The 70,392-nt window shown below is 52.3% G+C and overlaps 1 protein-coding gene across 4 annotated transcripts; it reads left to right on the top strand.

Annotated features, from left to right (window-relative positions):
• Nucleotides 1-38,115: 38,115 nt before the first annotated feature.
• FAIM2 (Fas apoptotic inhibitory molecule 2) lies at nt 38,116-70,106 on the top strand. 4 transcript variants are annotated; one of them, XM_012761853.3, is made up of 12 exons: nt 38,116-38,306; nt 40,741-40,936; nt 43,256-43,323; nt 43,715-43,779; nt 44,149-44,202; nt 50,223-50,273; nt 50,618-50,657; nt 51,174-51,211; nt 51,746-51,833; nt 52,109-52,204; nt 53,835-53,888; nt 68,434-70,106. In XM_012761853.3, exons 1-12 carry the CDS (start codon nt 38,292-38,294, stop codon nt 68,581-68,583), a joined length of 915 nt encoding a protein of 304 aa, XP_012617307.1. In that variant the 5' UTR covers nt 38,116-38,291; the 3' UTR covers nt 68,584-70,106. The 4 variants fall into 4 exon arrangements, with proteins under 4 accessions (XP_012617307.1, XP_012617299.1, XP_075863354.1 ...); XM_012761845.3 differs by having other exon boundaries at nt 38,117-38,306; nt 43,220-43,323; XM_076007239.1 differs by lacking the exons at nt 38,116-38,306; nt 40,741-40,936 and adding an exon at nt 41,768-41,900.
• Nucleotides 70,107-70,392: the final 286 nt, after the last annotated feature.

Here is a 70,392-nt window from a genome sequence, read left to right as displayed (position 1 = left end):
CAAACAGCTAGGAAGCAGCAGAGCCATAATTTATACCCAGATCTTCCTGTATCCCAGCCTGGCCCCACATCCTTCACCCTCCTCCAGGAAGCCTTCCCTGACTGAGTCAAGGCAGCTTCCCCTTCCCTACCCCCAGAATCCTGGGGGATTGGGTGTGCTCCTATCTCCAGCACCCCTGCATTCCCTGAAGGCAGGGACTTGGGATGAGGTCTCAGCCTGGCTGGGATCCCCCCAACTCTGCCCCCAGGAGCCCAGGAAGAGCTCTGAATGCAGATGCCCAGGCCTCAGGCATATCAATGATGTCTTCCTGCTTGTGGGCTCACCCACCCCGCCTCATCGCCCTGCTCGTTGGGCCATAATTCCACCTGGTACTGGGCCTGCCCGCTTCTCCCAAGGGCCGGCCCAGGCCTTGGTATTCTCTCAGGGTGGGTCTAGGTGGGGCACCTAATCCTCTGCTCATTCTGCTGGAATTCAATACCGGCCTCCACTATGCACGCTCTGCTGCCCTCCTCCCTGCCTCCTCCCGCTTCTACCAGGGGGAAGGGGGACTGTGTCTTCTCCACAGCTCTTCTGAGGGTCCCTTGAGCTGCTCTCACCCCCAGGCCTGCCCCAGAATGAGCACTGGCCTTGGGATGGAGGGACCACTGCTGAGGGAGCAAGGCTTGGTGACCAGCAGCCTGGGGACTCTGGTTGCCCCTTCTAGGCTGCCCTGCCATGGAATCCAAAGCCACTCAGGCTCTCTGAGCTTCCGTGTAAACATGAATAAAAGCACCTGCACATGGCAGGTGTTAACGAATAAGAGTTGAGGCTGCCCCAAGGGCTGAGGGCGCTGCAGCTCTGGGAAGTCCTCTACCATATCTGATCACCCACCTTCTGGCTACAATGTTGACTCATTCTCTTTGGTTCCAGTTGATGGGTGTCTGCTTTCTTGGGGTTTTAGGACACTTGAAATAGTTCATTGTATTTATTGATTCATACAACAGATATTTATTGAGCATCAACCATGTGCCAAGCACGGGTCTAAACTTTTGAGATACGTCAGGGGTCAAAACTGACGGATCCTCAGCCTAGTAGGGCCTGCAGTACGGAGTAGTCTAACCAGTCTGTGGGGCCGTCTATTAGATGGCCCCTCGCAGCCTGTTCTCCACTTTAAACAACCCAAGCAAAAAGAGATGAAATTGCAAATATTGAAAAATAACAATATGTGCTGTCAGATGTCATCTTCATCCCATCTTACCACCACTGTGTGAATCTAAATAATGCAATTAAAAGTGTGTGCTGTTGTTTAAAAACTCAAATGTATATGACCCCACAATTTTACTCCTAGACTTGAAATCAAAAGTTCAAACCTTACCTTGTACACTCATGTTCATAGCAATGTTAGTCACACTAGGCAAAAGGTAGGAAAAGAACAAATGCCCGCCAATAGATGACTGGATGAACAAATTGTGCTCTATCCACATGGTGAAACATTACTCAGCCATAACAAGGAACGACGTGCTGATACACAGCACAATGTTGACGAACTCTGAAAACATCACACTAAGTGAAAGACACCAGACACAAAAGGCCACATAGTGTGTGATTCCTTTTAGACAAAATGTCCAAAGTAGGCAAATCCATAGAGACAGAAAATAGATGAATGGTCAGGGCTGGGGGAGGGAGGAGTGAGGAGGGAGTGCCTCATGGGCACAGGGTTTGGTTTTGGGATGATGAAACTATCCAAAGTAGGTAGTGGTGATGGTTGTAAAACATCGTGAATTTACTAAATGCTATGAGCTGTACGCTATGAGAGGGTTGAAATGGTAAATTTTGTGTTATGTTACTTTACAATTTTAAAAAAGTGTGTGCGGTGCGATCCTTGGTCACACTGGATTTCCTGTCCTGTGTATCACCCCTGCTTCCCCACAGGGCCTTTGCACATGCTGCTCCTGGGGTACAGGACCCGTCTCTCCTCTCTTTGTTGACACATCTTTGTCCTTCAGATCTCAGCTTAGCCATCACTTCCTCAGAGGGGACCAAGTCCCTCGGTTACATGCTCAGAGTGTCAGGTTCCACCCTTGTCTTGGTCATAATTATGACATTTATATGGCGAATGTCTCCCTCACTGAACTGTAAGCTCCGGGAGGAACTTGTGTATGTTTTTATTCCCTGAGCCTAGCTCAGTGCCTGGCACCTTGTAGGTGCTCGGTAAGTATTTATTGAGTGCATAAACTAATAGATGTGCCCAAGGGAATTGCGAGAGTCACTACCCCCAGCAGCCCCATCTCAAACATTTCCCCATCACTGTTGCCGTCGAGCCCTCATCACTGCACTGACCAACCGCACGACAGGCCCGGCTGGGGCCGACAGAGGCCGAGATGGCAGCACGGAGGAGCTGCGAACTCACAGGCAGGTGGGAGGCAAGACAAAGTCGAAGGGCGAAGTCTGGATGGATGACTGTGTTAGGATGGGAGACATCAAGCGTCAACGGGAGCAGTTGTCTGAGTTGGAAGTGGGAACGAGAGTCACGTCAGTGCTGCATGGTGGGCTCTCCAGGAAATGCTTGTTGAGTGACTACGTGAGCGGATAATGTGCAGAACGTGCAGGGTAAGTGCCTGGCCCATAGCAGAAGCAGAACAATGGATTCTGGCATATTGAAGAGGACCTTCTGGGGGCTGGAGGGTGGTTGGACTGGGTTTGGGGCAGGGGGAGCACAGAGTGACTCCAGGTGTGCGGCTGGGCCCTGCTGCCCTCTGCTGAGATGGGGAGCACTGCGGGAGGAGCAGGCCTGGGAGAAATGGTAGCATGAGCTCTGGAGGTTCTGGTGTTGAGGTGCTTCTGGGACGGGCCAGAGAAGGCTCCGGGGAGCTGCAGAAGCCAGAAGGCGGTGGGTAGGAAGGGAGGGGAGGGAGGCAGAGGGGAGGGTGGGGGTTCCCGAGATTACGGGTGGGCTGAGGACGTCAAGGGTGGAGAGGGAGGCAAGAGGAGGATAACAGATGGCGCCCAGGGAGGAGGGAGGAGCTGGGCTGCACAGCACAGGCTTGGCCCAGCCAGGAGGAGGAGGGAAAGCAGGCGCGTGTGTGCGTGTGTGTGTGAGCGTGTGTGCGTGTGTGTGTGTGTGATGCTGAGATGTGAAGGGGGCGGCCGGCAGTGGCAGGAATTTCCATCTTGGGCTTCTGCCTTATTTGTGAATGAGGAGGAGGGGCAGCTGCTGGGAGTGGGACTGGGGCTGGGGGCCCCAGGGACAAAGCAGGGCACTTGCAATAGCTGCAGTGGGGGACAGAGAGGGCGGGCAGGGGCAGTGGGGACGGCCTGTTTGAGGACTGATACCAGGACCTGCAGGCGGGCTTGCTGTTCTTCAGGGGCACACGGCCCAGGCTGCCGCCGTCCCTCCACCTGGGGGTGCTGGGTGGGTGTCATGGCAGCTGGGCGGGGTGGCCTACAGGGAAGGGAGTGAAAGGGGCTTGGTGGCCGTGGGGGGAGAAGGAGGGGGCCTGGAGGCCAAGGTGAGGCGGACTCCGGGACAGGCGGGTGGGAAGCAGAGGCAGAGGCACAGAGGGATGCCGCTGGAGAGCAGGGCGTTTCATTTGAGCTTTGAGATGTGCAGGCATTTTAGGAAAGACGAGCTCCAGGATGTGGCAGAGGGAGGACCTGACTGAGATGGGGCAGGGGTGGCCTTTGGAGCTGAGAAGGCGAAGGAGCAGAGCTGGGCTCGAGGGCGGCCAGGAGGTAGAGGGGGTTTGAGGAAGAGGCTGAGGCTGCCCAAGGACTGTGCAAAGAGTGTGGAGGGACAGAAGGAAGAGGACACAGAGAGAGGAAGGAGAGCAGGGAAAGGCTAGATGGCCGCACAGGCCCACGCCTTGGATGGCATAGCTGGACACAAGGTTTCCAGAACAATCCCCTCAGCAGGTCCCTGGGGACGCAGGCCTGGGGACACAGGCCTCTCAGAAGGGGTCGGCCACAGCAGGGTTGTGTTTCTGAGGACTCTAGCTCTGGTCTCTGGCCCCAGGGATGCTCCTTTCATTCAGGCCTTCAGCATCTCTTGCTAAGATCCCCAGAGCAGCCAACCCACCCGTCCCCTGATCGCAAGGCCCTCTCCCCAGCTGGTCTGTTCCCCAGGCTGCAGCCGGAGTAAGGGCAGCACCCCAACCTCCCTCAGATAAACCTAGCCCCCTGGTCTCTCAGCTTCCTCTGCACACAGGCCACACCTGGATTCCTCCACCTCACCTGCTGTCCCTGCGCCCTCTCGCCTCCAGGCTGTGCACAGGTGGCTGTGACTTCCTGAAAGGCCTTCTCCACCCTTCTGGCTGGCTCCCGGCCCCCACCTACTCTTCCTCCAGGAAGCCTTCCCTGATGAACCAAGACTGCCCCTCCCGAGTGTTCCTAGAGTACTCTTGGCTTCCTTATCACAGAGCTGTCACGGCACTGGGATCATCTCCCCCCGGCTGCCTTCCTCACCATGGGTACAGAGCTGGTCTTGGGTCTCCAATGCCTGGCCCACATGGATGCTCAATAAAAATGTGCTGAATGGGCCAGGCATGGTGGCTCACACCTGTAATCCCAGCACTTTGGGAGGCCGAGGTGGGAGGATCGCTAGACGTCCGGAGTTTGAGGTTGCTGTGAGCTATGGTCACACCCGGTGTGCTCTAGCCCAGGTGACAGAGCAAGACCCTGCACGCCCCAACGCATTCAATAAAAAATGTGTTGGATGAATAGGCTAGTTTGTTGAATTGGGCTGGGCTGGGCTGAGCTGCAGGGGATCTATTTAGTTCGGATGGACAGTGTCTTGTTCCTTTTCTTCAATGGTCTTCCTGGACAGTTGCTCTGGAGCAGAAAGACTAAGTGTCAGGAATGGATCAGAATTCCCTGGAGGGCTTTTGGCAATATGATTGTCCACCTGCCTGGAGGCCACACTGTCTCAAGTAGGTATGGGAGTGCAGAGGGGGCACACACTCTGAGAAAGCTCCCAGGTGACACTGACCCTGCCCTCCCCCCAGGCCCCCAGCGGGTTCCCACTATTCCAGGCTGAGCTCCTGGCTGCTCTCGTGATGACAACCACCCTGGGATGCAAACCAAAGACTTCTGGACGCTGGAGCCCCTGCACCTCACCACCCCACCATGCTGTCCATGCTGCCCACCACGGCCACTGCCAGCCCCACCTCGTGACTCAGACCACTGCTGCCTACCGTCGTGGGCGTCCCACCATTGCCCTCCTCACAGGGCCTTTTACTCCACCGCCACCAGGGCCACACACGGTCAGAACCCTTCCTGCAGAAGCCCACCCCCTCTCCCACCAGGGGCTGCCAGTCATGCTTTCGCATCCACCAGCGGTGCGGCTGCCTAAGGGGAGGCTGGGCTCTGGCTGGGCTCCTGTCCTCGGGATTCGTCTTTGTCCCAGAGATCAATGCCAATGTCCATGCTCATGGCTGCTCTTGATAGCCCCTGCGGAATCCCACTGTAAGGACCATAGGGTGTGTGTGTTTGTGTGTGTGTGTGTGTGTGTGTGTGTGTGTGTGTGTGTTTCTGATAAAGGGTCCAAAACTGTCACCAGGTTCTCCCAGGAACGTTGAGACTCTGCGCATGTGCCCACTTCACCCCTCAGAGAGCTCCTTTCCCACTAAAGCACAATTCCCACAATTCCCACACAGCTGTCCTACTTCCCCACCCCCACCCTGGCACAGCCTTTCTCAAGCGCTTTGTCTTTCCTGTGCTGAGGTTTCCACCATCCGCCTTCTCCACCAGAATGTCAGCCCCCTGAGCACAGGGCACAACCACTCACCCCTGTTTTCTAGAGCTGCGCTGGCCCGTAGCACACGCTCAAAGCCTGTTTTCTATAACCAAACCATCTGTCTCGTGTGTCACATTGTTCCAGAAATTGCTCCTCTTTCAAGAAGCCCACCCAGATGGGCAAGCAGGCAAGCATTTCTTCATCCTAAGGTGACAGCTTGGGGGCTTCACCCCTCAATCTCCTCCACACCCCACTGTGTGAAGGCCCCTCGCTGTGCCTTGAAAGCTGTGAAAATGGACCAGATGCTAGACTGATCGGCATTCTTCATCTGCGACTTCCAGTTATCTGCCCCAGGCACATCCAAATATCCGGCCAAGCCTTCCAGGTATTTTGATACCAAGTCCCAAAGTCTCTGCAGGCTCATTGCATACCACCCGCACCCCACCCCAGCTGCATCCCTCTCCCTTCCCACCTCATCCCCCTAGGGAATGTCTGGCTACTTCATTCCTAGAGAGGTGATCACCTGGGTCCCCTGCATACCTTTTACTGCCCAGAATACTGCATGAAGACTGTCCAAGCTCATCGCCCTCTCCTGGGACACCCTGGTTCCATAGAGCTCTGTCCCCTCCTCCTTCCACATCCATGTGTGAGCCCCCTTTTCCAAGAAGCTCTCCTTGACCAAGTCCTTCTCCTCCCCGAAGCTGTCCCCCTCCCTGCCCCTGGCTGTAGACCAGTTCTGACTTACACTGAATGGTTCTGGCTCCCCATCAGAGGTACAATTCCAGTCCGTAAGCAGACTTCATCCCCTCCTCGGATCATGGATGGAAATGGGGAGAGGGCTAGAAAGCAGAGAGCTCTTGGGGTGCGCCGATGGAAGTGAGGTCCTGGAGCTGAGCTGTGGGCAGCCAGGACTGCCGGAGGAGGCAGTCCCTGGGGACCAGGCCACATTCCTGAAGAGCCCCCTGAGGTTCTGTCTGGGGACTTGCAGTGGCCTGGAGCTGTAGGAAGTAATTATCACAGTGTTTTGGGAACTAGATTTCCATCAGAATTTTCTAAATAGCACCCTGGAGCAACACGAGATAGCCCTGGGCCCTGGGGACTCCAGCACTGGGCTGGGCAGAGGGTACAGAGCACAGGGTGGGAGGAGGCTGAGGTCAGAGGAGGGAGTCCACACCCCACAACTGTGAAGTCAATTCCAGGGAGAGCCAGGAACCCCCAGACCCTTGGCTTATCAGAGCTGGAAGGAAAGTGAGTGATTGATTCATCTGTGGTTCTAGGACCCAGCTGCACAAAGGCTGGGACGAGTGTTTTCAAACTGTCTGTTATATTTCATGGGGTCCACCGGGGTTTGACTATTTCCTTGACATGAGGCTGCAGTCAAGTAAGTAACTCAGCCACAATGAGCCTGTGCTTTTGGCTGGAATCTATCAACCCAGGGTGGCACTGCCTGCTGTCTGCTGCAGATCTGTGTCTGCTTCACATGTCTTCCAGTGAACAAGAGATGGGGAAACAAATTAATCGTCCCTTACACGCAGTCTGCCCAGTCAGCGACATTTTTCAAAGCATGACGTCCATGGCAGCAGTGGGGGCAGGGATAGGTAACAGTAGAAGCCTTTGGTGGTGAAAAGGTAGGAAATTATTATCTGCCCCAACCCTGCAGAGGATGCAACAGAGGTCCAGAGAGGGAAAGAGATTTTCTCAAACTTGCACAGCAAATTGTGGGTAGATATCAAATTTGAACACAAGTCCCAGGCTCCTGGACCAGAGCACTTCCCACCAGGCTGCCTGCCCCCTCCACCCTCTCAGGGGCCACACACACACACACACACACACACACACACACACACACACACATACTATTAACTCCATTTTACATTTGTAGGTTCCTGGTCCTCACGAGAGCCAGTCTTTCAAATGCCCTCTCACTTTCCCTCTTCAGAGTCTTTGACCAACCTATTTGTTCAAGAGTAAGTGCCAAGAGAGTCCATACTGTACGATTCCATTTCTATAAAGTACAAACCCAGGTGAAACTGATCTCCGCTGTGACAAGCCAGGACAGTGGTTACCCTCGGGGGAGGTGGTAACTGGAAGGGGAACGAGAGTCTGGGGTGCTGGCCATGCCCTGTTTCTTGATCTGGGTTCTGGTTTCACAGGTATGTTCAGTCGGTGAAAATGCATCAGGTTGCACTTGAATGCGATGTGCATTTTAGTGTATGTTTGTATGCTTCAGTTGAAAAATTTTAGAATTTGAATGTTCAGTAAATACTTGTCTTGATTTAAGAAGAAAGCTCATGAGGACCGTTTCTAGGCAATGCATTAAACATTGGACAGAGTTACACCACGGTCAGCTGTCCGCAGTCCGAGGAGGCCCTCCCTGCCCCCACCGCTTGGCTGGTCAGCCAAAGGCCCCAGCAGGGGCAGGTGGAAAATTCTGTATCTTGCAACACCCAAGCTTCATCAGGGCCAGTAACCTCTGGCTCAGTTCAGGCAGAGCCTCCTGGGACTTGAGCCACAGGTGCAGTGAGCAAGGACCCTGTGGGGAATGACCAGCCTGGGGACTGGGAGAAGGCCGTGTCAACGGTAAGGCAGGCCGGGGCAGCAGACTTTAAATGCCCTCCTCAGGAAGGGACGGCTGCAGCCCAGGGCCTAGGGGGCCTTCGAGCTTGGGCTGACTCAGGTAGACACAGTAGCATCTTTCAGGCAGTTTCTGACCGACCCAGTTCTTGGGAGAAGAGTGCACTTGAGCTAATGAGTGTGCATCGGCACAAGCATGTGCCTGTGAACATGCCTTTGCTCTGCCCTTTCCTTCTGCCTGGATCACCTTGCCCACTAGCGCCCCAAACCCTCCAGCCTTTGTCTGTACCCGGCCAAACCCTACAACCTCGGTTTAAATGTGTGATGTGGCTCAACACCTCCCTGCCCCCAGGCAGAGTGAATCCTTCCTTCTTCCTCTGGACCCACCATGCAACCTGGCACTGCCTCAAAAGAGCAGAGTGTTCTGTCCCCACTTCTGGACCGTGCGCTCCTCCAGGGCAGGGGCTTTGCAACCCCAGCTCTCCACTCGGCACTGTTTAAGAGACAAATAAGTACATAAAGCTCTGGGAGCGTATATTAGAACTGAATAGGACTAATCCCTCTAAACAAAGAAAATCATTAGAAGATTAATTAAGAGCTCTGTTTGGAGAGCTAATTCAGAGGCTAATAATCTTTTAGTTTAAGCAAGATCCAATGCTTTGATAAGACCTGTCATCCTGTTACCGAATTGATTAAGGCTGGGCCCTGGCTGTGGGATGCCTGAGTACGCACTTCACACATAATACCTCAAGTAATTTGGGGAACATTTTTCTGTTATTGACAAGCATTATAATGACTATAATAAACTAAGTAAACCTCCAGCGAAACAACGCATGACTACACTTGTCAATAGAGGTGTAACCATGAATTTAATGACTGCATTTCCTAAGCGCTTCTTTGTTGAGAATGTTTGTTCCGGTTTTGATCAGAATATGAACTGTGTGCATGACTCAGTAGCATTCATTTATTTCTCCACTCATCCATTCATTTGACATATCCTCTGCCCTACCATAGTCCCAGGCTCTATGCCAGGGCCATGGGAAATACTGTCAAGTCAAAAGACATTACCCTGCCCTCAACGAGCTCATCTTCCAGAAAGATTTGTGATCCCAGCAACCTCGCGCTAACAAAATGCCCGGAGGAAGGCAGAACCCGAGTGGTGGGTGAGTCTGGGGGAAGTTCCCTAGAGGAGATAGCATATGGGTTAGAATGAGTTGAGTATGTAGAATTTTGTTAATGGTAATATTTTTTTTCCTTCAATGAAAATAATTCATGCTTCAGAATGGCCAAAACAATCTTGAGTTAAAAGAACAAAGTTGTAGAAGTCATTCTTTCTAGTTTTAAAACTTACTACAAGGCTACAGTGGTACTCTGTATCGAGTATCAAGACTGTGTAGTACTGGCTTAAGGATAGATGTAACAGATCAATGGAATAGAATTGGTAGTTCAGAAATAAACTCATATATTTATGGGCCACTGATTTTCCACAAAGGTGCCAGGGAAATGGAGAAATAGGAAAATAACAGACTTTTCAACAAATGATACTGGGAAAACTGGATATCTACATGCAAAAGAATGAATCTGGACTTCTAAATGAAAATTAACTAGGCCAGATAGAGTGGCTCATGCCTGTAGTCCTAGCACTTTGGGAGGCCAAGGCAGGAGGATGGCTTGAGGCCAGGAGTTCAAGACCAGCCTGAGCAAGGCAAGACCCCATCTCTACAAAAAGATAGAAGAATTAGCCAGGCTTTGTGGCTTGCACCTGTAGTCCCAGCTACTCGGGAGGCTGAGGCAGGAGGATTGCTTGAGCCCAGGAGTTTGAGGTTGCAGTGAGCTGTGTTGCTGCATTCCAGCCTAGGGGACAGAGCGAGACTCTTGTCTCAAAAAGAAACAAACGAAAAAGGTGAATTTTTACCTGGGTGTGAATTATATCTCAATAAAAAGAGGTAACTCATGCTTATCATGGTAAATTTGGAGACAAATATTTTTAAAAAGAAGAGAAAGCAATCCTCACACTGTCACTGGAGGGATGTTCCAGGCAGGAGGACACCACCAGCAAAGGAGGGGTGAGGCTGGGGCCAGGGAGGGTGGTGCCGACACGCAGAGGGCCTGAATGCCAGAGTGGAACACACACAGGACAAGGAGGAGTCATGAAGGGCTCTGGGGCCCTCAGGCTGGCCCTGGGCAGGAGGCCATTACTGAAAGAATCTGGGTAGGAGATAGTCCTTGTCCTTGCCAAGCCAGGAGTTGATTTATAACAAATCTATCGAAAAGTGAAGTTGCCAGCCAAGTAGTGTAAATAATAGTTAACATCGAATGCTTTCTATGTGTCATGTGTTAAGTGCTTTACATACATGACCCTGTTGAATCCTCTGAACAGCCCTAGGAGGTAGGTACCCACGTTATTCCTCCCTTAGGCGGGTTAACAACTTGCCGAGGTTTCTAGGTCTGGAAGTGGTGGCGCTTCCACCCCGGGAGAAGAGACTTCCGAGCTGACATTACGAAGAGCCTGCCTTTGTCAGCACAGCCACGAGGCTCACGCTCGCCTCGGCCTCTGGACTGGGCTCCTAGACACGGGTGGCTAGGACAGGGCCTGCCCTCCCGCAGTGCACAGAGCCGAGGTGGGAAGTACAGGCGGATGTTATCCTCTTTGTACAAAAGAGAAAACCGAAGCTTTGAGAAGTTGAGAGGCGTTTCCAAATTTCACCCGAGATCAAGCACATCGGAGGCTTAGAACAGTGCCCGACGACATAGCAATGGTCAGTAAACGGCAGCCGTCGTTATTTCCCAGGCCACACAGCTCGTCTGTAGCAAAGCTGGGGTTCAAATCCAGCCCTTCTGGCCCAACATTCGACGTTCCTTCAAGAGAAGTGCGGCAGGGAAGAGCCCCACCGTGCAGAGGAGGCTCCAGGTTGTGTGGCTCCTGAAGCTTATACTATTTGGGGTGAGCTCTTTAAGAAAAAGATAAAAATTACAGAATTTTTATCTGTGAATGCATTGCTGGGACTCTTCCAAGGTCCCAAAAGGGCCCTGAAGCTCAAGTGTCACCAGCTTTGTGGCAAGTCTGCCTCTGCCACCACATGTGGAGGATTTGCTGCCCGGGCGGTGGGCTGGCCGGCTGGCCACCAAGGTCGCTTCTCAGACCAAGATCTGGTGATTCCGTGTCCTGAGGTGTGTGCAGGTGGCACACAGTAGTCGGCCCTCCTCCCATACACATGGAAGCGTGACATCGAGAGTGGCGAATATGTAACAGAGGGAATGGCCTGAAAAAAACGGCAAAAATATTTTCTGTCTCTTTAACCCCCCCCCCCACTTTTGAGAACTGTGGGTTCAGGGTTGCAGGGAGAAGTCTTTTTGTTCTTTGTGTTACAGGAAAGAGCTCAGCCATCCCAGGTGGGCCCAGGTGGAGCTTGTCTTTGGCAGAGATGGAATGATTAGGATCATTAACACCGTGTCCTAGGACTAAGCGGCTTCCCTTTAAAAGCTCGATATTTCTGCCTATGTTCCGTAAATGTGGACTTTGCGATAAGAAGGTCTACCATTTTTCCTCCTTGGCCAGTAAAGTAATAAATTTCCCTTTCCTTCCTCAAACCATTTGTTCTCGTTCTTCTGATGCGGCCTCGAGGACAAGTGCGGAGCTTTCAGTGACAGAGGCCACTGCACGTAGGCCAGACCAGGCGGCTCCTGCTCCCGCCCAGTGCTTGAGAGGGCTCTGTCCTGTCACGCATGGCCACAAAATAGACCTAGTAAGGACCTCTGACTCTCAGGACAGCGTGGCCTGGCGCCTAAGCATCCCCCCTCGGGACCAACACTGGCCGGGGCCCCTGGAGGTGCTCCTCTACATCTCTGTGTCCTTGAAGCCCAAACCTATGGGACCCTGGTGTTGGAGGTCTGTGGGTTGTGCTGCTGCCACGTGGGAGGTGGCACTGCTTTCAGGGCAGAGCCCAGGAAGGATTTGGAAGAAGTGATTTTAATAAGAAGACTGATTAGGCTGGGTGTGGTGGCTCACGCCTGTAATCCCATTCTCTTAAACAACAACAACAAAACCTGATCAACTCATCCAAACCTTCTCAGATTCAGTGAATGTAACAGACTCCTACCTAACAAAGTATCATTTCTTAGAAATGCCAAGTGTCCATATTCTTGCTTCTCTTCATGTTCCAATTCTTGGTCCTGGATACCCTCATGAATGAGTGCAGTATTCACAAAAGTTGCATGTGGCAGGTGAGGGATATTTTGTAAGACTAATTTTTTTTTTTATTGAGGCAGGGTCTCACTTTGTTGCCCAGGCATGAGTACAGTGGCATTGTCATAGCTCGCTGTAACCCCAAACTCCTGAGCTCAAGTGATCCTCCTGCCTCAGCCTCCCAAAGTGCTAGGATTATAACGCTAGGATATAGCACTGTGACAGACCCTCAATAACTTTTAAGAGTGGAAAGGAGTTTTGACTTCAAAAAGTTGGAGAATTGCTGGTCTATAGATCTAGATATTACTTTAAAAATTTTCATGATTTATAGGATAGCACTTTATATAATGAAATAAAAACATTTTTGTAATCTTTTTTATGACAGCAATAATTTATCATATGCCATACTGTTATTTTGTTTGTACATGATACATAAAATTCATGGTTTTGTCCTGCATCCAACAATTGCTTCAAGAATTACATTGATAATTTCCAGCCTTGGCAGAGTGAAGTTTCTTCAAATTGAAATTAATAAAAAACTATCTGAGGACTATAATGACCCAAGAAAAGTTGTCCAACTTGGCATGACTGTCAACAGAACATAAATTATATAAAAATCTTGATTATAACTATATTTGGTGTTTTTGCTATGACAAAGGCAAGAAAAATAAATTTTATTGACTAAACATGTAATAATTTATAAAGTATGTATATATTTATTACTCAACCAAACATTGCTAGCCCATCATATGCAATAATAATTAAATTTAGTCTTTTGATGTTTTGCCAACTCTTAGCTATATAGACACCAGTTTTACAAATTTTTTAAAGTTTTGTCATTATGAAAGTATACTGTCAAGGTAGGTAGACAATATATTTTATTTAACACTTTGTTAGTGTGATCGGTACCTTTTTAATATTAATTGAACTATTATGAGAACTTGCCTGGGTCCTACAAAAGTTAAGGGCAGGCCTGGTCCTACAAATTGGGCCGTCATTTCTCACAGAAGTTGGCAAGAGTTTCCAGAATGTTCAGATCCTGTATCAGGCACATCTTAATCTGCTAGTCGTGCTACCGAGAGAGGAGGGTGCGAATCCCCAGCGATCAGCTTGAACTGTGGTGCTCACTGCTTTTCCTGTGGCCCTGGACTGGCCTGAGCAGTGTTGAAAGCCACCCCCTGTACACACGGGAACCTCTTGGAGCCGCAGTGTAAGGCAAACACTTGACGCATGCAGAGACCAGGACAGGGAGACCACACTGAGACCACTCACTCCTCCCGTCTGACAGCATCGCCACGTGGTTGCAAAGATGAGTATGAAGTCCTGGGTGAGAAGGAAGGGCAAAGCATCTCACTAGCACAGAATTGCCCTTGGGGGTGGCTGACCCAACTCCTCGCAGGAGGCTGAGGTCTCGGCCGTGACTGACTCAGGGAGCTCTAGGCCTGACGTTCCCTGTGGCTTGGCTGGTGTGTCCAATGAAGCTTGGCTTGCCCAGTCCAGTTTCTCAACACAGATTGCCTGTCAGGCTAGGAAATCTGGGTCAAATGGCCTTGCCCAGACCTCAGCAATTCTCTATAGGCTGCTCAGCAGAGCCAGGTGGAGAGGCGTGGGCAGAGGATGTGGGGGTGGCAGCCAATGGGAAGCCAGCCCCGTGCCTGGCATTGTAGGAGGAGGTGTGGCAGAGGCAAACCGTCTCTGTCACCTTGCCTGTGTGGTCCAGCTCAACTTCCCTGTCTGTCTCCTTCTCTCCCAGTACAGAAGAAAGGACCGGAAGAGTGACCCCACCAACCTTTGCTGATCCCTTTGCCCAACCAGGAGTATGGGGACACACATCAGTTGAGGGTTACAAGAGAGGGTTACAGAGAGAGCCATGACTGTGGATGCCCTCCTCTTCCTCATCACCAGTTACCACTAATGAGCAGCCCAAACTGGGTGCTGCACAGGGTTCAAAAGGTGATGCCGTGCCCTACCCTGCAGGCATCTCAGGGCCAGGAGACTTGGAGGCCATGGGTGCCAGTCTTCACCCAGGGTGAAACTCATAAATATTTGGGGCTGGGTACGGTGGCTCACGCCTGTAATCCTAGCACTCTGGGAGGCCAAGGTGGGAGGATTGCTTGAGCTCAGGAGTTTGAGACCAGCTTGAGCAAGAGCAAGACCCCATCTCTACTATAAATAGAAAGAACTTAGCCAAACAACTAAAAATAGAAAACATTAGCTGGGCACGGTGGCACATGCCTGTAGTCCCAGCTACTTGAGAGGCTGAGGCAGGAGGATCGCTTGAGCCCAGGAGTTTGAGGTTGCTGTGAGCTAGGCTGACACCACGGCACTCTAGCCCAGGCAACAGAGTGAGACCCTGTCTCAAAAAAAAAATAAAAAAAAAAAATTGGAAACTAACTGGACTAGGCAAGAGCACCAAGGTGGAAGGGTGTAGACAAAGGCAGAGCGAGGGTGTAAGGCAGACTGATTGCACTGGGCCGGGCCCTGAGAGTCCTGGATGATGGAGGTGCCAGGGTGTGGTGGGGCAAGGCCGGAGGCTGAGGCCATGCCCTGTTGCTAAGTAAGTTCTCATGAGCACCTACTATGTGCCAGGCATTATTCTATGCAAAAGTGTCCCTTTCTTCACAGCACTTACAATATTTTCAACCAATATGTATTTGTTGAATATCTGCCATGTGCCTGGTTCAAAGCTGGCCACCAGTGTCTCAGAGACAAATATCATTCTAAGGACGTTATAACAGAGTAGGAGTCACGTGTGCACGCAGATAGGTACTGACAGATTAGAGATAGCTATTAACAGATAGATATTAACAGATTGGAGTAAGTCATTTAATTTCTAGAGGATTTGAGTTTTCTCATCTATAAAATAAGGGAGCCTAACTATAACTTATATCCCACCTACTTCCAAAAGATTTTGAGATAACTTCCAAAAACATACATTTACAATAATTTTGTTAAACTAGAATTAGAAAACTAAAAACCAAGTGGAAGGAGAGAAACCAATTGAAGGGGAGAGGGGAAAAAAAGTAAAAAAGGGAGCTAAGATAAAGAGCCAACCACCCTAGTTACGTTGGCAGCCAAGGAGAAAAGATAAACAGAGTGGTTTACATAATTACCATTATGAAATACATCAGGTCTTCAGAAGACAGAAAAATTTTCCTGATAGTAAATACTAATTTCATGTGTGGGTCCTTCTCTTTATGTAAGTAATGTAGATTACCATAGTAGACAATGCTTTTAGTAGTAGATTTTCCAGGACAAAAAAAAATGCAGTTTTTCATGTGATCATTTCTTCTGCCAACCAACAACAGACACCAATGGTGTAACATTAAAATGGAACTTGGCTGAAGGCATTTTTGCCTGGGCAGCTAAATTAACATGGTTCAAATGTATAGTTTTCTGGTGGCATAACTGATACCAGAATAGAACTCAGACTATGCAGAGGACAGTTATATTAACTAGGTTGTTTCCACACACCATCACTAGCCCTGGGTATTGGCAAATGTTTTCCTTTTTGCCAATCATAGAGGTGGAAAAGTGACGTCTAAATTCTATTAATAGTTTTAGATGGGCACAGTGGCTCATGCCTGCAATCCCAGCATTTTGGGAGGCTGAGACAGGAGGATTGCTTGAGCCCAGGAATTTGAGACCAGCCTGGGCAACATGGTGAGACCCCATCTCTACAAAAAATAACAAAATTAGCTGAGTTGGGCCTGGCGCGGTGGCTCATGCCTGTAATCCTAGCACTCTGGGAGGCCGAGGTGGGAGGATTGCTTGAGCTCAGGAGTTTGAGACTAGCCTGAGCAAGAGTGAAACCCCGTTTTTCTAAAAAAATAAAAATTAGCTGGGTGTGGTGGCAAATGCCTGTAGTTTCAGCCTCTTAGGAGGCTGAGGCAGGAGGTTCACTTGAGCCCAGGAGTTTGAGGTTGCTGTGAGCTACGATTGTGCCACTGCACTCCAGCCTGGGCGACAGAGGAAGACCCTGTCTTAAAAAATAAACAAATAAATTCTAGCTTTACTTTGAATTTCTTGAATTATGAGTGATATCAAATATATTTCTATATGTTTATTGGCCATTGAATATGTTTTTTCTTCAATCTATTTGTATATATTATTTGACAATTTTTTAAAAAACTGCCTCAGTGTACTCATCTATAAAATGGAGATGATAATAATAGCACCTACCTCATAGGGTTACTTACTATGAGAATTAAATAATCTATGTACTTAAAATAGTATCTAGCACACAGTAAATGATTATTAAGTATTAGCTATTAAAATGATTAGACTTGACTTGTTTTTTCTTATTCATTAGTTTGAGTTTCTTTGTAAAGTAAGGAAATAAATCCTTTTGTTATCTGTTTTCTCAGTTACTAGAAACATATTTTCATGGTAGTTTTATGGTACTTCCACAGAGAAGTTTTTAAAATAATTGTTATGTGGTGGAATGCATCAATCTTTTCCTTTATGACTTCTGGGTTTTCCATCCTGATTAGAAAATCTTTTCCATTCCAAAATATAAATCAACTTATCCATACTTCCTTACATAACTTATACAGTTTTATTGTACTTAAATCTTTGATCCCCGCTTGAGCCTAGGAGTCTGAGGTTGCAGTGAGCTGTGATGATGCCACTGAACTTTAGGCTGGGAAACATAGCAAGACCCTGTCTCAAAACAACAACAACAACAACAACAACAACAAAAACCACTTTGACCCAAATGGGATTTGTTTGGGCTCCATGTTAATGATCCCCATTCTAACAATAATCCAGGCATCCCAGCACAACGTGTTGAACACTCTCTTTTCCCCATGGAGTTGAATGGAGATGGTTGAATCTTCCACTGACGTTCTTCAGCCCCTTCCCTAATTTAAGATTCCTGCAGCTGTAACACGTCAGGGTGGATGCCAACCCACTGGAAGAGGGCGGCATGGATGTGGAGTAGAGGAATGAGCTGAGCCAGGAAGCGGAGATTCTAAAACCTCTGCGCCATCCACTCGATGGGTGATCTTTACAAGTCTTTTCTGCTTTCTGGGTCTTCATTTCTCTCTCTGTACAATGAAGAAAGAAGACTAGATGTTTCTCAGGCCCCTTTCAGCTTTTTTCTTTTTTTGAGACAGAGTCTCACTCTATTACCCCGGCTAGAGTGCCATGGCATCAACCTAGCTCACAGCAACCTCAAACTCCTGGGCTCAAGCAATCCTCCTGCCTCAGCCTCCTGAGTAGCTGGGATTACAGGCATGTGCCACCATGCCAGGCTAATATATATATATATTATATTTTTAGTTGTCCAGCTAATTTCTTTCTACTTTTTTAGTAGAGATGGTCTCGCTCTTGCTCTGGCTGGTCTCGAACTCCTGAGCTCAAACGATCCACCAGCCTCAGCCTCCCAGAGTGCTAGGATTACAGGTGTGAGCCACTGGGCACGGCCCTTTTCAGCTTTAATACTGTTTGAGTCTAGAGATTACAGGGAGCGCACGTGCAGGAGTGAGTGAGCAGGGACGGAAGAGTGAGGCATCTGTGATGTTGGTCACTTCCTTCCTGGCCATGTCTCCTTCAACATCCATGCATCCTCAAAAGCTGGGAGTCAACTGCTCCCATCTCAAGAGACCCTGACCCTGGCAGAGGAGGGCAAGGCCCAGGGGAAGCTGCTGATTCAGGGACAGAGGGCAGACAACACAGATCCCTGAGGAAGCCTGCCTGTGTGAGCACCACTAGAATCTGACCTCCTCCAAGGCCCAAGGCCCACCCCGAAAGAGGAAGGCCGGGTTAGGACTTGCCTGTGAGAACACACACACACACACACACACACACACACACACACACACACACACACAAACACGTCATCCCATGATGCCTACACACAAAGGAGGGCAAAATTACTTAGGTGAGACAGAGCTGGCTTCATATCCCTGCTCCACTACTTGATCTGCGTGACCTTGACAAGGTATTTAACCTCCAGAGTCTCCTAGAGAATGAACTTTGCAGGATTTTTATGACAACTCAATGAGTTCTAACGCAGTGCCTGGGACACAGTAGGAGGCCACTTCAGGATATCTCATGTCCACTTCTGCTCCCTCCCTCTCTGTCCTGGAGGCTTGAGTTTTTGAACAGGCCGTAGCATTTTGCAGTAGAAAGAGATCTCGGCTTTGGGGCCAGACCAACCCAAGATCGAATCCCACCCCGGCAGCCGTGTGAGCTCACGTCCACAGAGCATCCGGCATGGCGCCTGGCCCACGCGGGCACATGATAAGGGGCATGAATATTGCCACTCGGTACAACCCCAGTGAGCCTGGGAGCTCGTGGAGGGCAGCATCAGACAGGTGCTGGGGACAGCGCCTTCTGACCTGGAGGGAAGAAGGCCTGAGTCTGAGGGATTCACTAACAAAGGCTTAAGATGATCGTGTAGTAACCGTCCCATACTCCCAGTGGGACCCTTGACACGGACTCATGCTCACGTTCCATTCAGTTCTACGCAGGCTTCGCAGAGCTGTTTCCTGGCCCCCACAACCTTGTTGTCTCCAGCCAATAGATGAGCTGCCACCAAAAAGGTTGCCAAATAAAATGTAGGGCACGGTTAAATTTGAATTTCAGATAAACATTGAATAACTTTTTATTGTATAGGGCATACCTATGCTAAAAAAAAGTCTGCTGCTTATCAGAAATCCAAATTTAAATGTGTCCTGTATTTTCATTTGCTAAAGTTGGCAACACTAGCCATTGATCACCCGTCACAATCAAAGCAACAACTTACATTTGTGGAACACTTAAGTGACCATGACATCAGCTGTGTGCTGCCCTTTGCAGTCAAGGTCACGTCCACTAGCTGGAATAATCCTCCTTTAAGCAGGGATGACCTGGTTGGTGGCACACTTGGCCCTGTAGCGAGGCGATATGCAAGGATGGCTGAGGAGGGCTGGGGGCAGGCTCACTGCAAGTGGACAGGAGCCCTCAGTCAAAAATATCATCATCATCTGAGCGTGGTGGCTCACGCCTGTAATCCTAGCACTCTGGGAGGCTGAGGCAGGAGGATGGCTCAAGGTCAGGAGTTTGAGACCAGCCTGAGCAAGAGTGAGACCCTGTCTCTACTAAAAATAGAAAAAATTAACTGGGCACAGTGAAATGCATCTATAGTCCCAGCTACGTGGGAGGCTGACACAGGAGAATTGCTTGAGCCCAGGAGTTTGAGGTTGCTGTGAGCTAGGCTGATGCCATGGAACTCTAGCCCAGACAACAAAGGGAAACTCACTTAAAAAAAAAAAAAGAGGGAGATACCGTTATCACCTCCATTTAACACACAAAGAAGTTGAAGTGCATTCATTTAACAAGTACATATTGAGCCTGGCCTGAGAGGAGAGGTTAAATGATTTGCACAGAGTCCCCCAAGCTGGTAGATTGTGGCCAGCTGACCGCTGCAACCCGGGATAGTCATGTACTTCTCCTCCCTCTCCAAAATGCCAATGAGAATGCCAAACCATGCACTGAACATTTGAGAATCTTCTGGATGTGTGCTTGTCTCCTTCCCTACCTAGTTCCACTGTCTTACCTCCCCCCAGGCTGAGAGCCCCAAGGGGACTGAGAAGCTGAGTGAGTGCTCAATCTCAGGGAAAGTTACTGATGAGGGTCCCCTTTTTCCTGGATGCCACACCCCAAGCCCCTGCTTCCCTGGGACCGTGGGCATGACACTGACCACCTGCTCTCCAGCTGTCCCACTCCCCTTCCTCCAGGTCACAAATACCTAAGGCTCCTGGAAGTAGTCAGGAAGGGAAGAGGAGATACTTGGGCAGGACAGAAGATAGGAGAGTTTGAAGACACTTAGGATTAAGGTATACAAAATGCATACCTATACAGATAAAATTGTCAGTGGTTCTCGCATTACTGTGATGGGTGGTCCCTGAAATTACAGTTGAGTGGAAGCGGGGTCAGGGCAGGGACAGGCGCAGGATCCAGATCAGGTCAAGATACTCAGGGCAGTGCTGAGTGTGTCTTAGAACACTGGCGTGTAGGAGCAGCATCCCGCGGCTGCCTCTGTCCCCCAGCCCAGCCCAGCCAGCCCAGCTCTCGGCTCCAGCCACACGGCCCACCTGGCATGCATGCTCCCCAATCCATGCCTGTCTCAATGAGGCTGGCCCTGCCCGTTCTACTGAGTCCTGCAACTGCCAACTCCTGCCCTCCTCATTGCCTTACCTGGCACCACTGTTCTCTTTCCATAGCACCTCTAGAAACTTTACTTATTTACCATGTTCTTTCGCTCGCTCATGTACTCCAAACCTGCAAAATGGTACCTGGCATGGTGGGAGCTCAATAAACATCCTGTATTGAACTTGTTGAACTGAATTTAGAAGGACCTAGATACTGTAGCTACTTCTAATCAGGTGTGCTTTCAGAGTGTCCTGCAGGGTTTGTTACAACGCCCAGCCGGAGTCCCTTCCCTAGACCTCCTAAGTCAGCTTGAGAAGCTCAAGGCTTTGATACTAAACCCTTCCCTGCTGTGGCCCCCACTTGGCCACAGGCTTGCAGAGGCTCCGAGAGGCCTGCCCTGACCAAGGCCATGGCACGGTGGGGGCTGAGCCGGCAGTCCCAAGATTCTCGCCCCTGGGGCCCTCGTGTTCTTTAGGCAGATCTGGGGGAACCCTCAGTGCAGAATGTTAGTTATCAGAGAGGGTGCCTGCTGCCATCACTCTGCATCCAGTTTTCTCCTAGCCCAGTGCATAGCTCATAGTTGAACTCAATGTATGTTTGTTCTTACTATTTTCTGTCGCATTCTCGGTGGGCAGAGGTGCACGGGCCCAGGCCCAGTGGGCTTCATGTCACACTCCCCAGTGCGCCCGAGTGGGAACTGAAGGACGCCCCTGCCTCTTTCACTGGCCCTGAGTGTTGAAGCAACGTCCTGTGGTGGCTAGAGCACTGGCCTGGGGCCAGCTGTGTGGCCTGAGCAAATCTCATAACCATTCTGCGTGTTTCCTAACCTGTAAAATGGGGCTGACTCCCAGGGTGGACATGAGGACTCCACCTGATACCGGATCGCCGGAAGCTCACCGCGTAGACCCACCTTACCTCCGTCACCGGCCTCTTGCTTAATGCCGCCTGTGGTTAGCCCCCCCACCAAAGGACAAAGTTCAGCTCCTCCGCCTGGAACCCGAAGTTCTTCCACCTGGGCCCCAGCCCCCAGCCCCTCCCTCCTGTGCTGCCACTCCTCTCCACACACCTTCACTCTGGCCACAGTTAGTCACCGCCCTGAACAGGCCATACCGTTTCACACCTCCACACCTTTGCACAGACCGTTCCCTCTGCCAGGAATGCCCCCTCCCTCTGCTACCCAGAGAGTCCGGGCATCGCCCGCTCCGAGGCACCCTGCTTCCTCGCCTGCCCGTTTCTGACGTGCAGCTGGGCAGCCGGGTTAGACTCCTGGCTCTGCTATCTCACAGCTGAGTGACCTCAGGCAAAGTTGCTCAACCTCTCAGCCTCAGTTTCTTCATCTACAAAATGAAGATAATGGCAAGACCCACCTCTTAGGGGCATTGTGAGGATGAACTGAGATAATGTAGGGCCTGGCCCGGCCTGGCACATGGGAGGTGCTCAGGAAATAATGGCTATTATTGCTGCCCTCAGTGTTCCCATCAGTGTCTCAAACCCCCCCCCCCCAAATCTCTGCCCTCTAAGACTGTCAAGGGCCACCCAGGCCAGCTGATTCTGGGGACGCAGAAGGAACTTGCCTGTAATCAGCCCTTTCTGATTAATGAAGCAATTAGGAGGAGAACCATGCAGGCAATGGAAATTGAACTCACCAGGAACAGCCGTGTTCTCAGGCAAGGGTCTGGGTCACAGCAGGTGAGGGAGGAAGCTGGGGAGGGGGAGACATGGCAGCTGCAATAGGGGTTTGTCCCCCAGGTGCCAGGCCTGCCTGTGTTCCACCTCTGAGGGGAAGTGACAAGGATAGCCCTGCTCACCCTCTGGACCCTGGTCTTCCCATCGGCCAGGGCCTGCAATAGGAACATGATGAATGAGCACCATTGTCCTCCCACAGCTTCACAATAACCACTGGAGGACAGTTGCCTTTGGAGTCGGAGTTCAAGTGCTGAGTCCTGCCCTGAGTTCAAGTCCCACTCCATCACTCTCCAGGTGTGTGACCTTGAGCAAGTTGCTCAACCACTCTGTGCTTCAGTTTCGTCCGCATCTCTAACATGGGATGAGAAAAGCAGCTCCTGCCTCACTGAGCTGATACGAGGATTAAATGCCAACACGCCTTTAAGACACTGAGCACAATGCTCGGAAGAGGGTAAGCACTCAGTAATGCTAGTTATTATTACTCATTTCCTTATTTGGGGGATGAGGAAATAGAAGGAAAGAGAAGTTAAGTAACTTGACCAAAGTCACCCAGCTTGTAAGTGGTGGATCTGGGATTCCACCCCTGGGTTTTTTGACTCCAAATCAGAATTCTCTCAACTTTTCCACGTTGCCCCTTATTTTTATTGCTCTTGTTCCCTAATCTGAAGCCAGAAAAACAATTCTTAAAAAATGCCCTAATTGGCCGGGCGAGGTGGCTCACGCCTGTAATCCTAGCACTCTGGGAGGCCGAGGCGGGCGGATTGCTCGAGGTCAGGAGTTCAAAACCAGCCTGAGCAAGACCCCGTCTCTACCAAAATATAGAAAGAAATTAATTGACCAACTAAAAATATATATACAAAAAAAAATTAGCCGGGCATGGTGGCGCATGCCTGTAGTCCCAGCTACTAGGGAGGCTGAGGCAGTAGGATCGCTGAGCCCAGGAGATTGAGGTTGCTGTGAGCCAGGCTGACGCCACGGCACTCACTCTAGCCTGGGCAAGAAAGTGAGACTCTGTCTCTAAATAAATAAATAAATAAATAAATAAATAAATAAATGCCCTAATTATAATGGCAACAAGTTGACACATTTTAAATATATTTAAATCCACGAGTTCATGATAGAGAAACAAATCATAGATCAATTTTAGAGATGCTAGAGAACTAGCTCGTTATTTTGAAAACTGTAAATAGAGGGAAAGATGCACTGATTCTGCTTTTTCTGCGTAATTGGTAAAAGTTAACTCACATTAAGCAAATGGTCGAGAGAGGGAAGTTTCTCTTAGTAAAAGTGCGTCAGCTATGACATGCAGAAGGAGTAGTGGAGTATCACTGTTTGCAACCCCCGATGAAATAGTGGAGCCAGGCATTGATCCCCGACAGCTGCTTTCATTATGTGTCTCCCACGGAAGAACACAGACCACCGGTGAAGTCATTGTCCCAAATGTGGAACCTGAATCCCATCAAGCCTCTGGTAAAGGAATGCAATCAAATGCTAGGCTGTGGGGCGCTCTATAGGAAAAATGAGTTGGTTTCTTGAGGAAATAAATTATAAAGGGGGAAAAAAGAGAAAAAAGGAAAATCTATAATTTAAAAGAGACCTAACAGACATCAAACATTTGCAATACAGTATGTGGGCTTTATATAGACTCTGATTTCAATAAATTATTATTATTTTTTTTTGAGAGAGTCTCACTTTGTTGCCCAGGTTAGAGTGAGTGCTGTGGTGCCAGCCTAGTTCACAGCAACCTCAAACTCCTAGGCTCAAGCAATCCTCCTGCCTCAGCCTCCCAAGTAGCTGGGACCACGGGCATGTGCCACCATGCCCGGCTAATTTTTTTCTATATATATTAGTTGGCCAATTAATTTCTTTCTATTTTTAGTAGAGATGGGGTCTTGCTCTTGCTCAGGCTGGTTTCAAACTCCTGACCTCAAGCAATCCGCCCGCCTCAGCCTCCCAGAGTGCTAGGCTTATCAATAAATTATTTTATAAATGAGAAATTGGAGAATTGGAACAAAATCTGGGCATTAGATATTAAATCATTGTTAGTTTTTCAGGTGTAATTATGGTAATGTGGCTATTTTTTTAAAAGAAGTCTACTTCTCTTAGAGCTACATCTGAAATATTTACAGGTGAGATGGTACAGTGCCTGAGATTTGCTTTAAAAGAACCCAGGGGCATGCCAGGGCTACAGATGAAACTCAATTGGCCACTGAAGTGGGGTGATGAGTACGTGGGGGTTATCATATTATCCTCACCACTTTTGTATATGTTTGACATTTTCCATAATAAACAGAAAAAACTGGCCGGGCGCGGTGGCTCACGACTGTAATCCTAGCACTCTGGGAGGCTGAGGAGGGTGGATTGCTCGAGGTCAGGAGTTCAAGACCAGCCTGAGCAAGAATGAGATCCCATCTCTACTATCCCATCTCTACTTTCTACTAAATAGAAAGAAACTAATTGGCCAACTAATATATATAGAAAAAATGAGCCAGGCATGGTGGTGCATACCTGTAATCTCAGCTACTCGGGAGGCTGAGGCAGGAGGATCACTTGAGCCCAGGAGTTTGAGGTTGCTGTGAGCTAGGCTGACGCCACGGCACTCACTCTAGCCTGGTTAACAAAGTGAGACTCTGTCTCAAAAAAAAAAAAAAAAGAAAAAACTGAGTGATAGAATACCATTTTGTCTTTATAACTGTGTCTAGATGTTGCTCCTCTTTGAGGTTCATTTCCCCAACTGCAAGTGGAGCCAAACTATCCACCAACACCGAGTGCTCACTATACACCAGGCACTGTTCTAAGCTCTTGATTTGTTTTCAGTCATTGAATCTCTGAACTGCCCTATGGGCAGGGGACTTTTATGCCCAATTTACAGATGAGAAAACTAAGGTCCAAAGAAGTTAGTTAACTTGCCCAAAGTCATACACGACAAGTGGTGGATCTGAGATTTGAACCAGGTGTCCTGGTCCAGGTGTCCTGGCTGCCTCTCTGTGTGCAGGGCCCACGGTCCATCCACCTGAGCTGTTCTGGCATCTTTTCTGTATTTACGGGCTCTGCCCAGTCCTGCCACATCGATACCGTGCCCACTGCTGGACTGGAAGAGGCTTGCTGAGGGTGGCGCTTCTGGGAACTTGCCAGTGGGACCCCACCTCGAGAGTCAAGGTGTGTGAGGAAGGTGCTCCTGAGAGTCGCTGACCCATGACTTAAGTAAGGGTAGGGCTCAGGCTTGAAGCGGGGGCAGGCTGTGCCAGGTGGAGGCGGCTCATTTCCTCCTGCCTGGGGCTACATGCGTGGCCTTTACCAGCCTGGCTTGAGCGAGGGGAGACCTTCCTCCCACGTGCATGAGCCCATGGGGAAGGAGCAGGCTGGAGCTCCTGGGCTGACTGCAGGCGTGGGAGGAATCTGCTCCTGTGCAGGGGACAGAGAGGCAGAAGGCTAGATGCAATGACCCCGGGGTGTCCTCACTGCCTGTTCCCAGTTATCTATAGCTGCCAAGAAGTGCATATGTGGTGTATAGAATTTGGCTTCCCAGTTCTCTGGGAGGTTATAACCTAAAGGATTTAAGGATTAAAATCTCCAAACACTCCAAGCCCTGGAGCCACCCAGGCAGGCCCGGCACCATCTCAGCACAGTGCTTTGCTGTCTGGATTCTCTCCCCATCCTTTCTCTCCCCTCATTTGTTAATTCAGTTCATGTTTTCAAGCACTTACTCCGTGGCAGTGTGTTTGGCCCTGAGGATATAAAGATGAATTATTTTTCTCAGGGTGCTCACAGTCTACTAACAGAAATATGAGGGTGAAAGAGAAAATACCTGTTCCACACTCCCTTCTTCCCAGGAGCCTGGTCAGGCTTAGCTATGTACCTGCTTTGAATCCCTCCCCATCTCCAGCCTGGTCTGGGTGGATCTTGCTCCAATGCATCACAATCCCTCTCCATTGAGTCTCCCCCATAACCTCACCCTGGAGATTTCCCTCCAGAGTAGGAAGTGGGGAATGGTTCAACACAGACCAGCACGGTTCCATAGAAAGAAATATAACATGAGACAGTAATGTGAGTCACATATGCAATTTATTTATTTATTTTTGAGACAGAGTCTCACTCTGTTGCCTAGGCTAGAGTGCCGTGGCGTCAGCCTAGCTCACAGCAACCTCAAACTCCTGGGCTCAAGCGATCCTCCTGCCTCAGCCTCCCAATTAGCTGGGACTACAGGCATGTGCCACCATACCTGGCTAATTTTTTCTAGATATTTTTAGTTGGCCAATTAATTTCTTTCTATTTTTAGTAGAGACAGGGTCTCACTCTTGCCCAGGCTGGTCTCGAACTCCTGATCTTGAGCAATCCGCCCTCCTCAGCCTCCCAGAGTGCTAAGATTACAGGTGTGAGCCACTGCGCCCGGTCACATATGCAATTTACATTGTTTTAATAGCCACATGAAAAAAGTAAAGATGGGTGTGGTGGCTCATGCCTATAATCCTAGCACTCTGGGAGGCGGAGGTGGGAGGATCACTTGAAGTCAGGAGTTTGAGACCAGCCTCAGCAAGAGCGAGGCCCTAAAAATAGAAATAGAAATAGAAAGAAATTAACTAAAAATATAAAAAATTAGCTGGGTGTGGCTGGTATACACCTGTAGTCCCAGCTACTTGGGAGGCTGAGGCAGGAGGATTGCTTTAGCCCAGGAGTTTGAGGTTGCTGTGAGCTAGGCTGATGCCATGGCACTCTAGCCCGGGCAACAGAGTGAGACTCTGTCTTAAAAAAAAAAAAAAAAAAAAAGTAAAAACAACAGGTAAAATTAATTTAATTTAAATCAATTCATTTATTTTTCTTTAATGCCTCACTCTGTCATCTGAGCTAAAGTGCAGTAACATTATCATAGCTCATATTGGGCCACCCTACCTGGCTCATTTTTAAATTTTTTGTAGAGATGAAGTCTTGTGATGTTGCTCAGGCTGGTCTCAAACTCCTGGCCTCAAGCGATCCTACCACCTTGGCCTCCCCAAGTGCTGGAATTATAAGCATTGAGCCACTGCATTTTAAAACCTGTCAGTTTTAATAACATATTTTATTTAGCCCAATATACCTAAAATATTATCACTTCAACATGTAATCAACATAATCACAAAAAAGATATTTTGCATTTGCTTTTCATACTGTCTTTGAAACCCAATGTGCATTTTACAGTTTAGCACATCTCAGTTTGGACAAGCCGAATATGAAGTGCTCGATAGCCACATGTGGCTAGTGGCTACCATATTGGGCAGCACAGATCTAGACTACCCATCCTGCGATTTGGTCTGTCTTACTCAGTTTTGGAGATGGTGACACAATTCAGTTACCTAGGAAACAGGCTCCACCTCCCTGGGAGACATTGTCTGGAAGGAAGACTGCAGCCTTGTTCCTGCCTGGAGTCCTGGCCTGAGGTGCCAGGCAGAATAATGGGCTGAAGATGGGCCAAGGGTGTGGCCCACTTACCACTCAGAGCTGAGGGGCTGGAGCCCAGGGAGATCAAGGGTCCCGCCTGCCTGTGGGCTCTATCACCCTGACTGGGTACCTAACCAGCCCGGAGACACCACACCCTTGCTCTGCTGTGTCCTGCATCTGAATGCCTTTCCACCCCTTCCTTCAACTGCATCTGCCAAATGCTACCCGGTCAAAATGCTTAAGCCATGTAATCCTAGCACTCTTGGAGGCCAAGGCAGGCGGATTGCTCGAGGTCAGGAGTTCAAAACCATCCTGAGCAAGAGCAAGACCCCGTCTCTACTATAAATAGAAAGAAGTTAATTGGCCAACTAATATATATAGGAAAAATTAGCCGGGCATGGTGGCGCATGCTTGTAGTCCCAGCTACTCGGGAGGCTGAGGCAGCAGGATTGCTTGAGCCCAGGAGTTTGAGGTTGCTGTGAGCTCGGCTGACGCCATGGCACTCACTCTAGCCTGGGCAACAAAGTGAGACTCTGTCTCAAAAAACAACAACAACAACAACAAAATGCTTAAGCTACAAAATGCAGCGAACAAAGAAGGCAATGTAACACAGAGAAAAGACCAGAAGAAAACACACCTATATTTCAACCACGGTTTCCTCTGGGGTTTGGAACTAGGTAACTATTCTCTTCTTTTTACTTTTTTACATTTTCTTTAAAATTTTTATATTATGAGCATGTATTCCTTACTTATATAATTGGAAAAAGTAATATGTTTAATATACATTTTAAAAAATCCTATGTGGTCTTCAAAGACCCCTTAGAATGCCAACGCCCCCAGGGCTTCCCGGCCTCCATCGGCATCGCTTGCCTGTGTTGAGGTTCTTCCCACATGGCCTACTGGCCTTGGGTTCAACGGTTTAACATGGGCCTGTCTTACCTTCTCCACAGCATCTTGGGGTGGGGCCTGGCACAGTGAGAGCCTCCCAGTGGGGGCTCTGTGTGTTGTGGATGGGAGACTGAGGCAGGACGCCTGGGCTCTGCAAGGCCCTCCCACCCCCACCCCGTTCCTTCTTCTTAGTGACCCAGTCAAGTGACTTTCTTCCCCCACTTCCTCCCCCAAAATCTAAAATCACAAAACCTTCAAGCCAGAGGACCCCTTGAGTGGTCACACTGTCCAGTCTCCACGACTCTCTGTCCTCCCTCTCTTCTCCCAGCTTCAGCGTAGGTTGTCTGCTTAGTCCACCAAGCCAGCCTGGGTAGGTGTGGGCATAACTCTAACTCTAACCCTAACCCTAACACTAACCCTAACCCCAGAGACACAGGCCTAGGTCACTGGCCCTCAATTCTGACTTCATTCCTTGCTGTGGGGGCACAGCCTGTTCTCCTTCCTTTCTTTCTGGGCTCCCTGCAGCCCTTGCAGGCTCCCTCGTGCGACAGTCTGTAGGTTGGGTGCAAGTGTGCAGCTGGAGCAGCCCATGCATGCTGTCAGGGCTTGGCAGCGGCCTTGTTTGGAAATGGGACCATGGGCCAGCTCATGCTTTGACTTCTCTCCAGAAAAAGGCTGCAGATATATCTCACCCTGGAGACTGTCAGCTGTTCTGAGGAAAGGTCTTTTTTTGAAAATGCAGCTGATCAAACACTTACAACAGGCCCTGAGACATCTCCAGATCTCACTGTCACAGGTGCTGCAGAGAACGGCTTCGCAGCCTTGACTACACAGAAACCACTGAAATATTTACGAGGCTCCTGGCTTGTGAAACAGAGCTTTCGCTCAGGAGAAAGGGAAGGGATGTGGCACTTGTTAAGTACCTGCCACATGTCACGCCATGCAGGGAGCTTCCTGGCTTAGCGAGGGAACTGCCATTAACCCCATTTAACTGGCTGGGACATTGAGGCCCTGAGGTGGATGGTATAGTGGCTACAGGGACTGGGAGGCTGGCGCCATCACCAGCCAATTGTAGGAGACCTTGAGCAGGTTCCTTAACCTGAGTCTCCATTTCCTTGTCTGTAAAATGGGGATTATAAGGGGACCCACCACTGTTGTGAGAATTCACAAAATAGCCCACGTACCATGCTGAGCAGTGCCTAGCTTATGTTAAATGCTCAATATTATCATTATCGGCCCAGTCACATCACAGAGCCGGAAAGTGAAGGGGCTTGGCTCACTACCGACAGCAACCCTCCAGGAACTCACCAGACTCTGTCCACCTCCTGTCCAGTCACCCAGCTGCTCAAGCCAGACACCTCTCCCTTACTCTATCGTCTTCACCAAATCCCAGCCACCTCTCCCCTTAAATAACTCCTGAATCTGTCAATTTCTTCCACCTTTACTGTCCAACTCAGCCCCGGGTCACTGTCACCTCTGCTGATGGCAGCAAAGGTTTCCTCTGTCTTTTCTCTGTCCTGCAGCCAGAGGGGCCTTTTCAAATTGCAAATCTGAGTGTGTCACCTCCCCCTTCACTCCCCTGACCCCTTAACTTCCCAAAGTCTCCCTGGCAGCCTGCCTATAGCCCTGCCGTCCAGTCTGGGAGCCTTTGCAGGGGGCTCCCTCTGCTTAGAACACTCTTCCTTTCCCCACCTGCACGCCTCCCCTCTTCTGTCTGAGTGACTGTCGTGTTTCTCACTCTCATGGCAGCTTGGCTTTTGCTTCAGGGCCCCTCCCACGTGTGATTATGCGTTCAGTGTGTGGCTATGTATTAATGTCTGCTCCCCTGGCTGCTTGTTAGGACGGGTCTCCTGCTCACTCCCGCACTCCCAGCTCCCTGCGGCCCTCGGCTATGCTCAGCTCGGGGTGTTGAAAGCATGAGTGCCGGTTCCCACCCAAGCAAGGAGGAGTGACCCACAGAGCCGCTGGGCCAAACTACACTAAAAAACCAAAACAAACAACAACATCAAAAATGGCCTTGCTGTGTGGGCCCGGCACCACCCCCCTTCCGGGGCCCAGCAGGAAGGGCTAAGGAGCCCTGGCCAGGTGAGAGGAGTGGACACAGCACTGACACTTGCTCATCCCTTCCCGGTGAGCCAGTCCAGCCGTGCTCGGTCAGTTATGGATGGCCTGTACCACTGAGCTCATGGCGAGGGCTCTGGCCCCTCTGGCACTGCTGGCTCTCCACTGTTCCCAGGTCTCTTTTTCCCATCACTCCCTCCTTGGCCCAGAACCATCCTTCCATGTTATTCCTCTGGGCATGATTTGCCACCCACCTGAATGCTTACCCACGGAGAGGAATTTCTAATGGTGGAATTTTGAGCCTGGTGTGGTCTCGGGCAAGGGCAGAGGGCTGGGAACCCCACTTTTTTCGGGCAGCTGCCTCCTGTCCCTGTGAATACATCTGCTTTGCCTGGATCGGCCTCCAAACTCACGGCGGGCAAGGCCATCTTCTTCCTGGGATTAAGCACCAAGTTGGTGCCACATGTTTTCCTTTCTCCAGGCCTTTATTTGTGTATCATTCTGGTCCCCTGGAGTGCCTTCCTCTCTTCTGTGCCACCACAGTTTCTGTCTGTTGAATCCTATTCTTTTCTCCAAGATGAAGCTCACAAGCCACCCCTCTCTCCCACCAATCCTTTCTGATCTCCCAACCAGATATAACCTCTCCTTTTTCTGAATTTCCCAAAAGCACGGCGCTGATAATTGTCAGTCATGCGCGGCTTTGTCTGCAGGATTCTGGGGGACGAGCAGCTGTCTTTGCCATACCTGACATTCTAGAGTTTCACGGTTCTTTGTAGCATGTAATACGAGTTGGTTCTGGTCAAAAGCTTCTGAACCGTGATGAGGATGGTGCTGTTTGACACACAGTAGGTCCATTAGACTGTGGGTTTCTTGAAGGCCTGGATGGTGTTCCACATCTTTGTCTCCCAGCACCTAGCATGATGTTGGCACATAGGGAGTTCTCAATAAATGGCTCTAAATGGATGTTCACAGCAATACCTCTAATTTGTCAGGCCTTCCACGCGCCAGGCACTGTGCTGAGCCCGGTCCATGTGTCATCTCACTGAGCGCTCACAATCAGTCACACTCTGAGACAAGCACTAACACTGCCCACTAGGAAGTAAGCCCCATAGGCCGGGGTTTGTGTCTATGGTGGTTAATATACATATTAATGCTTGACACCTAATAGGCCCTCCTAAATATTAGTTGAATAAATGAATTAATGAATGAATATTTATTTTGCAGATGAGGAAACTGAAGCTTGGAAAGGTTTAATGACTTGCTTAACATCAGTCATCTAGTAACTGGAAGAGGCAGAATTCGTATTCCGATTGACCCGATTCCAAAGCCCACATTCTTCGCTGCTGAACTCTCCCAGGTAGTGCCTTTAAGGAACTTTCCACCTGGTGGAGGAGCAGAAACACACACACATACCAGCACATGTGATGGTAACAGGACCCGTGCCCATCCCAGGCATTAGGCACGGCAGGTGCAGACACAAGACCCAGGGGAAAGGATTGACTGCTCCAGGGCCTATTGCAAGTGAGTGGCTAAACCTGGACAAGAACACCAGTTTCCTGAAAACTGGTGTTTCTGTTTTTTTCCATTCATCTAATCTGCAGAGGACCTGACCCAGGCCTACTGAGGAGAGAAAGGAGAGAAATGATGCTGCTGAGAGCTTGTGGAAGGCCAGGCTGGGGTGAGGAGCCTGGAAACCGGCTCTCTGACACTCCGCAGCGAAGGGCTGCTGCAGCCTCAGCTCCCAGCAAAGCCCAGGTGGGAGCAGGCAGAAGGGAGAGAGAAAGGAAGAGGGAGGGACAGGAATGTGGTTTCACATCTTACCCAGCAATTCCTGCAGCTGGGAAGAAGGGTGATTCAGGATGTCGATGCTTGCCAAAGGCTTTGGCTTATGTCCTGTGTTTTGGAGACTGTATCTGGGGAGGCACAGTGGGATGTGGGCAGGGAGGCAGGGACAGAAACCCCAGCAGAGAGGGGTTGTGCAACCGGGATACAGGTGATCAGTACAGGTGTGCTGAGTTCTTTGCTGTAAGGCCGCTGGGGGTTGAGGGGCTGCCATGGCTCAGGCCCAGGTACACCCGGGAGGGAGCAGCCTGATGCCTGAGCTCACTTGGACCACCCACCCCTCGTGGTCCACCCTGAGAAACCTGCCTACTGTGAGTGACCTGGGCTCCAGGCCCTGCCTCTGCCTCCCCCATCACTGGCCTTCTCAAAAGCACAGTTCTCTTTTTACTGCAAGAGGGGAGACAGCAGTGCAGGCTGGTGTGCGGGTCCCTGTGAGCGTGTGGTATCAGTGAGCATCTGGGGACAGGTGCCTGGAGGTTCTGATTCTGCCCACCTAGGAAACCTGCGAACCTTCCACCTCCTCCCCAACTTCCAGCCTAACTGTTGACACTGAGCTGATGGTCCCTAAGCAAGCGTCAAATGCACCCTTTTCACCCTGGCTTGTCCCCCAACATGTCGTGTAACCTTGGGTTAGTCACTCAACCTCTTTGGCCTTGTGTTTCCACGTCTGTAAAATGAGAAGTTGCCTCTGTCCACACCTTTGGTCCCCTCCCCTCTCCTCCCTGGCGCTTGCCCCAAACAGAGCTGGCTGGCAACCAGAGCAGAACGTGGAGTGGGATGGGCCGCTGTGCCACTCTTCGAGCCAAGAAGTCCCAAACAGCCCAGTCCAGGGGCACCAACTGCTCAACTCCAGGGGCTCAGGGCCGGGCTCCTGCGCAGGAAGGGACGTGGCCCTCCGGCAGAACACAGTGCATGCTGCCTCCTGGGGCTGTACGTGCAAGAGGCCCTGCCTGGCACCAGGAGCCTCTAGCTGACTGCCCACAGGACATCTCCACCTGGACGTCCCACAGGCCCCTTGTGCTCAACTTGATCCCACCTGAGTACATCAGCTCCTTCCTCCTTTTTCACACTGGCACCAGGGACTCCATGGGCAACTCCGTCCCTTCTGATGCCCCTTCTCCCTTTGTCCCACATCTAGCCTCTTCCAGTCCTGTCAGTCCTGTCCCAAACTGTCCCTTCTCTCCATCTTTTCTGCCTCTGGATCATTTGTCTTTTTTTAATTTTTTTTTTTTTTTGAGATGGGGTATTGCTATGTTGCCCAGGCTGGTCTCAAACTCCTGGCCTCAAGTGATCCTCCTGCCTTGGCCTCCTGAGTAGATGGGATTACTGTACCCAGTGGTAATCTGGCTTGTCTTATTTTAAAATTATGAAACAGAAATAGAGCATTTGTTAGATGCCTGGTTCTGTTCTAAATGCTTTATAAATCCTAACTCCATTAGTTCTCACAACTTCCAGCTTACATATGAGGAAACTGAGTTATAGAGAAGTTAAGCATCCTGCCCAGGGCCAGGAGTGGGGCCCAGGCAGCCTGCTCGAGAGCCAGGCTCACAGCTTCTGTCACAAGGCTATCCGGAAGTCTCCATGCTTGTCCCTGCAGTTTCACTCTCTTCCTCTCTCAATCCCTTTCATATGCTGCTCACAGACCAAACTTTCTTTCTTGTTTGAGAAAATACTGCAATAACAAAAATTACTATAGCAGGTAGATCGCTCTGAAGCATGGCTTTGAACATACATTCCCCTACTGTCCCCAAGCCGTCCTGTCCACGCCTGCGCCCCCACCCTACCCTGGCCCGGCCCACCCCTCCCTGCACAGGGCTGAGTCTGAATGAACCTCATCCTCCTCAAAGAATGGCTCCTAATGGGGTGTCACACAGAGATGGGCATACATGACGAGTAACTGTGAAACCGAGCTGCCTTATGGGAATGGAAATTAATTATTTGATTAAACAATACTCGGAACCCTTAAGGCTAACACAGTAGCTCACACCAAGAGCTTATTATGTGATGAGCTCTGTGTTAAATACTTTACACACATTGTTGGCCGGGCATGGTGGCTCACGCCTGTAATCCTAGCACTCCGGGAGGCCGAGGTGGGAGGATCGCTCAAGGTCAGGAATTCAAAACCAGCCTGAGCAAGAGCAAGAACCCGTCTCTACTATAAATAGAAAAAAATTAATTGGCTAACTAAAAATATATAGAAAAAATTAGCCTGGCATTGTCACATGCGCCTATAGTCCCAGCTACTCGGGAGGCTGAGGCAGGAGGATCGCTTGAGTCCAGCAGTTTGAGGTTGCTGTGAGCTAGGCTGACGCCACGGCACTCTTGCCTAGGCAACACAGTGAGACTCTGTCTCAAAAAAATAAAATAAAATAAATAAATACTTTATACACATTATCATTTAATCCTCTCTACAATCCTATAAAGTTCATACTATTCTCCAATTTACAAGGGAATAGTATTTACAAGGGAATGAGGAAACTGAGGCTCTGTGGGGGAGAGTTCACTTATCCAGAGTCATACAGTCTTTTAGTAGAGGAGCTGGGCTCGGGACCAAGGCTGCCCGCCTCTATGGCCTGTGTTTCTGACATCACGCTTACCTGCCTCCGGATGCCAGGGAAGTGCACACAAATATTTCAATATCTGGCTGATGTCCAAAGACCACCTAATGGGGACATATATGTGATGTCAAGGTAATACAGTCCAACATCTGAGAAACATCATAGCACTGACAATGTCAAAATGTCTGAGGAATATAAGGATTTTTTATAATGCTATACTTTACAAGTCCAAATATTTGTCAACCTACCATAGTACCAGGTGCTATTTTAACCCAGAGGTGTAGAACAATGACAAAACACCCCCAAACTCCTCCCCTCATGTAGCTGATATCCTAGTGGGGTGGGAGTGGGGGAGAGAGAGGGAAGTGTAAACAAAAATATATATCAGAGGTGACAAACACCATAGAAAAAAATAAAGCTGGGTCAGGAAAAAGGAACTGTTCGATGTGCTGGGTGGGGTATGTTGGTGGCATTGCTACTTTGCATAAGATCAGGAAGACCTGCCCTATAAGTGACGATTGAGCAGAGCAATGAATAAGGGAGGGAGAGAGCCATGCAGGGATCCGTAGATACTCCAAGCAGAAGACACAGCACGTGCAAAGGCCCTGCGCTAAGAGGGTGCTCAGCCCCATCAAGGCACAGCCAAGAGGCCTGTGTGGCTGAAGCAGAACAAATGGGAGAGAAGGAACAGGAAGAATTCCTAAACACAAAAATTCCGAGGCCCACAGAAAGGGTCTGCATAATGCCAGAGGTCTGGGAAATACAAATAGCTACCATGTATTGAGTGCATTCCAAATGCTTGGCACTGCACTCAATCCTGCTGACACAAAAACTACTCCAGACAGGATCCTTAGGGTCTAAGAGGGAAATAAACAAAGAAACTTCACAGTGCCATGTGACAGGTGCTACCTCAGGGTACCACAACACCACAGAAGAGGAGCATCTAACCCCGACAACAGGGCAAGAGGGCTTCCTGGAGGAGGTGGCACTTGAGCCATCAAACAGGAGAAGAAAACACGTCCAGAATGCAAATGTGGAGAGGGAGGATAGGCCAGAACCCAGAATGGTGGGACAGAGCTTCAGCAGTGGTGCTGGGGGCCAGGGGCCAGCTTGTTAGAGGAAGGGCTCATACCTGCGGGGGCTGAGAGAGCCCTTGGACTCAGAGGTCCAGGCTTGAGTAGTGTGTGGGAAACTGGTGTGTGCAAAGGGCAAGAAGAATTGGAACAAAGGCCGGACGCAGTGGCTCACGCCTGTAATCCTAGCACTCTGGGAGGCCAAGGAGGGAGGATCACTTGAGCTCAGGAGTTCGAGACCAGCCTGAGCAAGAGCGAGACCCCATCTCTACAAAACCTAGAAAAATTACCCGGGCATGGTGGCCCATGCCTATAGTCCCAGCTACTCGGGAGGCTGAGGCAGGAGGATCACTTGAGCCCAGGAGTTTGAGGTTGCAGTGAGCTAGGATGACATCACTGCACTCTAGCCCAGCCTCTAAAAAAAACAAGTGGAATAAAGACTTTGATAATTTACCTACCTATCTAAGGCCCTGTTTTCTCTCTGGTCTTTAAGTGGGTCTAGCTGGGAGATGACAGGGAAGCAGAAGGTAAGGGGCCATCCCCACCTGCCACAGGTCTTGGTTTCTCACCCCATCGTAGGAGGTTCAGATCCCTCTTTTAGTCACATCTCTGAGTCCTCACTCCGGGGCAGCCTAAGACATTCCTATAGGAGATTCCTCAGTTAATAACAACTGGAGGCCGGGCGCGGTGGCTCACGCCTGTAATCCTAGCACTCTGGGAGGCCGAGGCGGGCGGATTGCTCGAGGTCAGGAGTTCAAAACCAGCCTGAGCGAGACCCCGTCTCTACCATAAAAATAGAAAGAAATTAATTGGCCAACTAATATATATAATATAAAAATCAGCCGGGCATGGTGGCTCGTGCCTGTAGTCCCAGCTACTTGGGAGGCTGAGGCAGGAGGATCGCTTGAGCCCAGGAGTTTGAGGTTGCTGTGAGCTAGGATGATGCCACGGCACTCACTCTAGCCTGGGCAAGAAAGCGAGACTCTGTCTCAAAAAAAAAAAAAAAAAAAAAAAAAAAAAAAATAACAACTGGAATACATACAGCACTGGGGGCTTCAGCGTGCATTCACTGCCAGAACCCATGTCTTACAGTCAGTCTGGGATTAACACTGCTCGGCTCTTATCCTCCTTTTCACAGGAGATGCTGCTGCTCAGAGAGGTTAAGGGCCTTGCCAAGGTCACACAGCAAGTGGGTGACTAAATTGGGATCTGAGCCCAGCTCTCAAGATTGCAAACACCACAGTGACAATGCAGCAGCTGCAGAAAATGGGGCCTGGTGATGCCTGAGCCCCAAGGACAAGGCTGGGAAAGGAAGTGGAACCAGCTCTGAATGGGGGGCAGATGGAGACAGGGGTGATGGAGGCTGAGAGTGGAGGCAGGAAGAGAGCAGAGCAGGGGGTTGGAGAGGCTTTGAGACAGAACTGGGGGTGTCTCCAGAAATATCTCCTTAAATGTCCTGGCAGAGTTGAACAAAGCAGGAGCTGCATCCTCCCAACCCCTGTCTCTGTGAGACAAGGAGGGGTCCTATTGTTCCCATTTCGCAGGTGAGAAAGGGGAGGCAAGGAGGCCCAGGGGCCCTGTTAGAAGCGGGCAGGGTAGCACAACGTAGGGGACTTTTCCCACTCCATCAGGGATGATGAAATGGGGGGAGTGGCAGATGGAGACAGAAAACAGGGCCACATCCAAAGAGAAAGGCGGAAGGCAGAGGCCCCGATGGAGCCTGTCAGCAGGCAGAGATGGTGGAGCAATAAGGCCCGGCCACTCAGCTCCGGTTACAGCCGGCAGTATCAGCTGGTCGGTGTCACAGAGTTCCCGCGCCCCTCCCCCGCCCCCGCGGGCCCATCCACTTGGGCTGCTGCGCAGCGCGGCGCTCTGGAGTCCCGGGGGAGGGGGCGAGGGCCGGCGGGGGCGGGGGAGGGGCGGTGCGGGCCTCCTCCCCCTCGGCTCGCGAATCCGCAGCGTCCCCGCGGCATCCTCCAAGCCCGGCCCCTCCTCCCCCCGCGCGCGGATGGTACGCTCCGGTCCGCCTGGCTCGGCTGCGGTGGATGTTGCTAGAACCCACAACCCACGCGGAGGAAGGAAGAGACACAGGCAGGCTGCGCTGACCCAAGCGGCCGCCCCTGCCTCAGGGACCCCTTCCCCGAGAGACAGACGACACCATGACCCAGGGCAAGGTACCGGCATCTCCCCCACCTGCACCATCCTCCATCCTCTGGCTCCCGTCTCCCGTCTCCCCTTCATCCTAAGCAAGCTCTCTGGACCACTGTAAGCATCCTCCTCTCGCTCCACTGCGAAGGTCCTCTGTGGTCCCTGCTGGAGTCAGAGGACCAAAAGGCCCACTTCAAGGAATGGACTGGTCATCTTCCAGCCCACGGGCTCTCTTCTCCTCCCCGGTCTCCCTTCCATCCTGCGCTTTGGCATCACGAGACTTCACAGGCGCCGTGGCCCCGTGTGTGAGCCTGGGTGTCTGGTGTGACCGCGAGTACGTGTGTGCGTGTGTATGCCAGGGCGAGCCCTGGGGGGCAGTGTCTATAGGGCCCCCCCTCTGGTCCAGCGCTCCAATCCCAAACCCAACCACTTTATGTTCATCTTTCACACCCTCTACAGACCCCCCTCATTATTCCTCAACCGGATATCTGCATACATCCCCTATGGTTGGGGGTTACTATGGCAACCCTGCATCAAGATGCTCTAAATTTTGTTTTTGTTTTGGCCAGGCATGGGACTGAATGAGCCTGGATAAAACATCTCCATTTTTTTTTTTTCCAGTTTTAGGCCTGAATTGCAGAGGAGGGGCTGGGCAGAGACTTGGCTGGCCTAGTAGGGTTATGTAACATCAATAGCCTGTGGAATTATACAACCACTAGGGCCTGGGGCAAAGTCGGGGAGGGGGGTCTTCTGGCCCTCTGTTTGGGGGAGCTAAGGATTACGCAGAGCAAACAGAAGAAGGACCTCCCCCAGACTCCCCCTTCTTGTTGAGCTGAGCCTCAGAGCCAATGGTATCCTTCCCTGGGCCCTCGGACCCTCCTTTCCTTGTTGCTAAGCTCTTTGGGCCTCAAAATGATGTCATTGGTTGATACCACCTCCTGCCATTTTTCAGACGTCACTTGGGAATGCCATATGCGTGGAGCTTGGGGAGATAGGGCCCAGGATGCTCTGAGAGGATGAATGGCAGGGTTGGCACTGACATGGATTTCCCTGGGCATGATCCTTTCAATCTGGGTGATGAGATGAAGGGGAGCGGGGAGTGGGAGGGAAGCATCCCCGCAGGCCTGGGTGCTGAGTCCCCTCCCCCAGGCGGCATGGGCAGTGTCCAACACAAAGCACCCCTATGCTGGGCCTCTCCTTCCACTCCCCACCCTCCATCCACCAGTCACTTCACTGACAGCTCCCTGTCCTGGGTGAATGCACACCCCCTGCCTCCTCTGCCCTTTGCCCCCCACTCACTCATAGGCTTTGTGCGGCATGGGAAAGACTCCTCCAGTCCAATGGTCTTGGGCCCCCATAGGAACCAGAAATCTTCCGGTGCTTATCTGACCCGGGCTGCCTCAGCTAGACGCCCCTGCAAAGAAGGAACCCTGCAGCCTTCCTTCGTGGCCCTTCAGGGCAACACATTCTCTGGGGAACCAGACCTAAATCCTATTTTCTTTGTCGCTGTTTCAGTTTTCACACACACCCCCTCCACCCCAATCCTTTCTTCTCTGGCTGTATCATTCAGCCCTCCCAGCTCATATCCTCTCCCCAATGCTGGACGTGTGTGTGTGTGTGGGGGTATACCTGAGAATAATTGGACTGGAGTTTCCAACCTGCCTCGGGCACATTTCCCTCAGAGCCTCAGTTTCCTCAACTCTTCAGTGAAGGAAAGGACTAAACTAGATGTCTTCCGAGGTCCCTTTCCCCAAGGATATTCTCTAATTCTATTCTGGTTTTGGGGAGAGACTGAGGTTCCAACAGGATGAGGGCGGACCAGGACCCTTAGCCAGGGACCTCTGGCCTTCCTCCATGCTGCAGGCCCCTCTTCTCCCTCTCCTCCTCCCTTCCTGTTGTCCTTGTCTCCCCCATCTCTACTGTCCTGTGCCATTCCCAGTGCAGCAGAAGGAGGCCAGTCGCAGTGGACAATGCCTAGGCCCTGCAGCCCGTGGGCCATGTGAAGCTCTTGGATGAGTCACTCTTCCTCTCTGATCCTCATTTTAAAGCGGGTGTCAAAACACAACTAGCAAGTGGCAGGAAGATTAAATGAAAGAGCCTTTCATTCTATAATATTTTTGAGGGTCTACTCTGTGCCAGGCCCTTCCCTGGGCCTCAGGGAAATAGTGGAATCATAGAGGCCGAGCCCTGCCCCAGGGACAGTAACAACCAGTAGTGAGCACTTAAGAACTTTCTCCTTCCTCGGTTCTCACCCCAGCTCCGTTGTGTGCCCTGGCTAGCCTGGACCCTCCAGGAGCCTGGTTCTCCAGTGTATAAAGTAGGGAAATTCTTGTCTGCGTTCCTGCCCCTCCTAGAGCGGGTGACAAAGGACCATGGAAGTTGCAGGAATTGAGGAGCTGGTGAGGAGGAGTTGGAAGGCTCCCTTTCCCTGGTGACCATCTCTCTGCCTCTACTCCACAGCTCTCCGTGGCTAACAAGGCCCCTGGGACTGAGGGGCAGCAGCAGGTGAATAGCGAGAAGAAGGAGGTTCCGGCAGTGCCCTCGGCCCCGCCCTCTTATGAGGAGGCCACCTCTGGGGAGGGGCTGAAGTCAGGGGCCTTCCCCGCCGCACCCACGGCTCTGCCTCTCCACCCAAGCTGGGCCTATGTGGACCCCAGTAAGTTTCTCAGTTCCTGCAAGCTGGAGCATCAGGGGAGTGGTGGACCCAGATAGACAACCTGGGTAGGAGGAAGTTGTCCAAAAAGAGATGCCCTGTGTGGTTGTTGTATGAGGCTGTGTTGTCAAATGCTTAGGGTTTAGAGAACTGTTTTGAGGGTAGGTCAAAGAGGACTGCACAAAAAGGGTAAGAGATACAATGTCTGCAGTCAGGGTGCTCCTAAGTAGGGAAGAGGGGGTTTTTCTCAAGTCAAGTGCTAGGGCAAATGGAGGGGACAGATGGGGGAGAAAAGCCAGGGGCTATTCTAGAAAGGCCCTCCTAGAATAAAGAGATGTGGAGAGGAATCGGGAAGACATTAGAGTTGACTAAGGAAAGGGCAGGGTGAGACTGCCACTGGCCACGGCCTTCTCTAGCCTGACCTCCTGTGAGTGGGGCACTGTTTACACAGTGGCTGATCTGAAACCTTAGTGGGGACAGGTCCCCGTGGAGGCCCCAGGGTTGTCTAGGGATCCACCTCCCTGGTCACTCTTCCTATCTCTTTTCCCTTTGCCAAGTCTTTGCTGGGGGAGGAGGGCACGTGTGGGGAAGGTGCATGGATACCAGCCTCAGTGTCCTTTGCAGCCAGGCACACTCACAAGGGCTGATGCCAGTTCCTTGCACGCTAAGGATGGCAGCCGGTGGGAGCTCCTCTGTTGGGTTGAGCAGCCCATGGGAGCTCTGCCTTGGGGCTGGGAACATACGCTCCCCACAAGTCCCTCTAGCCTCCCCCAGAAGCCCCTCCCCCTCCCCCACTTTATCACCCCACCCCCAGCAGAATTCTAGAAGGGTTCTCCGGGACAATGTCTCAGACAGAGCCTCTGCTCACAGGGAGCGGCCACCATGGTCCGCACCTCCCCCTACAAACCTCCCGGACCCAGAGCCCAGAGGGCTTATCACAGCACGACCTACCGGAAGGTCAATCCAGGTGTGCTAGCTGTGGACCCCTCCTGCTGCCCTACACACAGGACTGCTTTCCCTCTCTCCCCGCTGTGGCCTGGCCACTGGGCATTGGCAGGGGATGTAAACAGAACATGAAAGAGAAGGTTTGGGTGAGAGGGTGAGGGTCTCCAGGCCCCAGGTCTACAATGGGTCCACCTCTCTTCCCTGTCCTCATTTCCTATATTTTGGTTGCCAGGACTGGTGCCTTAAGGAACGTTTTCCAAGGAACTGTCGAGGCAGGGAAGCACCTCCTTTCAGTCAGCAGGTGACAGACTAAGTTTACCAAGTGCATGCCAGGCACAGTGTCTGGCTCTGAGCGTATTCTAGGGGATGCGTTGATCTGCAAGACCTGCTGGGATCTCCGCCTCCAGAGAGCTGACTGTGTAGACAAGTGAATGGATGACTACCACACAGTGATACAGAGGCAGTGACAGAGGCCTGGGCACCTCACCTAACCTGCCCGACAGTCAGGGAAGGATTTCTGGAAGAAGCAGTATCCACACTGAGTCCTGAAGGATGGGCGTGAGTTAGCCTGGTGAAGAGACAAGGAAATACGTGTTTACAGCTGGAAAAATAGAATGTGCAGAGGCTAGAGGCAAGCGAGCACAGGGCTGAAAAAATACACCTAGGCTGAGAAAAGTGGGGATGTGCAGTGGAGCTGGAGGGTTCCGCTCACAGAGGCTGTGGGGCTTTGTCAAGGAACTTGAACTTGAATGAAGGGCAGTGGGGAGCCACTGAAGAGCTCAGTGCCATGGCCAACATTGAACGACCAAGACAGAGGCTATTGCTGAGGGAGGGGAGATCATGGAGACCTGGTGGGGAACAGAGTGGACACATTTGAGGACTTGGAAATGGCCCCAAAGAAGTGCACAAGTTGCTGCATGAGTCTGTGTCATCAAAGGCTTAGGATTTGGAGGACTGTTCTGAGAACGGCTGTCCCTTTGTGATCCTTAACCACAAGGGAGCCACAATGTCCAGGCAGGGGGTGGGGGCACAGTAGGGGAGGGCCACATTTATATGGCAGACCTTGGCCCCCGGGGAACCCCAGCAGGGGTGGAGGGAAAGGGAAGGGAGATGACAGTTTATTCCCAGGACCCAGGCAGGAAAAGCAAGAAGTGACAAGGGAGAGAGATCTGGGGGTGGGCTGGACTGGGCTGGGGTATGGTGTTTGACAGCTGGGGCTGGAGAGAAAGACTTGAGCAGGTCCAGACAGCCAGACTGACAAAAAGGCAGCTCTGAGCAGGGGACCATGGGGACAGCATTTCTATGGATGAGGGACTCTCATGTCCTCCCCTGGCCTTCCAGGCGGCAGTTCCGGCTATGACAACGGTTTCCCCACAGGAGACCATGAGCTCTTCACCACCTTCAGTTGGGACGACCAGAAGGTTCGGCGAGTCTTTGTCAGAAAGGTAACTGCCTCTCCCCAGCTCCCTGGGACCAGGGACTCAGTGAGGGGAGTCCTGGAGAGGCCCCAGCCCAGCCCTCTCCCTGCGAAGCCATCCTTCAGCTTTTCTGGTGACCCCTCCAACAGCCCATACTGGAAATGGCTCCCAGGTTTCACTCCAGCGCCCCCTGCCACCCCTAACCACATCGTCTCCTCTGCCCCTTGGATGCCATGGGGCCCCTCTACTGTGGCTCTGGGCTCTGGAGCATCTTCACTCTCCTTTCGCCTTGTCCTGGGTCCATTCCAAAGACCCCACAAAAGGAGGATGGTGTGCACAGGATGCAGGTCTGGAGAGTCGACTGGGGGCCTGGAGTCAAACAGGCTCCCCAGGCTGAGTGGCCCCCTCCTACCCCCAGGTCTACACCATCCTGCTGATCCAGCTGCTGATGACTGTGAGCATTGTGTCTCTCTTTACCTTCTGGTGAGTTGGCACCTTCCGGGGTCACTGTGGCCAGGCCTAGGGCAGGGGAACCCACAAGCAGACCTCTCCTGGAATGTTTGCCTGGACGGTGGACGTCCCGGTGCTGGGGAGGAACCTGAGAGAGTGCGTAGGGTGAGGAGTCCTCCCAGGTGCCTGCTGGGTCTGCGGGCGTCTGTGCGGCAGTCATTCCTGTGTAAGTCCGCTAGCTGCACCCCCACCCCCAGCCGCCACAGGTCTCAGCTTGGACACCCCGAGCCTGTAGGGGCTGCCTCCCTTCTTCTCCCTCTCGAGTCCTGTGGGGCAGAGCAGATTTGAAACAGAAATAAAGACCTGGGGTAAATTCTGACACCCTCTCTCCCTTCTCCGCAGTGACATCGTCAAGGAATATGTCCAGACCAACCCAGGCTGGTACTGGGCATCCTAGTGAGTATACCCCAGTCCCCCAGGCCCCTTCCCAGAGAGGCTTAGTGGCAGGAAGAGGGTATCTCTGTTGATAGACCCCTAGCCCATGGCTTCCGCCTACCCCATGGGAGACTGTCCTCACAGGTCCCCCTCCAGCCCTGCCCCATTCTGCTGGCTTCAGAGCATGGCCAGGAGGCCCTTTCTGGGATGTTTAGATCTGATGGGGCAGAGAGGGGATGGGGGGTGTTCTGGTGCCTGTGCAAGTTGGGAAGGGTGGGGTGGGGTCCATGGTTGGAGAGACCAAGACCTTGGCCCTAAGGGAAAGGGGGGCTGGAACACCTTGACCCACATGAATGATAATGTTGCTACTCTTATTAACTTTGTTGTTATTAATGCTTACGAATCATAATAGCCACCACTTAAAGCTACCACTTAAAGGGTTGGGCATTGTTCTCTGTGCTTGAGGTCCAGTATTGCATTCTATCCTCAAATCTCCTGGCTATGATTACCTTCAAAAACTAAGGTTCAGAGAGGTTGAGTAATTTGCCCAAGGTCACACAGTGGTAGAGCTGGATTCAAACCCAGGATTCAGGTTAAGGCTTGTGCTCTTAATCCCTCTGCTTGGCAGCCTCCCTTCAGCCCTCAAGCCACTTGGCTCCTGCTTGTCCTATACTCTTTAAGGAACGTGGCAGGTAACTTGAGAGACGTTTGGAGGTGTAGGTAGAACCCCCTTTCTGGGTAATTAAGGAATCATTCTGGATAATTCCAGGCCAGAACTACCCTGGGGATCAAAGCAGAACTGTTCTCACTGTAGTCTACTTCATCACCCACTGTGAGCCCAGCACTGTACTGGGGTTGCTGGGGGGAGGCCCCTGCAGGGGAAGGCAGTGGGTGGCACGAAGCAGCATGCAGCATTCAGAGAGGGGCGGGGCGGAGAGTGAGCCCAGCGCACCAGAGCATGCAGCCCACGTCAGGGGGTGCACCTCAAAGGATGGGCCAAGAGGGCTGGGGACAGCGTTCCCTTCCCGCAAAAGCCTGGTGTGAGAATGCACGTGGTACCTTGAGTAAATTAGGAGCAAGACTGGCAGAGCGCTGGAAGGCCACATGCAGGGAAATCGGATATCTCAGTGAGCAATGGTGCCTGGGGGACTCAGGTTCTGACTGTCTGGCCAAGGAGCTTGCGCACTGCGGCTGTTCCTGAATAGGGATCTGGTGGGGAAATGGGCTCTGCCCAAAGTCCCCTGGACCACCCTGAGCCCAGAGCAGTCTCAGAGCTGAGCCCAGAGTCAACACCCGCCTGCCAGAGACTAACAGTAAGGAGACTCTTCCTGGCCCTTAGGACTCCTCAGAGGAGGAGAGTTGGCTCTTCAAGTTGGGGGTTCCAGGGGAGGAGATATTCATACCCAGAGCCTTTCCTAGGGCCCAGGACACAGGACCTGCCTGCATACCAGGCGGGGAGGCGTGTGTCTTGGGGAACCATGAGGCAATGTATGGTGAAGCTAATGAGGCGCCAGGGACTGCCACCCGGGCCAGCCCCTGCGGCAGGTTGGCATGGCTCCCAGCACGTCAGCGCCTCCTGGCAGCCTCAGCCCCCTGAGAACTCAGAAATGGAGTCCTTAGGCTCCTCTCTGAGCCTTCGTGGAAGTCTGTGGGACTCCATGCCCTGAGCAGGTGGTGGCAGGGGGACAGCCTGGGAACGAGCAGGCTCAGGAAGTAGAGGCAGCATCCACTCCACTGGGGAAAGAGGGGCATTGAGAGGGGTGGAACATGAAACTCTGACGTCTGAACGATGGGATTTGGGGTCCTTAACATCCCCCGGCAGAAGGCAGAGATGCTTCTCTGGCCCAGGGTGGAGCGAAGTCAGACGTGGGTGTGGACTGTGCTTTTCATGGGTGTCATAGAGCGTTAAAGGTGCTTGGAAGTTGTGTCAGCAGGGTGCTGCCAGGACTTTCTCCAGAAAGCCCACTTGGGGCTGCCCTGCCCCTTCCCCGTCCCCCACTCTCCCTATCCTGCGGGAATCTGCTCCTGTCTGAGTCCTGGCCTCACTTCCTGCAACTCACCAAATGCTCCTGAGGGCTCCGTCCTAGTCTCTTCTTTTTAGAATAACAATAAGCACAATAAAACTCAAACAGCTCTTTGTCTATGTGTGGAGCACCGTACTAAGCACTTTACATATATTTTTTTGTTTGATTCTTTCAAGAATGTACCAGGCAGATAGTATTATCATCCCCATTTTACAAATGAGGACATTGAGGCTTAGAGAGATTATTGCATTCTGAGCGGCACAGCCAGGGTAGAAACCCAGGTCTTTCTGACGGTGAAACCCACGCACTTACCCTGTGTGCTCTGCTGCCTCCCTTAGGGCCCAGGACTGCGTCCCAGAGCAGGACGGGCTGGGGGAGGGCATTGGGTTTGGACGCTGGCCTGCACCTGAGCCTCACCTGAGCCTCACTCCCTGTCCTGACACTCTGTAAACACACGAGGTTCCTGCCCAGGCCCTGGGGCTCAGGCTCTGACGTGTAAATCAGTGGTTCTCTCTCTCACTTCTTCTGTGACTCATTCTCTGCCCCCTGGGATGCCAGCCTCCCCCTCCCCCACCCATAGCCCCAGCTTTATCAAGGCCCCAGTCACCTCCCTCCCGTGTTCTGGAGGGTCTCACTTAATGTCTGATTGCTCCCACTGAGCCGGGGTATCTGCAGGGGTGGAAGGCTGGCTGGTGGCTGGGAGAAACCCAGGCAGAGGAGGAAAAGTGCAAGACCAGAGCTGGGGTGAAGGTGGGTCAGAGCCTCTCCAGGAAGCTGTCAGCCAGCTTCTAATCTTAATAATGGCAGCTCCCAGGGGTGGTCCTTACCCTGTGCCAGGCCCTGTGCTCAGCGCTTGAACCTAAACAGCATTCTCTCAGGAGTCCTCCCAACATCCCCGCAAGTGGGTACCAGTCTCACAAAGAAGGAAAACAGGAATGCTGGCAGTCGGAAACAGGAAAACAGAAGTAGTTGTTTTCCAACAGTCAAATAAAAATAAAAGAATTAAAAAGTAGTAGGGGCTTGGTTATTGTCTAAGGCCACACAATGGTAGTGGCAGAGCTGAGCTGTGAATGCGAGGTGCCAGGCTCCAAAGCTGTACCACAGTCCCTGGGTTTTGGTCCCTCTATTCTACCCCCGACCCCTTGTCTTGAGGGTTGAGGAGCTGTGGGCCAGAGAGAAAAGCAGCCTGGGCCCTTGCCCTCAGGAAGCTTCCAGTCTGGCCGGGGAGACAGGACCCACACCCAGGATACACATGGACAAGGTTATTATTATCATTATTGCCAAAGTGACTGACCAATGACTCAAGTGAGACCCAAAGAGAGCAGATGCCAGGTGTTTCTTAACTGGGGCAGGATGGTTCTGCTGTCCTGCATGGAGCAGGATATTCACAGCCCTGGCCCCTGGCACAGGCTACCGGTAGAACCTCCCAAATCACCACGACAACAGTTCCTCATTATTTGAGAAGTGCTGAAGAATAGGAAAGGTTAAGATGAAGGGATCCTACTCACTAAGTCTAACAGGCATGTCTCAACCTCTGCATTCCCTGTTTTCTTTGCATTTCATCCAGAAATATTTGAAAAGCACCTACGAGGTGCCAGGCTCCAAGCCTGATGGTGGGAATACAAAGTGAATAAGTTGCAGGCTGGCCTCCAGATGCTACACCTGCGTGGGGAGTCAGATGAGCTGGCCCGTAGGGTGCGGGGGTGCAGGCCTAGTGTGCCCATGGTGCACACAGGATGTCTCTGTAACTCAGGCCACAGGTGCCCTTGCCAGCTGGCCCCTTTCAGCATGAGCAGAGTGTAGCAGGCGTGTTTTGAAGGTGCAGAGCAGGTTGTGATGAGAGGGGTAGAGTGGAGCGGTGGAGTGTGGTGAGAGATGGGCTGGGGGAGGGCGGGTGAGGGTGTGGATTGCACATGGCAATGCCAGGTCTTTGGGAATTTTATACAGGGGAGTCACATAATTGGCTCTACCTGTAGCCTGGAGGGTAGAAGGCAGGGCTGCAGGCTGGAGGGTCAGATGGACTCTTACAGTGGTCCAGGCCAGGGAGAGGTGACCTGACCTTCAAGGGTGGTTGGTAGTAGGGATGGAGGGAAGAGGGCAGATTTGAGAACTGTCTGGGTGGGAAGATCAACAAGTCCAGGTGATTAATTGGGCGTGGCAGGGTGAGAGTCAAGGATGATGCTGTGGTCTCTGGCTGGGTGACTTAGAGAACGCTTGATGTCCTCCGCAGTAGGGGGTGCAGGAGAAGGAGCAGGGAAGACGGGGAGTTCCGTTCTAAGCTGTGGAGAATGATTCGTTTCTGAATAGCCATGCCTGCCCAGTAGGCGGTTGGATATTTGAGTCTGGAGTTGAGAAGGAAAATATAGATCAGAAATACATGGATGAGTGAGGCCACTTAGGAAGAGCATGGGGCGAGAAGAGGCTGAGAGGACCCTGCTTGAAGGAGCCAGGCAGGTTGAGCGAGGCCCCGCAGGAGGCTGGAAAGGAGAGGCGAGGGAGGTGGGAGGGACCCAGGAGTGCATCTCATGGAACAGGGAGACAATAGCAGTGATCACGTGTTGAGAAGCCAGGTAAGGTGAGGACTGACGAGTGTTGACTGGACTCAGCAAAGCCACAGTGATGTGGCAGAGCCAGCTCCCCCCATCCAGCGGGGCTGAGGCTGGGTTTGCCGGGCTCAGGGAGTGGAAACCGCTTTCTCAAGAAGCTCGGCCAAGAGGGCAGAAAAAGGAGCAGTAGCTTGAGCTGGGGGAGATGATGGCCAAAGATGGAACACAGCTGAGGTTTGTGTGGGAGGAGAGGTGCCACTAGAAAGGTTGAAGAACAAGAGATCCTGGGCAGTTGAGGAGGTGGGACCCAGAACCCAGGCTAGGGCATCGGCCTGGAATGGGAGGAGGGACGGGGGGCACAGCGCCCACATGGGGTTTGCAGGAGGCAGGCAGAGAGCCAAGGGAGCCCCCCTATTCTCACATTTTTCTGGGACATACGAGGTGGCTGTGCAGGGGAGTGAGACGCCTGGGAGGTTTGTGGATGCAGGAGGAACTTTGGAATTGCTGCAACAGGTCTGGAGTTGTGGGGGATGGGTGAGAGGACACAGGAGGGAGAAGAGGGAAGGGTGGCGGTGCCATGCTAAAGGCCCACTGGGGGTTGGAGGCCATGCCATGGTGGTGGCACTAACCCAGGTAGGCGTGGGCATGCCCTACCCTCGGATCCTCAGCCTTCATCTGTCACCTCCTGGACTGGCCTCTGTCCCTACTGCTCTCTGGAAAATCCTCAGTCACTATGTCTGGATTGCCCCTGAGCTCCCTGCCAGGCTTCTACTGGATGTGGCCACCTGATCCAGAAATTCATTCCACAGGTGCCACTTCCAGCTTGTGCCAGGTGCTGGCAGGACAGATGAGGGCCCTGCCCTTACTAAGCTCACAGTCTAGTGGGCTAGACCCATGATAAAGTCGCTAACAAGATCATTACAGCTAATGATAAGGGCTGTGAAGGGCCTGAATGAGGCAGTGTGTGCCCATGGTTACTTATGAGCAAGGACCCTGGAGCCAGAGTACGTGGGTTCAAATCCTGTTGTGTGACAAGGTAGCTGCCTGACCTTGGGCAAGTCATCTGACCTCAGCTGCAAAGGGTAGAACATACTTCATAGAGAAGATACAAAGATTGCATTAGTTAATATTTGTAAAGCACTTAAAACTCTGCCCAGCACATAGAAAATGCTGTATATGAGCTTTTTAAGTAATAAGAGAGTGTCTGGGGAGGCCACTTTGGGTTGGGTGGTCAGGAAGAGCTGTCCCACGGCACCCAACATTCACCATTTCTAGAAGCAGCCTCGTCCTGTCCCCCTTCCTCTCTTTTGGGATTGGACCCACCACCCTGCCCATTGTCAGGTTTTAGGGTGACCATGCCCTCCCTCCTGCCTGGCTGCCCAGTGGGCAGGGTGGCAGAGAGTGGGATGAGCAGGGGGACTGGAGGAAGGCCCGCAGGAAGCTGACTCTCCCATCCATCTGTCTTTCCCAGTGCCGTCTTCTTTGCAACCTACCTGACCCTGGCTTGCTGTACTGGACCCAGGTATGATAACCGCTTGAGGAGTAACTTGTGGGAACATGAGCAGGATCTTGAAAGTTCTGGCCCCAGCCCTGCCTGCCTGCCAGCAGTGTGCTGTGCATCCCTGAGAGGGCCCCATCCCTCTCTGGGCCTCCATCAAGCAGGCCTGCCCCTTCCTCCTTTACCGGGCACCTCCGAGGTAGGGAGGGGGTAGATGCACAGGTAGGGGCACACGGGCATGTGGCTGAAGGAAGGCTCCAAGGAATGTGGAAGGGGTTGGGTCAGAGACTCCCTTGCTGCAACAGTGACCCAGCGTGTGGCCGCTGGCACCCCCTACTCTCCTTTGAGCTCTGTGGCTTGCCTTGCAGGAGACACTTCCCCTGTAACCTGATTCTCTTGACCATCTTTGTAAGTAACCTGGGGATGGGCTGGAGACAGATGCTGAGTGGGGATGAAGGAGGGAAGTAGGGTGGGCTTCAGGGCCAGGAAGTCGGGGCTGGGAATGTCCAGTGTGAGGTCCCTGGAAGGCAGGAGTGTTTCGATACACTTAATTCACAAAGACATTCCACCTTCTTTCCAAATGCTCCTGGTCTCCTCCCACTCTTCATCCCTTGAGATTTGGGTTTTAAGGGGTTTGTCTGGAATACCATAGAGCTATGGTTATGAAGAAAAGTGGGGGGCCTTAGAAAGAGAGGGGAGCAGGGCTGCAGAAGAAGGGATGAACAGCTGTCACAGGAGCCTGCACACTGGCCCATGGGGACACTCCTTAGCCAGGTCCTGAAAGTCAGTGTGTGGAGGGGTGAAGCAGGCTCACACGGAGTGGAGGGGTGCATGCAAGGGCGGAGACCTGGGCTGGACCTCGAGGGTGCCTGGGCCCCAAAGTCTGACTTCTGCAGCATTCCTCCACTCTGCTTCTCCTTTCAGACCCTGTCCATGTCCTACCTCACTGGGATGTTGTCCAGGTAAAGGGAGTAGGTGCAAGGAGAGGAGGGCTGTAGGCCGGGCCACACCCAAGGGGAGCTGCTCCCAAACGCCATCCTTCCTGGGAGCATGGTTGGCAGAGGGGGGTCAGGCAGGCAGGAAACATTGGCCTAGGGCCTCTCCTTGTGCACTCAGCTGGACAGTGACTCCAGGACCTGGCCAGGTGGACGGGGGAGGTGGGGGATGGTAGGGAGCAAGGTGACTCCTCTCAAGCTGTAGCTTAAAAGGCCCAGACCCACAACCCTGCAACTGCCTGTAAACCACCTCCAGACACCAGCACAAACCCCTCCCCACTCCCACCTCTTCAGGATGCTTCTAACATGATTTTGAGTGTTAAAGGGGGCAGGGCCCAGCAGAAGGGGAACCTGAGATGGGGGGGATCCTGGGAGAGGGGACAGGGTTGGGACCAGAGGTCCGGAGATCAGGTCCTGGCAGAAGAGGGTGGGCCTGCGAGGAGGGCTGGGGCAGACCGGAGCCCTGCCCGGAAGCTGACCTCTGGGCCTGACGGTCCCCAGTTACTACAACACCAAATCTGTACTGCTGTGCCTGAGCATCACGGCCCTCGTCTGCCTCTCGGTCACCATCTTCAGCTTCCAGACGAAGGTCAGCTCCAGCCCCTGCGGGCAGGGACACCCAGCCTGAGGCTGAGCAGGGGAAGGCAGATGGGGTGGAGGGCTCCAGGCTCAGACCCAGGGCTGGGGAGAGGTAAAGTGGGTGAGTTGGGGAGGCCACCTGAGGGAGGAACGCCCACTTCTAGGGGTGGGCATAAGACTGTGGCCCCACTGCATGGGCTCAGCCTATAGCTCGGCTCCCTGGAAGCCCATGCCACTCTGTGCGGGCGGAGGGGCCTGGCAGCTGACCCTGCCTTGTCCCTGCAGTTTGACTTCACCTCCTGCCAGGGCGTGCTCTTCGTGCTGCTCATGACTCTATTCTTCAGCGGAATCATCCTGGCCATCCTCCTGCCCTTCCAATATGTGAGTCTCCGGGTCCCCCAGCAGGCCCAAGGGTGCTGTTCCCTCCTACACCCTCCAGGGAAGGCCCAGAGCCAAAGCCCCACAGCCTGCCGTCCTGTCGGCCCTGTCTGGCCCCCAGCCCAGGCATGTGGGCAGTATAAGCAAACAAGGAGGCTTGTCTTGGCAGGCCTGGCTACCTGCCTGGCTCCAGGAGCCACATCCGGCTTCACCTTCCTCATCCTTCTCTGTAGGCTGCTGGGAGGGCTTGGAGCATTTAAACCCTGGGCAGGGAGGGAAGCACTGGGGCTCCATGGGGCCCGCTAAGCCCAGAGGGGCCTTGAGGCAGGGTCTTCTGGGGCTCCCGGAGATCAGCCAAGGCCACAGAGGCGAATCCAGCTGGCCAGACAGCTGGGAGGTGGGCAGTGGGGCCCAGAGCATACCCCATCCACCTGAGCATCCACAGGGTGGCCGGCTAGATCTTGGCTCATTAGAGGTGCCCAGCCTGCCCTGGGGAAACTCAGCTGGGACTCTGCAGGCGCCCAGGCCACTGCATGTGAAGGGGACAGATTGGGGTTTCATCTTGGGGAGGACCTTGAGATCGGAATCCTGGGAACCCAAGAGATGACAGTTGGACCCCTGCTGGGCGCTCAGTGCTTACACCTCCCCTCCCTGCTCCAGCCGCATTTGGTACATGGTCCCCCATTGCCCCTTTTCTGCCAGTCTGGGAGCAGTATTCCAAACTCTCGCTTCCCCACCTGCATCCTGCCCAGCCCCAGCCGTGGGGCGTTTGGCACCCAGTCCAGGACATTGGAATTGGTCCTGGCATTTCCTTGGCTTTTCCTAGGATCCTGTTGACGAAGGGAGGGGCCGGAGCTGGCCTGGGGGCCCTCTGTGTATCTGGGAGGGAGAAGGTTACAGGAAGGGGCCACAGAACTTCAAAGAACCCTTTATTGACCCAGGTCTGGCTGATGGGATGCCTTTGTTTTGAGCAGTCTTCTGTGGGAGGGCCCCACAGAGGGCATGGCTAGTGAGGCACCTCTTGCGGGGCTCCCCCACACAGCTGGGTGCCCCGGGGGCTTGCGGGGACACCTGGGGGAGCAGAGGGTGAGAAGGGCCTGTTCCAGCCTCTGCAGGCAAGCCCACTGTGCCGAGCGGGCAGACTCCAGACGGCACCCCCACCACACCCTGGGTTCAAGTCCCCTTCTACCACAGCCCCTTGCCCCCAAGGCAGAGCCAGGGAACTCCCTGACAGAGGGACAGACAGACCCCCACACTGGACAGGGATGAGCACACTGGGAGGCGGGAGCAACCTTGAGCCAGACACGGGCTGGGAGGATGCCAGTGCCCCACCAGGACGCGTCATCCCCGGCCAGCCTGAGGCTGGGGCTGTGTGTTGAGGGAGGAGGTGCCAGGTTGGTCAGAAGCCCACCCCACCACCCACTGACAGTGCCTCCATGGTCACTCTTATCCTGGGGTTCCCTTTACCCACCCCTGAGCATACAGAGAATCATGGGGCGTTCTCTTAGTCCTGGGGCGTCTTAGAGAGCACTGGGGAACACATCCTCCGTACTCTGGACTGAGCCCTCCCCCCCTACCCCCTGCCTGCTGTCCCTTCCCACCATCCCTAAGCCCATTTTGCTTCTGCCTGCAGGTGCCCTGGCTCCACGCGGTCTACGCAGCACTGGGAGCAGGCGTGTTTACATTGGTGAGTGTGGCCCGGCTCCCTGGGGGCCGTCTTCTCAGCCTTCTCCAGTCCCCTCCACCCCACCCTGTCTTCCTCACAGTCCTCTCGGAACCCTTTTGGAGCACCTGTGGTGGGGCTGGGCTGCATTCAGAGAGTTCCATCTGGTCTCCAGCTGCCCTGGGCATGGGAGGAAGGCTGTGATAGCAGGACAGAAGCTGCAGACAGAGGCAGAGCTGGGAAAGAGGGACCCCTCCCCCTGCCGAGGGTCCTGGCCAGGTGGACCAAGTTGGGAGTTGCTCTCCCAGGAGCTAGGGAGATTCCGGGTACCCTGTGAGAAGGGAGAGAGACATCATTAGACCTGCTGCTGCTCTGCTCCGATCTCAAGAAACTGAGAGTGTTAATGACACTGTCGTGATAACAGTGAGCACCTGCTTCCCCTCTGCGAGCCCCCACATGCATTTCATCTTCACCGTAAGTCTGTATGATAGGATCTACTGTTACTAAATTAAGAGGAAAAAACTGAAGCTCAGAGATTCCAAATAACACACCCACGGTCATACAGCATCCTAGGAAGCGGTAGGGCCAAACTGGGAACCTGAACGGTCTGGCCCCGGAGTCCCACCTGGGGTCTGACACTAGGCTGGGAGTGGCTGGAAGCAGATGCCCAGCAGACAAGAGGTGACCAGGGACAGACACTTGCCTGGAGCAGCCCAACACAGGCCTTTTGCTCAGGTGGGCTCCACGCACCCGAATGTGATAGTGCTCCAAGATCCACCCAGGTGGGCAAGCCTGGGTTGGTGACATCTTAGAAAGGCATTCAAAGTACACATTTGTTGTCAATGAAAGCAGTGACCAGACTCCCCTCTCCCTCATTAGAGTTCAGTTCAGCTCAGTGGCCGGAGTTCCTAGCTTAGTCACAGTTCCAGAGACTTGTGGGTAACAGAATGGGGGAGCTGACGTGGGGAAAAGATTTGTGGTCAGACCATGAGCCGAGGTTTTGGGGGGTTGGATAGGGATCAAGCCAGGAGTGGGGTGTGCATTCATCCTCTCCCCAGGTCCTTACCGAGCACCTGCTGTGTGTGAGGTGCCGTGCTGTGCACCCAGGTGCCACTGTGGGCAGGAAGAGCACCTGCGCACACACAGTCGCACGCAGCACATCCTGGGCAATGGGTAACCGACTGCCCGGCTCAGAACCTGAGGGCTGGGAGAAACTAACAAGGGATCTAGTGAAACTCCAAGCCCCTCTTCTCAGAGATGAGAAAACTGAATTCCAGAGAAGTTAAGTGATTTGTCCAAAGGTTCCTGGCAAGATAATGGCAAATCAACTAAGTATGACCTTGGTCAAGGTTAGGGTTCCAACGTATCCTGGTTTCCCCCGGACTTCCCAGGTTCAGCACTGTAAGTCCCACTTCTCTGGGAAGCCCCAAGCCCTGGGCAAGCTGGGGTGGTTGGGCACCCTAAGACACTAACTTCTCTTGGATCCTGGCCCAATGCTCTTCCCTGCGGGCAATAGTTCCAAAGGAAAGTTTCCTTTGAAAGGGAGAGGTGGGGAATTGGGCTTGGAGGTTAGAAAGAGGAGGGCCCCATCGGGCAGTAGGGCAGTAGTGTCTGGAGGCCTCAGAGGGCAGCCTTTGCCAGGGACAGAAGAGGGGTCAAGCCAGGGCAAATGGGGCCGGTGACGCTGGAGGGGTGATTGTCTGCGTAGGGTCGGGGAGTTTACTTGGCTTCATGCAGGTTCAGTCACAGCGAGTGTGTGAGCTACGCCGGGAGGCTGCACATGCAAGCAGGGCTGGGTGAACAGTAATCCCTTAAATTTGCTCAATAATCCCTAGTGTTATTAGAATAATAAAAATAATCCCCACCATGCGCTCCACCCATTACAGTTTGCAAAGACTTTCACACCCATTGCCTCACTGTGTCTCCACCACAGTCCAGGGAGGGAGGTGGCGTTTATGCAGCAGGAGTCACTTTCCACATCTGAAGCCCTGGGTGTACCAGGCCTGGCACAGAGTCTTACAACCCATAACGGGTGGATTTAGGACCAGGACCCATGTGTCCTGTGCCCAGCCTGGTGCCATTTCCAGTGCCCCTGCCTCAAAGAGGACATCTATTATTGGCTGGAAACGGGGAGGGGCTGGAGAGGTCTCTCCAGCACATTCTGTCCCTCTCTTGCACCATTAGCATTGCCCCTCTACTGGATTGTCTCCGTCACCATAGAAACATACCAACATCTCCCCAGCTGGGAAAAAATTCACAAAACACCCTTGGCCCACATCCTTCTGGCTCCTGCCCCATTCTTTGCTCCCCATATAGCAAAACTCCTTAGAATCTCCACTCGTGTTCTCCAACTCCTCTCTTCCGTCTCTCCTTCCTCTCATCTATCCTCCCAAGGCCTCTCCTCCCATTCTATTTTGACCCTCTTAAAAATGCTCTCATCTAAACCATCAGTGGCCTCCATGTTACTAAATCCAGCGGCCAAGTCCCAATCCTCAGCTTGCTGGACTCGCTGTAGCATTTCATGCAATTGTCCCCTCCCTCCCCCAAGCCAGGAGCATCTTCTTCCCCTGGCATCCAGGCCACCACCTTTCCCTGTTTTTTCTCTTTCTACCCTTGCTCCCTAAGGGATCCCAGGAAGTCTCAAAACTTTGAGTGTTTTATGCTGCTGACTCTATAATTTACATCTCTAGACCAATGTGGGCACAGTGGCTCTCCTAGCACTTTTGAGAGGGCTAGGCAGGAGAACTACTTGAGCTCAGGAGTTTGAGACCAACCCGAGCAAAAGCAAGACCCCATCTCTGCTAAAAATAGAAAAATTAGCCAGGCCTCATGGCACAAGCATGTAGTCCCAGCTACTTGGGAGGCTGAAACAGGAGGATCCCTTGAGCCCAGGAGTTGGAGGCTGCAGTGAGCTATGATGATGCCACTGCACTCTAGCCTGAGTGACAGAGTAAGACTCTGTCTCAAAAAAAAGGAAACTGAACCCCCTTCTCAATTCCGCCTTTATACAAAACAAATAAGTAATAAAATAAAATTTACATCTCTAGGCCGGGCGCGGTGGCTCACGCCTGTAATCCTAGCACTCTGGGAGGCTGAGGCGGGCGGATTGCTCAAGGTCAGGAGTTCAAAACCAGCCTGAGCGAGACCCCGTCTCTACTATAAAAATAGAAAGAAATTAATTGGCCAACTAATATATATATACAAAAAAAAAATTAGCCGGGCATGGTGGCGCATGCCTGTAGTTCCAGCTACTCGGGAGGCTGAGGCAGGAGGATCGCTTGAGCCCAGGAGATTGAGGTTGCTGTGAGCTAGGCTGACGCCACGGCACTCACTCTAGCCTGGGCAACAAAGCGAGACTCTGTCTCAAAAAAAAAAAAAAAAAAAAATTTACATCTCTAGGCTAGATCTTTCTCTCTATTGAATTCCACACTAGAATTTCGAGTTGCCTAGTCAGTGTCCCTATTTGGAAGTCTAATAGGCATCTCAAACATAACATGTACAAAACCAAGCTCCTACTCTTTCCCTGAACACCTGCTTCTCCCAAAGCCTTCCCCATCTTCCAGTCACTCAGGACAAACATGCTGGTAACATCCTTGACCCCTCTGCTCACCACCCCCCCCAACAGGCCCAGCATCAAATCCTGTGGCCCCACCTCCTATCCAGAGTCTGACCACTTCTCTCCACCTTCTTGGCTACTGCCTGGTCTTCTGGTCTAGAGGGTTGCAGTGGCCTCTTGCAGGCTGCCCCTGCTGGCCCCCACCGGCCACGCCCACCACAGCCGCAGATCTTCCCTCTGCTGGGCATCCAGCCTCGCCCCTCCCCTCCTTCACTCCGCTGCAGCCTCGATGGCCTCCTTGCTGCCTGGGCAGGAAGGGCAGCTCGCCCCACACCCAGGGCTCTGCACCTGCGGCTGCCTCAGTCTGTTCCCTGGTATGCGCTCGCAGCCCTCGCTACCCTCCTTCAGGTGTTTGCTGTGGTTATAATCCTGTGTACCCGAGCACATGGGCGTGGCCCCCTCCCTGTTTCCCTGCTTTATTTCTCTGTAGCACTTCTCATCCTCTGGGACACTGTATCTTTTTCCAATCTGTGGCTCACTGTCCCCCTCCAGCAGAATTTAGGTTCCTTAAAGGCAGGGACTTTTGTCTGGCTTGTTACCTGCTGCAGCCCCAGTGCCTATAATAGGGCCCGGCCCATAGTGGGCAGCTAGATGTTCATGGCATGAATGGACGCCTGGGAGGTGTGGCCGAGGGGCGGGGCCAGGCCCACGCTGCACTGCGGGGAGGCAGAGAAAGCAGGCTGCCTAGTCGGTCTTGTGTGAGTCACAGGGGAGGGGACTGCAGTGCCAGTTATCTCATTAGGAGATCAACGAAGCAGAAGGCCCGGGGTGGGATCACCCGGAGGGTTATATAAACAATGGTGGAAAGCACAGAGGCCCGAATCTCTCATCTCCATCACGGTCAAAGTAGGGAAGACAGGTGCTGTGGAAGGTTGATGAGAGGGGCCACTGGACTCATTCCCCTCCACTCCTCTTGGTTGCAGGTCAACAGAGACCCTTAAAGGCCCAGCCAGTGAGGGCTAAAATCCCTGTGCCTTCCCCTAACCCCAACTCAGAAATTTGCTCTGACCTCATTCTGCCCCTTGGTCCTGTGGACTCTGTCCCCTGGCTCTTGCTTATCCTGGAACCACTGCCCAGCACCCCCGGTTTCCCTGTTCATCCTGTCCCCTCCAACCTGCCTTTGGGCAATTCTCAGCTCAGCAGGAGGCACCCAGCTGCAGGCTGCACCCTGGCATCCCTGCCTGGTTGCTGCCCCAAGGAGGATGTACAAGAAAGGGGTGAAGAGAAGTGTCAGAAAAGGCCCCAGACCCCTAGTACAACCCTCCCACCCAAAACCTCCACCTCTCCCCTGAGATTCTGCCATCTCTGGGACAAGGCCACCCAGCTGGACTGGGCTGCAACTTAGGGGGTGGACAGCCAAGACTTCTTGGGGCTCTGGCTCAGCCTTGAGGAACAGGCCCCTCCTAGGCCTCACCTGTGTCTAGCCTTGGTACATTCTCGGGAAGGCTTGGCTTCGGGGCCTCACCCCCACCCCATGCCCCACACTGGATGCCGGAACCCAAATGCCAGTAGCAGTGTGTGAGTCAGCTGAAAGGTACTGGCCACAGAGTGGCTGTGTCTTCCTCTTCCCTTCTGGTGGCATCTCCTGGAGTGCTTTTTTGTAGAAACTCATGGAAAGTCAGGCAGGGAGCATGAGGGTTGGGCTTCGAGCGGGTGATGGGGCAGGGTTGAGGGGCTGGAGATGTGGAGGGCAAGGGCCTGGCCAGCTGGTTTCCAGATGCAGCTGGGCCTCCAGGACCCATGTAACTTTGGACACATTGCTCCGTCTCAGAGTCAGTGCTTTTGGGGAGAAGCTTTGGTCTCCAAGCCACCTAACTCAGGAAGCCAAGTCTCAGGGACTGAGAGGAGACACTAAGCATAGGACTTTGGAAATTGGGTGGTGGGCCTTGTGGGAACAGAGCTCTGTGTTCCCTACCCAGCCCAGCCCGTCCAGTTTGAGGATCTCAGGAACCATTGACATTGATAAGAAACATCACAGTCCCTGTGCTTTGGGGAAGGTTAGTGAGAAGCCAAGTGGATAGGCCAGAGTCTGGGAGACCAGTTAGGAGGCCACTTCAGTGTCCCAGAGTCAGGTGTGGGGTGGCAGGGAGACTGTGTGTGGCCAGTGCTGGATGCCTCGGGGCTGGACAGCATTTAGATGAGCTTCCGCTCTGATAGGAAGATGCTTTGTAGGGGTTCTGGGCCTCCAATCTGGGTGCTGGCCCCTGACCAATGGGGACACACAGCTATCCCTTAACTTAAGCAAGTTATCTGTGACTGATAATGAGAGTCACACTCAAATTAAAATTTATTACTCCAAGATTTTAAAGAGCACTTGGGAAAAACACAGCCCACAAGATATCTGTTGTGGACTGGGCTGTCTCCGTAGAAGAGTTTGAGGATTTCCTGTTTTTAAAGGAAAAAGGGAGGGGTAAAGGAGGTAGCATTGGTGGTGTTCTTGTGAAATTCTATTTGGTGCCCAGTAAATCTACATAAGATAAGAGGAACATTCAAAAAAGTGTGTAGAGGAAATAGTCAATGTTATGAATCTTCTCTGGGTGGGTAGAAGAGTGATCATATCTCTTCCTTGATTTGCATCTGTGAAGATAATCTAGTAATCAACATTTACGAGTTCATTCAGGGCCCTGTGCCAGTGGCTCACGCCTGTAATCCTAGCACTCTGGGAGGCAGAGGCAAGAAGATTGCTTAAGGGCAGGACTTTGAGAGCAGCCTGAACAGGGACAATGAGACCTTGAGACTTTGTCTCTACTAAACATAGAAAAAGTAGCCGAGTGTCATGGTTTGCACCTGTGGTCCCAGGTACTCGGGAGGTGGAGGCAGGAGGGTTGCTTGAGCCCAGGAGTTTGAGGTTGCAGTGAGCTACCATGATGCCACGGGACTCTAGCCAGGGTGACAGAGACACCCTGTCTCAAAAAATAAATAAATAAATAAAAGAGTTCATCAGGCTACAGTCCTAAGATTATAAGTGACACACACTCATTTTATAGGGTCTATATATCTTGAAGGAGTTTTTTAAGAGCTGAAGGAAATGAGAAATATTTTAACCCCAAATACATTTCTTTGTCACATTTTGAGATGGCTGCAGGCAGACAGGAACACGCTGCAAGGCCGTGTGGGGGCCGGTGCAGCTAGAGCAGAGATCTGCATGTCTGTAGAGAATCTCTGTTAATGCAGCCGGCCCAGCCTGTTTCACCTGGGACAGTACAGAGCCAGACACCCATAAAGGTCTGGATAAAAACCTTTCCCCAAGGGCTATTACCCAGAAGTTTATCTGCATAGCAGGACTATCTTGTCCCCTAGGCTTCCCATGCCAGTCCAAAAAAAATCCTGTTTAGTCATTTTATAAGCCCCTTCATTTCTTAAAAGAGGACCCCTTTCCTCACTGGGGAGAGGATGGCAGTGCTTGTGTGACTCAGTTCTCCCTTTTGGCATAATGAATTTGGGGAGGTCCTGAGATTTTTATTTTTCCTTTATATGTCTGTCCTCAGTCTCTGGAAGAAAAGGAGAGCCGAGACCCTGAGCCCTTAGGGCTGGCAGGGAGTGTGCGCCGAGGCCCAGAGAGAGCACACGTGCAGCCACACACACAACACACACATGCACACACACGCGTGCACATGCACACACGCACACACACATGCACACACACACACACAAGCAGTGTTAATAGCCATGCTGGATGAAAGCCCACCTTCCTGACTCCAGCCCAACATTCGTCTTCCTCTGTCTCCCTGTCCATTTCACAGATGGGAAAATAAAGGCCTAGAGAAATCCTCTAGATTAACTCCCCCCACAGTAAGAGGCCCAGAGAGGCCTTCTGAGCCACTGCTGCACTTGAGGCTAAGCTATCGCAGTTGTATCCAGTTATCTCTGTCCTGCCCCAACAGAGAACCTGGTCCCCCGCCGGGCCAGCCCAGGCCAGCCCCACAGCATCTGAGAGGCTTAAGAGAAATACTTCAGTCCCCCCAAACCACCTTCACCCTGCTTTCTAGTGGGAACTGTGATATATGCCCTACCTACTTTGAAATTAGGAAAACACTTGGAAAAGTAAAAATAACTGCACAAATCCAAGGCCGGGGTATGATTTCATTTTAGACTTAGCTTCATTGCATTCAACGTTCAGAGGCTCTTTTGCCTCAGTAGCTTACATGAGCCTGAAAGAGCCTGTGAGAACCTTCTCTGTTCTGTCACCCATCCTCTGTCACTGAAACAGCCCTGACACCTCACCTGGGGCCTCACCTGAGCCATCAGGAAGTTGAGTGGATTCTTCCTAGGGAGGGTAGGTGGGTGGACTGACCGGTAATTGCTCCTTCAGGGGAAAGTACAGGGGTCTGCTCCCACGCCCGTCTCAGTCTCACCCCCCCTCTGCCACTAGGCGCTAATCCTCTAATCCTCCCAGTCCTCCCTAGGACTGACTAGGATCTAGCCTGGCCCCAGGGCTGGAGGACGGAGGGGGCTGCACTCAGAGGCCCTGCAGGGAACAGGCAGAGAAGAATCCACACCTGCTTGCAGGTTGGGGGGAGGACTCACCGCTCTCTTATCCAGGCTGCTGGTTCTCGGGGCAGAGCCAGGAAGAGGCATATTGGCAGGACCAGGGGCTCTGTGGAGTGGGGGCCGCAGCCCAGCTGGCCAGTGCCCGACCGGATCACATTCAAGGCCTCACTCATCCTCTTACCACTCTGTGGCCTTGGACGAGCTACTTGACTGACCTCTCTGTGCCTCACTTGCCTCATCTTTAAAATGGTGCTAATCTTACCTGTTGCACAAGTATAAGATACAATACGAAGGGGAAAAAAGAAAACTTAGCTTAGCACCTGGCGCATGGTAGTTTCTTAACAGATGGTAGCTTTCACTCTTACTGTAAATGTTAACCTTGTCATGTAGAGCATCAGATTTTGGAGCCAGGGTACCTGGGTTTAAGTTCCTTCTCTGCATTCTAGCTGTGTGGACTGATCAAGTTATGCAACATCTCTGTGCTTCAGTTTCCTTATCTGTAAAACGGGGATAATAATTGTTAACTTAAAAAAATTAACTAATGAGGTTTATGCTTTGGAAAAAGGAGAGCTTTATTTGTCATAAAAGGTAGAGTTGGGCAGCTGAGCTGGCCGGAAGCCAGGCACAGGGGCTTCAAAGGGGCAGACAAAAGGAACAAGGTTTTATACTGAGCAGGTGGTCAAATATACATATTCAACAGCTATAGGAGGGGGCATGAATATTTAGGAATAGGGAAATTATGTGCATTTGTAACTGTGCTTTATCTCGCCCATCCTGTCATGGCTGGGAACTCAGTTTTAGGGCGTTTCTGCGGTCCCCTGGGCTGAGAGGGTTCCATTCAGTTAGCAGAGCGTTTAGGATTTTAGTTTTAGTTCACATAATAGTACCCACCTCATAGGTTGTTATGCCTTTAAATGAATTAACATGTGAAGCATTTAGAAAGTCCCTGATGTATCATCAGTGACCAATAACGCTCACTTGTTAGTAAGTTGCCTAAGGTCGGAGCCAAGAGTTGAACCCAGATCTGTGTGACTGTATTATACTGGACTCATGCCCTTCCTCATACCACCACACACAGGCCTTTGCATACACTTTTCTTTTTGGTTTAATGCACCAAATATTTTATTCCATTTATTGCCACAGGCTACTGAGGCCTATCTTTACTCTGGGTTCACTTTTTAAAAAATTAATATATAATAGTTGTATCATTCATACACTTTTCTATACTACTTCCCTTTCGTCCTAGGCCAGGCTTTCTGCCTCGAATACCTGCCAGACCCTGTTCCTTCAGGGGCCCACCTGGGGGTGCAAATGTTGTCTGTGCCATTTACCTTTTTGACACCAGGGCAGTGAAGAGAAGAGAAGTACCTTCTATTGGCATCAGGAAATAGACCCCGAGTCTCCACTCACAGCCTTTTTCCACTCCCTTGCTCCTCCCCCGATCCTGCAGCCCAGCCCAGGGCACCAGCACTGTGGCTGGTAGTCTCTTTTCTAAAGAATCTCCAAAGCCCAAGCTCAGCCTTCAGCTCAGAAAGTGGTGGCCCAGCCAGGTGGGCCCAGCACTCCCTGCAACCCCCAGGAAGCCTGCATTGCTCTTGGCCGTGAGCTCTCAGTGCCTCTCTTCCCACCTCTTCCATCCTTCTACACACATGCATACAGACACGCACACGTGCACACATACATGCACATGCATACAGGCGCATGCACATGCACACACACACACACCATGCTCCAGAGCAGCGTGACGTAGTGGAAAGAGAACGGGAGTTGGTGCTGGACGATTTGAGCTGTGCTCTTGCCATGTGACATGAGCAAGTCACTCACACTCTCTGTGCCTCAGTCTCCTCAGCAACTGATGGAGATGATAATGTGACACCTGTCACAGAGGCTTATAGTGAGAATTAAATGAAAGAGTGCACGAACTCTTCTGTGTTATTTTAACCCTTCTGTTTTAATTTCTAATTATATATTATAGGAATACATTTATTCACACATTTCACTTTCTTATAATCTTAAATAGTAAGATAAAGCAAACATTGTTTTTTTTTTTTTTTTTTTTGAGACAGAGTCTCGCTTTGTTGTCCAGGCTAGAGTGAGTGCCGTGGCGTCAGCCTAGCTCACAGCAACCTCAAACTCCTGGGCTCGAGCAATCCTACTGCCTCAGCCTCCCGAGTAGCTGGAACTACAGGCATGCGCCACCATGCCCGGCTAATTTTTTATATACATATCAGTTGGCCAATTAATTTCTTTCTATTTTATAGTAGAGACGGGGTCTCACTCAGGCTGGTTTTGAACTCCTGACCTTGAGCAATCCGCCCGCCTCGGCCTCACAGAGAGCTAGGATTACAGGCGTGAGCCACCGCGCCTGGCCTGCAAACATTGTTTTGACTGTGTCTCCCACTGCCTTCCCCAGTGAGAAACCACTGTGGTCAGCTCTTTCTCCTTCCAGACCTTTCTGCATGCATTTCCTAGATATTTCCTATTATAGGCTCCTCTGACATGTATAGTTTAATGGGATCATATGATGTGGATGTTTCTGCAACTTGCTTTTTTCTCAGTGGTGTCAGAGGCGCTGGCTTGTCCTGCTGCCCACAGGTTACTGAACCGTCCTCCTGCTGGTAGGAGGAGGTAGACTTTGGGTTGTTCCAGCATCTCACTGTTAGAAGCCACGATGCAAAGGACAGCCTGGGGGGTGCCACTGTGCACCCTCATACTGGCATTTCTGTAGGACAGACACAGTCCGCGTGTTACATTTTATTCTGATTCAACACACTGCAGCACCAGCTTTTTGTGTTCAGTGCCTGCCTGCTGGAGGCGCTGAGCTGGCCTTTCCATGCACGGCTCTCCCAGAGCCCACAGCCTCACCTCGGGGGCCACATTGAGGGAGGACAGCAGACATAAAAGCCTGGATCCCGGGCACTGCATGGTCAGGCCAAGTGTGTGGCCAGGGGGCCCTGACCAGGCCCCAGCCTTGGTCATAGGGTGCAGCAGGGACATTTTGCCCCTGCCCTCCCAGCAAACCCACTCTGCCCCTATCTCTACCAGGATAGGAGACATGTAGTCTTGTCCCACCATTGGATGAGTGACCATCCACAAGTCACCTCTCTGAGACTTCCTTCCTCATGAGCAAAATAGTGATAATGCCCACCTCCCAGGACAGACAGGGAGAGAGAGATGAGATGAAGTGTTAGCGTGTGGAAGGACCATGTCCTGGTCCCACTGCTGCCTGTTGGCCCATCCCACGTGCTCCTCCTGCAGGGTCTTGTGTTCAGCCGGCTACTAACTCAAGTACCTGCTGCCCTTTCAGGTGTTAGCAGTCAACTCAGTTACTAGCTCTCAGCAAAGATCTTAGCTGCCAACTAAGCTGTTAACTATAACCCTATAACCAAGCTATCTGCTCTCAACCAAGACATTAGTTAACAATGCTTTCTATCACCCAAGGAGATATCCGCAGCTTGCTTCCCCTATAATGAATGTATTGCCATAACGGAATCTTGGATAATGTCTTTTGCTGTCATTAGACTGTCAGTTCTAAGAGGGCACGTTCTCTGAACATAGTAGGTGCTCAGTAAATATCGCTGGGGATAAATGAAGGCAAAGCCTTTGGTTGACTCACATGCAGGCGGTTGCAGTGATGGGTGGTACCAGGCAGTGGGGTTGAAACTTGAGACAGGCCATCCTAGAGAGCACCATGTAGATAAGCATCCCTGGCCATAGGCCAAGGGCAGGGACAGAAATCATTTCATTCCTCTTTTCTCCAGGAGAAAAGCCAGCTGGCTGCTCTAGGGGGCTCCCTGGGTGGGTGCTCCTTGGAGGGTCCACCCCCACACCTGGGCAGGTCCAAGGCTTCCAGGTTGAGAGACTTGATTTCATTAGCTCACCCAGGGGTGACCAGGCTCTGGGAAATCAACCAACCCAGCTACTGATTGATGAGCCAGATCAGCAATTTATTAACTTATGTTGGCAGCTGCGACCGTTCAGCAGCCTGTAGTGTAATGTTTGAGTTGGTGCCCCAAGCTGCTCCTTCTCTCTGCAGAAGGGAAACTTATGTGGGGATTAGAATCAGATGCAGGAGCAGAGTGGAATGGAGGGAAATCTTACGAAAGAACAGTCATCGTTCATGCCACATACACTGTCGTGTGTTTACCATGGGGTGGGCATTGTTACTATCCCATTTTGTAGATAGGGACATTGAGGTCAAGTGGGTGACTCCCCTGTTGAGCAGTGGAATCAGGCCTCAAACCAGGCATTCCAACTGCCGTCCCTGTCTCGGGTGGCCTTCCCTCAATGCTGCTGAGCTCGGGAGCCCTGCTCAGGGCCCCTGGGCCCCAACCACGGCTCCCCATTTTCTTTCTGCTAAGGCCACACAGCTCCCCCTGAGGAACATTTCCGCCTCCCTGATGAGATGCAGGAGACACTTGAGTCTCATCAGCCACATATCCACGTTCTCAAGAGGGCACCTCTCCTGTAGACAATAACAAAAACCACATTAATAGCTCCCATTCATTAAGGGCTCACCATGTGTCAGGCACCGTGCCAGGCTCCTTGCTTGGATTACCTCGCTCTCACAACAGCCCCAGGAGGCAAGCATTCTCATCCCCGCTTCACAGATGGGGACTCCCAGGCTCAGAGAGATTAAATACCTCACCCAGGGTCCCACAGCTAGAGAGTGGTGGAGCAGAGACTGGAACTCAAGTCGGGCTGCCTTTCAAGCCTGTGCTTGGAATCCCTGCCCCCATCTCCCCACCTTCCAGGAGACCTGCCTCAATGCCCCACATGCTGGAGTTGCTCCTTGTGGGAGCCTGTGGTCCCTGTGCACGGAAGGTGTTGGCACTGAGATTCTTCTAGGATTCCATGGGGCTGTGTCTAAAGCAGCTCCAAAGTCTGGGTCCTGAGAGTCTAGAGTGGGTGGCTGGGGTGAAGGGAAGGGAACTGGGCATGCCCTCAGCCCAGCAGCCAGGTGCAAGCTTAAGGGCAGGCTCCAGCCCCGCCCTCTGCAATCCCCTCCCCACATTGCTCTGGCCACACTGAGTTCCTCCCTCTTCATACCCTCAGGCCTCCCCAAGATTTTCTCAGTCTAGCAAACTCCTACTCACCCTTCAAGTCCCAAGTGAAATGCCACCTCTCCTGGGACACCTCCCTCCTGCCCAATCAGTATCTCCCTCACCATAGCCCTAATTATGCATTTACTGGGTTCCCCTGCAATTATCTGCAAGTGTCCTGTGTGGAACTGAGAGCTTCCCCAAGGCAGGCACGGCTTTGTGTTTCCCTTGTCCCTTCTGCTCACAGCAAGTCCCTGGCATGCAGCTGCTTCCCGTTCATATTTATTGTATAATGAGTGAGTTTCAGAGGAGCAGGAACGCAAGTCTTCCACACGCAAGTGACGGAAGAGCTGGGCATAGCCCAGTTAACAGGAATGTGAATCGATTTAAAGAATTCCAATCCCGTGTGGACCAGTGGTTCATAACTTTTGAGACACTGGTGGACTTTTTGGCCTCTTTCCCCAAAAAGGTGCACCGTGCCTGCCACATTTCATAGGCTACTTCTAGGGGGGTTCCTGTCCCTGGGCTTGGACCCCAGAGGAAAGCCATGTGGGTGGAGTAGGAGTCACTGTGGACAGCGGGAAGGCCTGCTAGGGACAGCGCTGGGGGTGGGGGCACAAAGGGGCTGTCTCTAAGGCTCTGTTTTAGTCCATTAGGCCAAGAAGGTGCCCCAGGGGAGAGCATGTTTCCTGGGAGGAAACACATTAACCTCGGGTGCAGCACAGCAGAATGGTGAAGTGTGGAGGCTCCGGAGCGCCCTGCTCAAATCCTGGCTTTGCCATTTCCCAGCTGTGTAACCTTGGGCAGATATTTAACATCTCTGGGCCTCATTTCCTCTGGGAATAATATGATTCCTGCTCAATAGGGACATTAGTAGGAATGAACAGGCTAATGCCTATAAAACATATGACAAGTGCTCGGTCCTTGCTTGCATTTGGCTGTCCTCTAAGAGCACCATCCTGAGGGAATGGCAACAAGACTAGGCCTCAGCTTGCAGACCCCCTCCTCCAGGAAGCCCTCCCTAACTCCCTGCTGTACTCACCTGGGTGTAGTTCCTTGTTATCAGCCCCCCCCCCCACTGCCTGGCACTCTGTTTTTCCTTGGTTATACTCAGCATGCCAATGGTTACTTCCCTCTAAACTCTGAGCTCTGCAAGGACAGGCATCCTGTCTGTCTTGTTCTCTGCTGTCTCCCTGTGCCTGGCACATAGTAGGTGCTCAGTAAATAGTTGTTGAATAGAATTAGGGATGGAAGGGGCTGGGAAAGTTCTAGATTCTGGGCTATCACAGGAAGGTCGCTGGGCGGCCAGGCAGCAGGTGAGGGTGATGAAATCAGGGTGGGCCTGAGTGAGGCACCTGTGCCACCTTAGTGTCACTCTAACCAGACCTCTGACTTCTCTTTCTCTCCCCACTTCCTCCAGTTCCTGGCATTTGACACCCAGTTGCTGATGGGTAACCGACGCCACTCGCTGAGCCCCGAGGAGCATATTTTTGGAGCCCTCAGCATTTACCTGGATATCATCTATATCTTCACATTCTTCCTGCAGCTTTTTGGTACCAACCGGGAATGAGAAGCCCTCCCAAGCCCCACCTTCCTCCAGAGAATGCTCTCTTCCTGGTCCTCTGACCCTCCCCTGCGCTCCTGTGAGACCAGATATAAAACTAGCTGCTACCCCAGCCTGTGGCCGGGCTGCTCACTCCCCGAGCCCAGCCCTCTCCCTCCCCCTTCCCCCTGCAGTTTGTACATATGCCAGCAGGGCCCAGCGGAGTTGAGGCCACGTCACCCCCTTCTGCTGCCCCTTCCTCCCAATGACATCTCCCAAACTGGGACAGTCGAGGCTGGAGGCTCCTCTGGGTTTGAGGGCCCAGGGGACAGGTGGGAAGAGCCCAGCAGGATTTCAGATGTGGGAAAGAGACTCAGGGACACCTGGCTGAGAGCTGTGCCCCACCAAGATTCCTGCTAGGGCCCCCCAACCATGTGACCTTGGGGCACACAGTCCCGTGTCCAGCCTACCCCTCCTTTCTCTCCCAGGTCAGCCATTGACACTTTGTAAGAAAGGGGTGAGCGGCACAGCTGGGAGGACAGGGGGTGCTCTGCAGGAAAGGCGGTGTGGATAGACAGAATGGCGGTCCCAGGCTGCCCATCTTCTCTTAGCGCTGGGCCCAGTGGCTTGTTCTAGGACTTGGGCCCTGGGGCCAAGGGCAATGGGAAAGGGCCAGGAAGCCACGGCCATGTGCTGCTTGCCTTGGTTTACCCTCCTGGGTCATGAGAGTACTGTTGGGGCAGGAGGCAGGGGTAGGGAGCACTGCTCCTAAGTGAGGGCCACCAGTGCCCCCAGACCCCTGTCTGCCTGGGAGGTGTTCAGGGTTGCAGGACTAAGACCCATATCCTCTCTTCTCTCCACCCTGCAGGCTGTTCCCACAGGCCTGAGGCTGAGGGAAGGGTGATTGGGCCCTCTGGCTGGATGTTCTGGGGGTGGAGGCAGTGGTTCTAGCTGCTGGGCCAGCCCCATCTAGAGGGAATCCTGCCCTGGCCTGAGACTGTGCCAGAGTCCCCTCAGCACCTCTTAGTTCCTAACCCTCCCCATCTGCTGCCACTAGCTGGCTTATCCCCAGCAGGGCCTCCTGAGGCCTTGCAGTTGGCAATGCCCACGTCTCTGCCCCTAACTTCACTGGCCACTCACTCAGCCCAGAGTCCCCAAGCCCCTCCTGCCTTATCTCTGCATCTCTCTGATTTGGAGGCAGTCCAGCTGATGCTAACAGCCAGGCCAGTCCCTCCAGCTGGTCCCATGTGATGAGGCCAGGGCTCCTTATCAGCCTCTAGGCGGCTGGGATCTCAGGCAGGGTGTGCGTCAGCCACCCGGCCTGTGGCGGAGTGCCTGCTGGGGAGGGGAGGGGGCCCACACCCGGGGAGCCAGTGGAAAGTTACTGTGTGCAGACGGGGAGGCTCTGAGTGCATAGCAGGACCCTCCCTCCAGGGCTGTCATCCCCTCTGCTGGGGCTCCCTATGCCCAGAGGGGGGCTACGTATGTTGTCTGTTTATTCCCAATCCCACCCTTCCTACTTCCAGCTTTCAAGAAATATTGCAAAAACATTTGAAGTTTTGTTCCATCTTGGGTGTTTGGGGAGAGAAGGAACCAAGAGCTGGTGGATGATGTGTGTGTGAGCAGAGGTGATCGGGGCATGGGTGGGATGTCCACTGTGTGCTGGTCTAAATTCATCCACTCAGGAGTCCTACAAAGGCAGCCTCTGCACATCGCCGCTGCGGAGGAAAGAGCCAAGGTGCTCAGAAAGGCCTGATAATGAGTCCAAGGTCACACAGTCAGCAAGTGGTGCATCTGGGGTTCAGACCCATGGGTATGCCACTTGAATGGCATCAC

The sequence above is a fragment of the Microcebus murinus genome, chromosome 10, assembly GCF_040939455.1.
Source record: "Microcebus murinus isolate Inina chromosome 10, M.murinus_Inina_mat1.0, whole genome shotgun sequence".
Taxonomy (NCBI): Eukaryota; Metazoa; Chordata; class Mammalia; order Primates; family Cheirogaleidae; genus Microcebus; species Microcebus murinus.
Note: the sequence above shows the minus strand (reverse complement) of the source record. Positions and strands in the feature narration are given on the sequence as shown.

Coding starts and splice junctions, on each gene's coding strand:
- FAIM2 (XM_012761845.3), top strand. Junction 40,937..43,219: donor CTGGGCCTATGTGGACCCCA/GTAAGTTTCTCA, acceptor CTGGCCTTCCAG/GCGGCAGTTCCGGCTATGAC. Junction 50,658..51,173: donor TGATTCTCTTGACCATCTTT/GTAAGTAACCTG, acceptor TTCTCCTTTCAG/ACCCTGTCCATGTCCTACCT.